The sequence below is a fragment of the Mauremys reevesii genome, linkage group 6 (genome assembly GCF_016161935.1).
Source record: "Mauremys reevesii isolate NIE-2019 linkage group 6, ASM1616193v1, whole genome shotgun sequence".
In the NCBI taxonomy this organism is placed as follows: Eukaryota; Metazoa; Chordata; order Testudines; family Geoemydidae; genus Mauremys; species Mauremys reevesii.
The window spans coordinates 70,588,301-70,660,389 of NC_052628.1; positions in this window are offsets into that span (position 1 = coordinate 70,588,301).

Sequence of the window (72,089 nt, forward strand, 5' to 3'; positions counted from 1 at the left end):
AGCAGAGTTTGCATTATAATAATGTCCCATCTCAATGGAAAAGAACATGCCTACTTCTCTGAACAACATACACACAGTATTCTTCTAATCAAGATACTCAGTTGTAGAGTAATGAGATTCAGAGTCAGAAGTTCTCCAGAGCAAGAAAGCAGTGCTAGCTTGAGCAGTTTTTCATAATCCATGACAAAAAAATGTGATATCGTTACAGAAATCATAAACCCAATCCCACCTAGAAGTGAAAAATGTCTACACTTCTTCGGACTATATTTTCCTTTGCAAAGATTAAAGCAATTCAGGAGAGTTTGGTTCATCCAATCAAACTTTTTCACATTTTCAGAAGAAAATAAAGTGTCATTTGTATAAAGCCAAAAAAATAATAATCATTTGCAGAATGCCTATTGTCTACAGACAGATATGTAACCAAATGACAGTCTGCCATCCAATTACATTTATGATGAGAAAAATATTTATGATAATTTAAATATGAACACTTGACATTAGAAGCATTAATAGGTTCTTAAAATGGATTAATTTTTGCTCTTCTATAATCTGACTAACCGCTGTAAAAAACATCAATCATCACTAATATTTGACTCATGTCTCCAAACTATCCTATTACAGTTACATGTGTGCATGCCAACTATTCATCAAATTTTCCAGCAGTATTTGATATAAAGTGCAAGGCAGTCACTAAATTCACTATAATCAAGGAAAAGATAGAGTTTATTTACCACTCCCCACTCAGAGCTTTCCTTGGTTTGTAAACCACAGCCCAGATATGGGGAATCAAAAGTGAACCACCACAGAAGAAGCTTCTGGAGGCCAATCAGTAGGATTGGTCAAAAAAATTTTAAATAGAAAATAGAGTTTTTGGAAAAAAATGAATTTTTTCTATGAGAAAAGTATCTGCTTTCCATGGAAAATTTTGACTTTTAATAAAAAAATGAAAATTAAAACTGTCAATTCAGAAATGTTGTAACATTTAGTTTTGACTATTTTTGTCTGAAACAAAATATTTTGATATTCCCGAATATGGGAGAGGTCTTGACCTGTTCTTGCAAAACTTGTGCTTGCATATGTTCACCCACATTTGTTCATGTAAATATGTTAATTATGAAAACAGGGTATTTAGGGATGCAAATATCATGGGAGACATACAATTACCAAATTATATATATTTATGTATTTTTATATATCATATATTTTTGCAGGCACCAGAAGCCCTCTATCTTCTGACATACTGACCATAAAGACAGCACACAGATTTTCAGAATGTAAAGACCAAGTTCCATGCAGACCTCCATTACTGAAAATGCACACGAGTCAGCTGATTGCATATAAAAAGGGTTCTCGGTGCCTAAATAGACATATGCTCATGATGTGGCATATAGCTGCCTAATTTGCATGCATAATCATTACATACACAATTGCACAGTATATTTGTATGTGTGGACTTTGACCTTCAAATTTTAAAATGTGGCCCTATATGTACATTATCATCTGTGCTGTCTTCTTAAACCATGTTTAATTAAGACGGAACAAATATGTATGATTTTGAAGGAGTTCATGTGCCAAGCAAAGTATTTTTGAAATAAATAGTTTATGAAGCCTATATATTGTGCTTAGCATACAGTTTGACTGTTATCAGTTAGAACTCTGGCAGCACTGAAAATTTCTCACTGTTCCATTCTATTCTTTATTAGTTTCTTATACTACCCTCATCCATCATCAGATTATCTTCCAGAAGTGCATTAAGTTATATGACTAGGATGTGTCCCATGTGGAACTCTTTGTCCCTTTTCTCCCTTTGCTTCTCCGGGGGGAAATTGTGATTTTTAAAATTTGTTTGGATTTTTTAAAGTTACTTATCTATATTGTTCTATGTGTGTGAATGTATTAAAGGTGAGGTCACAGAAACGCATGGAATGGTGAGTGATGCCAGTTGAGGTGATTCTTGTACGCTATGGGATTTTGTTCCACAGCCTCAGCTGAACCCCTGAGAAAGCTCAGACTCAGGAAGTCACACGTTACCTTTGTAGCTCCATTGTGCCTGAGGTGCAGAGTAGTCAGTCATGGCCCTCATCCTGGAGCCCAGGACAGTGGGCATTTGGAAGGACAGAGATGTTGAATATGTCTGGATATTCTATAGGAACTTGGTGTAGAGAGTGGACAACAGGTCTGATGAATTTACAGTGAATCTGTGTTGCTGAGAAGACTTGCTCATTGGCTTTCAGTGGTCAAATATGCTTTACCCATGTCCATAATTCACAGGCATGACTCTTTTTCCTCCTTTTGTTCATTTCCATTTTGTAACAGCAATAACTTGCTGCCTGTAACACACAACAGACTGTGTATTTCTGGATTATTCTCCTTCTTGGCCTCATACCTCAGCCCACATCCAAAGCATGCAATAATCCTTTAGAAATGCACTGCTGGTTGTGTTTTATAGTCTGAAAGGAGCATCTTCATTCTCACATTTACAATCCCCCATGTAAATTTCATGCATGCCTAAATTTCACACACAGCCTGTTACAACTCTCTTAAACATGCATTTTTCTTTTTTAAGACACAGATGAAATGTGCATCCCAATATTCACAATTTACTGTTTTTATTGATAGTTATTACCACTCATCTGTAAAGTTACTCAGAAAAAGTCATGATCCTATATGTAAGTGTGTGTGTGTCTGTGTAATTTGCGATAAACATGTATTATGGAAAAATTTTATCTGCCCACCATATATCTTTCCAAGTCTATCAATTGTAACATTTTTAAAGAATACTTTACTATGATTTTATAGACTTCATGTACTAGTACAGTAGCTAAACACTTCCTAAACACAGATATTTTTTTTTTCCTCCCATTTTAATTTCTCTCTCTTTAGTAAAGTTAAGTGTAAGTCAGTTTTTAACGTCTGTCTATGTTGTATGATCTATATCCAAGAAAAGGGGGGGCATGGAGAAGGCAATCTAATATGCTTTTTTTCTCTACGTCTAGTAGTTTGTGGGGGGGGGGGGGGGGGGGGGGGGGGGAAAAGGTTTTTTTTTTTTTTTTTCATGATAGTCAATGTCCAATATATGTATGGGAAGCTAGCCAAAGAGCCAGTCAATCATAAAAATCAGCATTTCTGAGCCAGCCTTATCATTTCTTGAAATATACGAACAGTACATTCTTAAATTAGGTATTCACAAAAAATAGTATAATTCCCAATGCACCTAAATAAGATAATAGCAACTGGGTAACCTCAAAAGATTTGAAAGTTTGTCTCAGATTCACATCAGTGCGGATGGTCTTAATCTCTTTAGAGCCTAAAGCTAATATTAGTTTTAGTAAAATCCATCCCTCCGCCATTAGGGCCTGCTCCTAACCCCAGTCAATAGGCACCTAGCCCATAGCCAACTGACTTCAATGGAAAGACGCTCATTGACTTCACTGGGCTTTGGAGCAGGTCCTAAATGCAGACGTGTGAAACTATTTGGCCCCATTGAAGGCAACGGGAGTGTTGTCACAGACTTCAGTGGAGTCGGGATTTCACACTTTAAAAACAAACTGCACACGGATTGCTTTGGAAACTGCAGTGGTTCTCATTTCAGTTCTGGCCACAAGTGTAGATTGTGTAGTATTCTGGGGGAAGAAGGGGTCGGAACCAGCACTACCTGAAATAACAGCTTCAACAATGGACTAAATATCCCCATACAGAGACTGAGAAAGCATGGCCCAGACAATAGCTCAGCGCAGTGCACAACCAGTCTGGGGATTAATAATTTATAAGAAGCTCTTCCAGTTTGTTTGGAATATAAATGAACATAGCCTTGTCATATTTAAGGCAATTTCTCTCACATGCAATAAAATAATGGGAGTCCGTCCTTCTTGTTTAGGCTACTACCTATGGTAATATAGTCATGCAGAATTCTTGGTGAGTCAATCCCTTTTCAGCTATCTATCATCCAAAATAATTTTCTATCATATTAAATCAAAGGGCTAGAGCAGATTCCTTCTATTTGAGAGATAGCATCAGTCAATAAAGGAGTCCACTCTGCATATGAGATTTATAGCTGTCAGGCTTTTCATACCATCTACTTCAAGTTTCCAGATGCAATATTCATGTTGGTATCAAGCATTCAACAGCCACCTGTACCAACATCTAATGGGATTTTCTGATCATAACAAAGGTCTGAATCCTGTCCAGGTGTCTGTTAATTGACCTAGAGAGGAAGCATTTCATTGTGTGCAGCCAGCTGGCCTTCTTTAGATAAATCAATGCAGAAGAGTGAGTTTGGGGGATTTAAGCAGAGATCAGGGTTAATCTGCAAATGTGTTTTAGTCTTTGAAGGATTTATATTAATCCAGTTTTGTCTCTGATGCCATTGATTTGAAGCAATCATTATGACAAAGCTTTTTTTGTGTGCAATACAGTTCAAGCCATTTAACAGCATATTATTTATGATCAATAAAACTGTGGGAATATTTCCAAATGTAAATAATGCCAAACATCTTTTAACAACAGAGTGGTTTTGTTGCGGGGCGTTGATGAGGAAGGTGACATTTAATAATATAACCCTATTTCCTTTTTTGTTTTTTTAATTTCCGCTTGTAATCTTGCCTAGTACGCTCCAGAAGAAGAAAAAATGAAAGATGCATTGACAGAAGGATATAGACAGGGAACACCATCCACAAAGGGAATTCAAAACCACCTTCAAATCTTCAAGATTAAGACAAAAATTAGGTTTACCTTCAAAATCTCAGATATGATGGAGATGATGGGATTATAGTTTCAAGGTAAACTCTACAAAGAATGCCATTTTATGAAATATTAGGGACAAACTCACACAAGTTCACCTACCCCAAAAGTTAGGTTCAAAGAAAACTCAGAGATTTTGGCTTCTGATCCTTGGCTGTGCTAATACACTTTTGCAGTCTCCCAGTGACATTGGCCATCCTAAACCAGTGTAGGCAGACATAGCAGGTGTAGTCTGTTCCAAAATAGAACTACCCTCATTATAAAGAAACATCGCCTAGAGAGGCTGGACCTTTCTGAGTTTCCGTTCATGCTTTCTTGTTGTTGAGCTTCACACACTCTCAAGCAAACAATTTTAATGCAGCCATGCATATCTTCAATTATCTCCCTTCATATTGTAAACCTCTTTTCAAAAAGAGCCAGGTATTTTAAACTCCTGAAATCCTTTATCATTCCCCTTGGCCCTTTTGTACTTCATCCATTATATTATATTGTAGCGCTCAATCAGGATTGGGGCTGAATTGTACTGCACTCTGCACAAACACAGATGAGGAGATGGTCCCTGCCCCGGATAGCTTAGATGTTTACTATTTTCTTCAGTAGCCTTCCTGAAGCATAGCTTCCAAAATTAGGCCTGGTACTCCAAATGCCATCTTATCAATAAAACTGGGCAACATTTTTGTTTTTCACTGTGGACATTTTTCACAGTGAAACTGTTTGAGATATTTTCCATCACCCATTTTTGTGGTGCCATTTTAGGATCAATTCTGAGCTCTGATTCTACAACTGGATCTCTACAGGTGGATCCCTCTCCTCCTGCCTGAAGCCCTATGCAGATCATCTTGCAAGATCAGGGTCAAAGTTTGAGCTCTGTTCCCACTCTAATACATTTGTTCTTTTATGATAACCAGTTTGAGGGCGGGGGGGAATATGACATTCCTGCTAGCAGCTTTCACAATCTGTTCAATTAGAGCTGCCTACAGCATATGACCGAGAGAAAGAGGAGTCTCTCATAATGCTATTGCACTAATGAAGTGTTTGCTGGCAAACACCAATGTGCTCTCCAGAAACATGACACTGCAAGATAAGACTTACACACACCGAGAGGCATAAACACAGCCCACTTGTATTAATCCTGTAAAAGCACACTTTTATAACAGCAGCATGCTGTGTTCTGGCACGCTGCAGTCTATATTTCTCTGCTTCAGTCTCTCATGCTCAAAGTGATGATAACATGAATGTAGGTCTGTCTTCCTTTCCTAACCCCCATCCTCTGTATGAGGTATCACTTCTTTGTTTATTAACATCCATACTAATTAGGTTGTGTAAGACCCACTTTCAGTGTATCCAGAAAACAACATATCCATTATGTTAGCAATCAAAGCTATACAAGATTGGAGTCTGTTCCAGAGATCAAAGACGATCTGTCAGATTTCATTATGGGGGGGGGAGGAGCTCTAACTTCAAAAGATACTGTATTGTCCTTTGTTTCCTCTTGAAAAAATAATTTCTGAGAAGGTGGTGAGCCACCTCAGAGGAATCTAAATGAATAAACCTTTTGACAGTATCATCTAGCTTTGACTGCAGATTGACCTTCCCTCCTGTTCATCATTTCTTCCTTCTCTTTTTCTTCTACCATGAGTGAAAGTTAAATTGTGTCACTTGCCAACTTAGTCTCAAGGGATGTGAAGAAATAAATGCTTAAGTTGTTCTTCAATCAGCAAATTATCTAATGCCCCTCTTGCTTTCCTCTGGTCACCGCAGGATCAAGAGCATCTGCAAGAAGGCCAGCTGACAATCTCCTGTTGGATTTCATATTGCTCTTACTGAACTGGTGTTTTTAGTCATACCTTCGTACAACAGAATTACACAACTATAAGCATAGAATTTTTACTCCGATCAATCTTACATTGTATTTATTTTGTTTGTGCAAAAGCAGCAGCAACATTCAAAGACTTTGATCTTACGTTTGTTTCTCTAATTCAAGAGTCCTGGGCCAAAATTTCACCCCTATGGAAGAGCTCAAATTGCCTTGACTGCAGTTTAAATTATGTAAAACCATCAGACAATGAAACTGGTATATATGCTAAGCACAATGGGCCAAAATCTGAGTCTGTTTACAAGGCCTGCGAGGACCAGAAGCAGTACAAATACATTTCTACTTTAAGGGAGGCCTAAGCTACTCTTTACCCACAGAGTGGGGTGCTGTATTGCCCCATGAGCCTCAAGGAGATCTCAACAGAGAGTCAGTCACAAAGTTTAAGGCCAGAAGGGACCATTAGATCATCTAGTCTGACCGGAATATCAGAAGGCACTAACATCATCCGGCACCCGCACACTAAGCCCAACAACCAAAATGAAACTAACTGTCACAGCCCATAGGAGAGTACAGTATTATGTGCCACAGGCAGAGAATAGTAAGAACTGAGGTGCACCAGGGCTCGAGGCCTCTACAATGGTAGGGAAATTATTAAGTCAGATATACCCAGACAATGCTGGCAAGTGACCTGCATCCACACACTACTGGGGCATAGCTAGCAAGCTAATCCACAGCATGGACCTGCCTGGCCCCAATTCAGCACTGAAGGAAGCAGCGGGCTTCATCCACTCTGTTTGTCTGTCTGTGACCAACAGCATAGAGACACCACTAATGTGCACTGGGCCTTATTTTCATTTGGAACTTGAGTTTCCACCTCCCAGTAACCTCAGAGCTGCACATGAGCATACTCTTGCACAGTTAGATGCTGGATTTTGGATAAGGCATTGCACCATGTTCTCTTTGCCCTTCACAGTGGCTGTTGGTGATTCAGTTTCATTTTTCCAAAAGAAATAGGGGATCACCCACTGTCCTGAGCAACATACCCACTGTCAGTATTACAGGGTTAATGTCCCAGGCTTTTTCTGAACTATAAACTATAGACACACAACTACTTCTCGGTCTGCCTACACGTACAGGGCACTGTAGAGTATCAAAGTCATCCCTCTGAAAGTACTTTCAATTAAATACCTGGACTATAAAGGTGATATATAAATCTAAATTCTATTGTAATTGAGAAACTGCATGACACAAAGGATGCTAAAAATATAAAACAAGAAAGTACACCCAACATGAAGTGTGTCACACATACAGGCTGTAAATGGAGACCTCATAAGCACCCATGACCAATGTAAGAAACTGGATTAGAATGCAGTAGAGAGGCATCTACTAATAAAGCAATAAATCAAGGGTTCTCAAACTGGGGGTTGGGACCCCCCAGGGGGTCACAAGGTTATTACATGGTGGGGTCACTAGCTGCCAGCCTCCACCCCAAACCCTGCTTTGCCTCCAGCATTTATAATGGTGTTAAATATATTTAAAAGTGTTTTTAATCTATAAGGGAGCTTGCACTCAGAGGCTTGCTATGTGAAAGGGGCCACCAGTGTAAAAGTTTGAGAACCACTGCAATAAACCAACAAATGTGCAGTATAGATAAGGCAGATTAGGAAAACATTCAGCCAGGCTGCTTTGAGCTGCTTCTTTCTGCCCTTCTCCCCAACATTACCTTTGCATTCTGTGTTTAAAACACATGCTCTTGCAAAGAAATACAAACTGATTTCTCCTTAAATCGTAAAAGTAAACACCCTTCTTAATGAGAATATTTTGTTGCATGCTACTGGAGCCCACACAGGTCAGATTTAAATCTGGTTCACAGACAGTGATTCTACACTCTGTTCTTCTTTAACTGTTTCTCCACCATGAGGAACTGAGGCAGCATTTGGAACTTGACAGCAAAGCCAATAATAAAGAGGGAAAATTGGGGGGGAAAAAAAACCCACACACACTGAACATGGAGCGTTGGACTTTGGCTGATTCTTGCTTCCTTGCCTCCCCTCAGGTCTGCTCTGTCTCAAATGCTTAAAACAGAGATATAAAACAAATCTGCACCCTTAAGCTTTTTTTTTAAATCCTTTCTTTCTTAAAAATGCATCTCTTGTTCGCACTCCGGGATGGCTGGATCTTTTCCAAAGTTCTGGACTGTTGACTGTATGCCATGTTAAAAAACATACCCACAATTTCTCCCCCAATCCAGCTGAACTCATTGAGACTAGAAAATTTAATAGCTAGAAATGTGCCCTTGGAGCCCTCGTGCATGCTGGAAAGGACATGACGTGGCAGTGCCGCAGCTTGTGTCCTTGGGTGGAATTCTGGGTCACTCAGCTAGAATTCCTCCTTGGCCCAGATTCACAAAGGGGATTTAGACATTGCAGCACCTAACTTTTAGGCACCATGCTGCCTAGTGAAAATTCAAAGGCTTGACTTATGTGCCCACTCTCCCCATACAATGAATGGGGAGAGTTAGGCACCTAAACAAGGGATTCACAGAAGCCAGCACATTGAGCAGGAAGCTGCCTAAGCTAGCCAATAGGAAAGGCCAAAGAGAAGAGGGAGGAATAATGCTGACCCCCATTTATACTCATTAGCCCAGTAGTCAGAGCACTTACATGGAATGTGGGAGACCTAGTTCAAATCCCTCCTCTGCCTCTGTCTCCCATCTCTCAGGAGAGTACCCTAACCACTGGGCTATGAGGTTTTTGGGGACGGGGGGTCTCTCTCAACCTCTCCTATTGGAGCCATTCCAATTTGTATAAGTCAGGGGTTCTCAAACTTCATTGCACCATGACCCCCTTCTGACAACAAAAATTACCACATGACCCTAGGACAGGGGACCAAAGCCTGAGCCCGCCTGAGTCCTGCTGCCCCAGGCTGGGGGTGAAAACCCAAGGGCTTCAGCCCCAGGTGGGGGCCTGTAACCTGAGCCCCGGCACCCAAGGCTGTAGCCCTCAGGCTTCGTCCCAAGGTGGTGGGGCTTGTGCTTTGGCTTCAGTCCTAGGTCCCAGCAAGTCTAATGCCAGCCCTGGTGACCCCATTAAAACGGGGTCGCGACTTACTTTGGTGTCCTTTCTTACAGTTTGAGAACCGCTGGTATAAGTAATTAAATATTAATTGGAGGGACTGGAATCTGCATCTTGCCCCTTCCAAGTGAGTGACCTAACCACCAGGCTCCAGAGTCAGTCTCACTCCCTCCCCCCAAATGAATATTTAAGGATTTATGCAAAATGGAACAGTTTCTCCTCCTCCTCTTTCTCCCACCCAATTTTTTTTGTAAGAGTTAAGAGCATTTGAGCATACTTACAGGATCGGGCCCTGAAGGCGAGAAAGGCAAGGGAATGTGGAGTTTGTGAATCCTGAAGTCTTTACCCACTTTTTGCCCAATCTTTACTTATGCATTCCCAATGAAATCATTTGCAGAATAAGTAAGAACCATTCAAAGAGTGGGTAAGGATTTCAGAATGTGGTCCACTATTTGTAAACGTCTATTCTGTATGATATTTATTTTATTTAACTCTTTGCTAGCAAGCATGGATAAATGTAAGAAGGAAGCAAAACAAAGTTCTAATCATCTACTTCCGTGTGCAACTACAATCAATCTTATTATTTAGCCTTGAAAATAAGTGACAATGTTTTTTCTGTTTCAAACACACACCACCCAGTTCGTGTCACCCACACTACAGTTGTCTCACTTTCTATATTTGTTCAGACAACAGCAGAGAAGCAGCACTCTCTCTTACGAGGCTGATATTAAGTTATTTGATGTCAGTGGCCATTCAAATCTGGAGCTTAGCATCCAAAAATTCTCACTGGCACCAAAACCATCAAGGTGTAGCAAGGTTTTGTGAAATGTGAAACATTTGAGATTTTTTGCTATTTTTCAAAAAGCAAAAGGCAGATTGCTTTCTTACAAGTGAAACTAGCTTTGCGTCTTGCCTTGGGCATAATTCTGGCATTTTCACTGAAAATGATGAAAACAGCAAACTAAAAATTTTTCACCATTTTGTTGCACAACTAGGGCCAAGCCCCTATTTAGGGAAGCAGTTAAATACATGCTTAATGACATACCCATTCCAGACACCAGTTAAGCTTACTTACTTAATTTACTTACTTAAGCTTACTTACTTAACTTTAAGCAGGTGCTTAAGTCCCATTGAAGTTGTTAAGCAGGTGCTTAAGTGGTATCCTGATCAGGACGTTTTCCTCTTTTGGGACCTAATTTTTGCCGTTGGCTGCACTGCATATTACATTCACGTGGCTTACAGGTGGCCCACAAAATTATCCTTGCCTTAAAAGAAAGCTGCTAGTTTGTCCTGGCTTCTCTTCATGCTTCTGCTCATTCTCCCTTTCATGCAGTCTGCTCTTGAGCTAGTCTTACTGTTAAGAAATTAATTATGGAATTTATCTCCAGATTTCACAACTGTTCTTTATGTCAACAGTACTCAATTTCCAAATAATTGCAACATTCCTGAGAAATGAAGGCAGTTTGTATTCATCAACACAGAGCCATGAGCAGAATCCAAGCCTAAGGGCTAGCCTGTTCCTTAGGCATGAGCTGGTTGAATGGAACATCCTCTTGAGAACAAATCTGATTTTGCTGCCTGTTAGATAATACACTAACACATGATTCTGGTTACTAAAGGACATCCTGGTGCCACACCACGAATATCCAACACCTGGACCTGTTCAATGGGCTCCAAAAAGACAGAGCTTCCAGTTTTTTTAAAAACTCTGCTGAATCGAGACAATTAACAACAATGAAGGCTGAAGCTTTAGTGAAAGTGCTTTTCTGTGGGAATCCTTATGAGTTCTAGAGCAGAACTTTAGCTCTAACGCAATTACAGCCCCCTGGATCCTTGGTGGGGCGTAGCAGACATTTTGTTACTTCAGTCTTCATGCCAGAAAAGCAAAAGGTGTTTCCCCTCCATTATCCATTTCCCAACGTGGCTCAGATCTATCTTCTCCTAGCAAACAATAATAATGGAAAAAACTCTTCAATCCTTCTTGGCTCCTGGGCATGCTAAAAAAGAGAGCCACTTGCCTCCAGAAATATCTTGAAAACACCAGATGTTTGAATAGGGAATCTCATAAACAAGGAGCCCTGTCTATGTAGAGAGGCTATTTGTAGGCAGCTCATCACAGATGCATTTTGTACAGCAAACAACAGAGTTACTGCTCTTTGCAAAATGCCTTTTTAAAGTATTCTAATGAGTCTTTGACTGGAACCCGTAATCAGTAGAACAATTTTTTTCTTTTCATATAAGTAAACACTATTCTCTCATGTAATGAGCATGAATTGTTTGACACTTTTTAAAAATATGAACTTTGAAATGAAAAGGATGTTGAAAATATTTTTAGAGGGAAGACAGCTGGCAACTACACAATCATCAAAAACTTGTGAATATCTGCAAATACTTCACCTACCAACACAGGATCTCTGTGATTGCTCTGGGAAAGATGTCTCGTTACTAGCCAGTCACTGCTGCTGCACTGTCATTCCTGTTTGTGACTGAAAACAAAACAGTGGGGCTCACTAAAATCCTGAGGGATGATACAAAAAGAGCAACCTGGGAACAAATTCCCACACCATTCACCAGTCCTGTCTGCAACTTCAACCTGAGGGTCAGTCCTAAAAGAATATGTCAGCAGAAAACATGCAATAGATAAAGGACTTCAGTTCCTAAGGGACATAGGAACTTTTAAAATTTGTACCCACTATCTTGTTTCAATTGCCCTTTTAAAAGGTAATCCATAAAGCTCTCAGTGTAGGTTTTACATACTTCAGATATGCTGAAAGTTAAAGTTACCTTTTCCTCAGAGAGCATGTTTAATTAATGCTCCTTTTCACTTTAAACCCTAGCTGAAGGTCAGCACATTCTGGTTCCTTGATTCAAAGTCAAGGGCTTTCCATTGGGAACTGTTTGTCTTTTGTCCCCAAGGTATGTAGATACTCAGATGATACAGTGATGGATGCCATAGAAGTACCTGGAGATACATATATATACACACAAGTCTCAGCATATGAGCAAGACAATCTCAATTGGTTTCAACTAGAGAGATAATCTTTCACTTCTCAGGGAATTCTGCACCAAAAAATTAAACATTTTGCACCAAAAAATTTAAAATTCTGCACACGATATTTTAAAATTCTGCAAATTTTATTTGTCAAAATAACAGTACATGATCACACCAACTTCAATTATTTTGCTAATTTATTTCAAAATATCCATCAGCAAGTATGTCTGCAACAATACAGACATAAAAAAAAATTCCCCCAGGAGCAGAGAGTTAAAAAAACCCTATGGCAACCCAGTTCCTGTTTCTCTACTCCCTCCCTCTCCTAGAGCCCATACAGTGGGGGCAGATACCCACACTGCCTCCCCTCCAGAGCTCAGCCATGGGGGCCCCCCTAGCCTACACCCCCTCCCCAGCCCAGACACCTGCCCCCCTACTCCTCCTAGCATGGGGATCAAGAGAGAGAAACAGCCTGATGCTGGGTCCCAGGTTTTTGTGGCGTTTCATTCACACCGTTATCTCCTTCCCTCTAGCTCCCTTCCCCCGGCAGTGTCTTCTATTTGTGAGTTGCATTCTGCTGGGTCCAGCGGCCCCCAATGGTGGCGAGCAGCACTGCAGCCAATTTCTGTGGAGGAAAGGAAATTCTGCACACACAACATTAATTTCTGAAAAATTCTGCATTGTGCAGTGGCGCAGAATTCCCCCAGGAGTAATCTTTAACATAGTCAAGATTCAAACCATAAAGGGCTTTATAGATGAAAACCAATACCATGAACTTCACACAAACCAAGGCAGTCTATTGAACACAGATGTAACATGCTCCCAGTTATACATGGTGGCATACAATAGGTGAACTGGGGCAAATAAGTAGCAAGTCCCCTGGCACCAAAAAACTTACAAGGTAAGAAATAGTGTATACAAGATAATACAGGACAACCAGTGAATCCACACGGGGTGAAATCTTGGTGCCAATGACGCTAATGGGAATGGTATTGTCCCTGAAGAGCTGCATGGAAAAGGCGGGTTTTAAAGGAAAACTCTGATGTTTGAGGACTGGAGATGGAAAGCAGCACCAACATGAGAAGCAAGCTCCTATTGGCTTTGTAATGGTAACCACTGTTTACACAGAGTTCCACATTCATTCCCATTTTAAATATAAGGAAATGCTGTGATATTTCAGATACCACTGTTTGCAAATGCTGATTTTTAAACTGTGGCTGCTGTAGTTGTCCTGATTTCAGTTTTAACATTTTTTCTATATTGTAATAAACAAATAATCCAGTGGAAACATAAGAGAGCATCACTACAGGAATATCCATATAGGGTCTAAACCAGCAGAGGTTGGCATCACTCTGGACTTTGTTCTAGGTAGGCATTATAGGCAGGGCTTCTAGTATAGTCTATTATTACGGGTTCTCAACATTTACCACTATATGACCCTGTTCTCAGTTTCTTATAACTTTGCCAAAATTTAACCAGAATCTCCCATGATGTACGGCTTCCTCAGGCTTTTGGGGCACCGGGGCGAGGGGATGAGATGCTATAATGGCTCAGCCATTTCTGAGAAGGAAATTAGGGAGAAATACATTGTTTTACTCATATCAAAAACATTCTTAGGCTTTTTGTTTGAGAAGTTCTAGCACTCCCATGCTTTGGAGCAGGGATTTGAAATTTGGCAGCAGGCTGGCCTTTGTTTCAGTGTGGAAAAAATAGTGTGTGATCCCATAACTAAAGCCTGTAGCATAATCTGTATGCACAAGGGTGCCACATTAAGGATGCACAGGCAACTTTAATTCTGGCATTTCCTAACTTTTGAAACCTTTTTGCAATTTTTGCTTGAATTTGCAACGTGTGTGTGTGTGTGTGTGTGTGTGTGTGTGTGTGTGTGTGTGTGTGTGTGTGTGTGTAAAAAAGTATAAAATACAATATATATGCCAAATATATATACACTATTTTCACTTTCCTTGGTGCAATATTTATTATTATGGTTACTGGGGGTATGTGAATGGGGCCTTTTATGAAGTCATTGCTAAATGTCTCTAACTGCATATGAACACTTAATATCTGTACTGTATGCAATGCAGGTATGCAGAGACCATTTGAAATTAATAGCTACATGCTTGCCTGGGAAGGCGGCATGTACTGCTTCAGGGATGGGGAAGGAGCAACTTCTCCCCTGGGCTTTTTCTCCCATGGGGGAAAATGGAAGATGTTCACATACCCCAGAACTAAAAGTCATTTCCTTCTTTCAGAATTTGTACAGGATTTTTGTTAGTTTGTTTTGAGGCTAATAATATTAGATAATAAATTAAATGAGCAAGAAACAGCTCTTAAAATTATTTTGAATAATAAGGTGGGGAAATAGCTTAACAAGTGGAAAAAGAAGGTTGGTTACACCAGCATTTGACTTGTTCTCAGAAAATGGCACAAAAGAAAACTGAACACAAGAAAACTCTGGGTCACTGCACTTGTAGAGAGAGATGTGTAACGTCACAGCACTTCACCACTTCTTAGATTTGATTGAAAGGAAGTCAGAGACAGACAGAAAAAGGTAAAAAGAAACAAAACCTTTGATCTGAAACTTTAGTTAAGTAAGCTTCCCCAGGCAAGTAAACATGACAGAGTTCTTTCCTGATCACATTACTTTAATCAAATTGCTTTTATTTACTATATGGACTGTTCAATTTGAGAAAGCCCTTAGCCATCAGTTATATGATCTGTCCAATTGCTCACACAAAGAGGGGAAAGGGAGTCTTTATCTTTAAATTATAACACCACATTACTTCTGGAGAAAGCCTGAGCTGACCTTGAGAATCCTTCTTCACAAACATGAGCTACTGTGGAGGGGGATGGCTGTCAAGCACCATCACCATTTGGCAGCACAGGTGCTGTTTATAGCACTGAGACTTTGGCAGCTCTTTGGCATGCTCTTCACACTACGAGTCTGTGCATGTGTGCTGGGCTAGATTTACAATCGGAGCAAGATGCTAAATCTGTCATTGTCTGTCTCTAACGCGACTGCAACTGCTGTCTGCTGGCAAATGCTGATACCCAATGCCTGAATGGGCTCCCTGTAAAGAGGGCACTTGTTACTGCCTGCTCCACCCCGCTCATATTTCACGCACTGATGAGATGTGGAACAGTCTTTCAGGAGCTATCAGCATTATATTAGAGATGGCAGGCCTCACCAAGTGCAGCTGGGCAGGCTCCATTTAAGGATCCCTAGACAAATGATCAAGCAGCAACTCTTCAGAATTTCCTGTAAACACAGTGTACCCAGTCCATCCCCACCATGCACACACTCAATCCATGGACATGTGCATGCATATCCCACTACCTCTACTGGTCTCCTAAAAATATCCCAAAAATACAAGGAAGGGGAAAGCTTTTACAATAGGTTCATTGTGACTGATGTGCTACTAAAACCATAGCAGATTGAAACTGCATGGCATGTTGTGCCATTATGTTTGTGTCTGGATTATTCTCACTTTCAGTACCTATCAAATATGGTTTTATCTTTTTTTAAAGTAGTTTTTGCTGAGTAGAAGTAATGCAGTCCCTTTGAGGCTTCTGGGGCTTATAAAAAGGTATTTTATTTTTTCATCTGTGTACACGCTCAGGGTTCCTAGATGTTGTGCTCAACAAGTAAAACTGAATGGGAATAAAAATGAAAAAGGGAAGATGTAAAGCTAGCAGATTTACTTTTGTCTTGAGAATCTTCACAGAGTAAGATATTTCAGCTTCTAATCTTAATGATACAGCAGTCAGGAGGAGTGATTATCTCTCTGAGTCTGATACGTTAATTCAGATGCACTGTATATTCTTGGTATGAAGTACACTCCTTGGGACCGGTGCCCGTGAATGCTTCCTTCAGAAAATAAAAATCCTAGTTACAAAAGAAGGCTCCCATTAAACAAGCAAATGAGAAAAGGCTGCAACGCCTTAGCACAGCTGATTTTACAATGGATTCAAGCACAAAATCTATTACAGAAAATGCCTGATCTATATATATTTAAGGCCTCGGGGCCTTCATTTCACCCAGATTCATGTGGCAACACAGCTTTGGGGGAAGCCCTGAGAGCCCATTTTCATCATCTCTTCCTAGGTGTCCCTCTGACTTGGCAGGTTTTCCTCTGGGAAAGGATCCAGCTAGCTTTTACTACCCATCTTACCCATGAGCAGCAGTAGGAGTTGGGCCCAACAAGTCCAGTAACCTAGCAACCTGGACCACCCGCCTGCTGAATATAAATGTCATATAGTTTGTATCTATATCCTCCAGAACACACTGCATATTTCAGAACATGAGCAATGTATATTTAAGAGCAGTCAGAGCTCAGTGGAGAGATGGAGAAAGGAAGGAGATGGGTTTTCTTAACCACACTTTTCAAACCTTACAGAATACTTGATTTGAACAATGAGCAAAAGGTTCAGCCATCCCTAGTGCAATTTATTCAAGTGCACAACAAGGAAATGGTTACAAATGCAATCCTAGCTGCTCTAGAGTTTTAGGAGATACCAGTGGAAGGGGAAATGGGGCTTCTTTATTATTTCTACAATTTTTAAGTTTCTGCCATATCTTCAACCCAGCAATTCCATAAAGAATATTTTCAGCTGGATATCCTGCAAAAAGAGATGAATCCAAAATGTCACATTTGATGTGACTCCAACAAAACGGGGCACCTTATGTAGCTACAAACTAGCATGTTTAGCCACCAGTGAAGAATATGTTATTGAAGTACAACAGACACCATTGGTTAGCCATTCTTATGTGATACACAGAATTATCTTTACAACTGCAATGGGCTGTGATTGATCTAAAGGACCTTTTCAGTCTGTCAGTCCCATACAATCACAACCAGCTCACAACATTTTGGCATCTGAGGCGGGGAGCTCAAATGACGCCCCCATGCCTCCTCACTTGGGCCAAAACATTGAAAGGTCTCGATTCTGCCTTCTTCCTGTTCTACTCCTCTCATGGTACTGCTCTGCTACCTACCCCAATAAAGGAGAACTAACAATTTAAAATGCTTTGTTCAAAAATTTTAAGTAACACTTAACTTTCAACCACCTGAACAGCCAATGTAACTTTTCTTGTCTGCATAGAAAACACTGGCATTTTTATCTGTTTCAATAATCAAAGTGGTGCTTTCCGTGCCTTCTTGGTTGCAAAGATTTGAACTGCTTCCTGCTGAAGGTCCCCAGTCTGAGCCAGCTCATGCTCTGTTGAGATGGTTGCAAGGCTGACCAGCCTCTCCTGTGTCATTGTGGAGCATAGATGTGTTTTTATTAACTTCAGATTGGAGAAGCTGTATTCTTCTCCAAGCTGAAGAATGTTAGAAGTATGCACAGAGCAACAAAAGCATTTGAAAAGAGGATGGTCATCTTATTTGTGCGCATATATTCCAGAACAGCCTTTGGAGTTGATCCTGCTGAAATGTATCTTGAATGGGCTTTCAGTTCACCACCTAAATCACTCACATCAATATCGCGCATGTCATCATGTGTCAACAATGTCTCTAGTGCCCTGCATTGCTTTTGCAGGTATAGTGAGGAGTTTTGGAATATCATACAACACCCAAATATACTGCTGTGTTCCTTGAGCTTCATGAAACGTTCTTCAACTGACTGTATTGCATAATCTTTAACCTGGTTAAAGAATTCAACTTTGAATTGTTGTTTGGGTCGCTTATGGGATTATCCCTTGCCTCATAATCAAAATGTCTTCTTCAGTGACTCTTGTATTCTTGAATGGGTGGGAAAATAGCTTCAGTGTGAAGTTCCTCTGCCAACTTCTGTGCACTCTTCAGAACATTTTGAAATCCCTCATCTGATGGGTAAAACTATAGGTATGACTTTGCTTTATCCAGTTTTTCCATTGCTCCAGATATATCAAGGTCAACACCTTGGAGTCTCTTGCTTACAACATTTATTTCAAACAATATGTCATGCCACAACACTAAGACATACAGAAATTTGACGTTATGTATGTTTCTGGTGATTCCATTTCCCTCTGCCACAGTTCTCCCACAAACAGTTCCCGTCATAGCATTATCCTCCATAAGGGCAACTATGGCATCATCTATCTTCCCAATTTGGTATTTTGATAGGCTTTATCACCTCTACTCGACTTTCCCATCGTGTGGCACTCAGTGATTTCAGTGTCAGAGAGGATGTTCTCAATGTTGATTCAAAATTTGCCATCAATGAGTTGATGCAGAGAAAAATACATAGATGCTCTGAAGTACATTTAAAAATTCAGCAGCCTCACTAGAAGCTGATGCTGCATCACTGACCACCCAGTTTAATGAATGAGAATTGTATGGGACAAAAAAAGTTCGAGGGTTTAACTCTCGGATCCGTGTCTACACTCCTCTGTTCTTTCCTCTCATGTTGGCACCATTATCGTTGCTCTGACCTCTCATGTCAGCTATCGCAATTCCCGTATCTTCCAGCTATTTAAGAAGCACATTTGTCATACCAGCTCCTGTAGTATCATCAATGTCAGTAAATTCTAGAAAATGCTCTCTGACAGTCACCTTTGCAGGGACATTTTCACTAGGTTCTGTTGTTGTTACAAAACGCACCATTAAAGTAATTTGTTCTGTATGGCTGATGTCAGGTGTGCAGTCCAGAATAACAGAGTAATATCTTGCTGACTTCAGATCTGCCACAATCTTCTGTTTGACTTTTGTTGCCAGTAACTGTATGATCTCATTTTGAATTGTTTTTCCAAGGGAGTGGTGTGTGTACATTTCTTGGGTGGTGACTCTTCTTAGATGCTCCTGGAGTACAGCATCAAACTCAGCCATCAGCTCCACAATTTTAAGGCAGTTTCCATTGTTTGGCACATACAGCTGATCTGAAGTGCCACACAGTGCTAGGTTTTGGGTAGCAAGCATTTTCACATTGGCAGTGAGCCTTTTCAGAACATTTTGCCAGTAAAGAGACTCTGATGCAATCTTCCCTTGATGCTGATCATCTATGGTAGCCTTTAACCTTAGTCTCATCTCAAGCTCTTTCCATCTATGGAATGCTCTCTGATGATTTGCTGCCTTCTCATGGCATGCCAGATTTCTAGCCAGATTTTTCCAGTCCTTTGTTCCTGTAGACCCCAAGGTGGCTGGAACATTAGACTGAAAGAGTTTGCAACAAAACAGTATGCAGCATTCTGGGTTTTTTAGTACATAAGCCATGGCCTCTCCACTTTGTCACCATTGGGGATTTCACACCAATAATGTGTTGGATGGAAACTTCTGTTTTCATTGTCTTTGGGGAACATGAAGTTTTTCACATGCTGTGGCCCATGCAGTACAAGGAAGTCCCTCAGGCTACTGCTCAAGTGGGTCCACAGTCCTGGATCATCTAGACTTAAGGAACTAAACTCAGCAGCAGCTGTTTCTTGCGCCTCCACCACTCTTCTCTGATCTACACTTTTCTTCAGGAATGTGCATGGTTGCATCCATTTGAGATGGAGATATGGATGCTGCTGTAGCTGCCAGGTCACCTTCACTCTGATTAACTGGAAGATCAGGCATCTCCTCACCACTCCCATCCTCACTGGGACCGGAAGGCTCACCGTGAACATGTGTGTCTATGTATCTCGGGAGAGCTCCTTCCTGCTTAGATAGAAAAGCTTCCTTTGCTTTCTTTCTTTTTCTGAATGCTGCCCCAGAGGGGCGTTTTCTTCTTTCACTCATGACTGCAGTTCTATGCCAGCTATAGTGGCGCTCAACACTCAGTTGAAGGGGACAAATAAGCAGGCTGGTAGCAGGGCCTGAGTGAGGGAAGATATCAGCGTCTTAAGGGCCTAAATGGCTCCTACTACTTCAGTTGACTGCCTGTTCTCCTCAAGTGGGTTCAGGGAAGCAGCAGGAAACAGGAAGCGGGTGTTAATCTGTCCAGGCTCCTGGGGGTGCTAGAGAGGTACATAAGAGCCTCCTCCTTCTCTCTCTTCCTGCTGTTTTCTGTTATTCCCTTTCATCTTTTCTCCTGCCTGTCATGTCTCTTGTGCCCTCCTTCTTCCAGAACAGCACTCCACCATCTCTGTGCATCTAGAGCAGAGAGAATACATATGCACCAGCAGCAAACAATTTTCTACACTTTGGGTCCTAGTGGTCCCTCCCCCCGCCAGTCTGGCACCTGAGGCGGCCGCCTCAGTTCCCCTCATGGTAAGGCCAGCCCTGGCTCTTGGCTTCTCAGAAGTGACCTAAACTGATAAGTGAGGCATGAAATACTGACTCAGCCAAACAGAAAGGAAGTCAAAGTAATAACAAAATGCCCAGAGTGCTCTCCAGGATTTGACTGCTTTCTGATCAGTTCCAGAGCCCTTCAGAGACATTTCTTCCCACCACCATCACCCCCTTTCTTTTCGGTTCCCACTGACTCTGTAGCCATATTGTACTGATGTCAGACTGAATTTAGAAATAGGCCAATTATCTTTTTCCCATCCCACCCCCAACCATGGACAGTCTTCTACCATACCCCTGACCAGAACACTTTCTTTATTCAAATCCTCCAAGGCCTCTTTTGCCAGGATGCCTAAAGAAGTGAGCCAAAGATAATTATTTAATTAATTTAAAAAAATATTGAACTAACAAGACATCAGCCAATTGTCCCTCCGATCACTTTGCTTGTATAGCATACCCCTCTCTCACACTCTGTTTTTTGGGGTTTTGTTTGGGGTGGTTTTGGGGGGAGGGACAAGGGGACGGACACATTTTAAAATGTATACGTTCTTTGGGCAGGGACGGTGTCTTCCTATATGTTTAGTACAGCACATCGCCCATTTTGAGGATGTCATAATACAAGTCATAGATAATAATAAATGTGTTAATTCTGCTCCCACTTTAAAACCAGTGTAACTGTATCAACTTTGCTAAGTTACTCCTGATTTTCACCAGTGTAGGAGTCAAACTCAATATCTGCGTTTAACTTTAGTATTTAGCAAAGATGGGCACTCACAAGTTCCTGAGTATTTTACCACACATATCTCTGCTAGCCCATAGAAAGTCGTACAATCTTTTCATTAGTTTTGCAAATTGATTGGGGAAACAGGTCAGTCTTATAAGAAAGAGGAAAATATTCCTCATTAACTCTAGGTAGTTTGAATTAGCAGATGTTTTTCTACATTCTTGTCTCCAGTTAAAATACATCCAAATTCTGTCACTGCCCTATCGTGCTCTGAATTTCCACACTCTTATTATTACGTGAAATATTTCATTTTCCTGTCTTCCACAGATGATATTGTACATTCTGTATCTGGTAGAGGATTAAGATAATTCAAGGAATATTATAACCATTACTTCTTCCTCCTGCTCCATGGAATAATAAATATAATGTGAACCAAGTTCTTATTTCTTTTTATTATTTTAATCAGGGCAGATATGCAATTTTCTTTTCTCTTCTTTTTCAATGGGAGACAGGAAAGCTATTTTGAAAGTTCTGGTTTTACATTCTGGTTAAAATTTAACATCTTTACATTTTAGACATTGCCAATCAAGTTAACACAGGCTAAAATAGGAGTCTCTTACTGTTTTAGAATGTTTTGTGTTCATGTTGTTTTGCTACAAGCAGAATATAAGGAAGAAGTCACCCCAAATACATTTAGCGCTTATTATGTGTAAGACATTAAACTACGATTAAGCAGAAGGAAGTGACAGCCATACCCAGAAACAAGTATGTGCATTTGATAGTGGACCCTCAGGCTGGCTTGTGACCTGTATAATACTGATGATAGCACACAAGCTTCAGAAACCACTGGTAACGATGACAGAGGATTATATTTAGTGGGAGTTCAATAAAATGAGTGATGCTCAGCCTCTTCTCAACTAGCCATTTTCAATGATCCATGCAGAGCCATATCTAGTGTACTTAGAAACAGACCAAAAATGTGAGTACGGTGTAGTGTTCCTCCTTAACAGAAACAGTACAAACTGATTAGTGCTAGAATCATTACGCTATTGCTTATATACTGTGTATATAAATGAGCTCCATGCATTTGACCATCACTACACTGACATAGCAGAAGTTAACAGCAGTGAGGGTTTTAGTCAACAGTCTCAGAAAGTGTCTTGAAAAAGACAAGATCTACTTATGGGATTGTATAAGGCAGGATCCTTCTGTCATTAGTATCTGGGATGCCTGGTCAGTGATGAATGTTGCCAGCTAGTTTTCTGGGGTGGATTTTGACTGCCTCACTTGGGTGGATGATCAAGAACTCAAGGCAGGAAACAAGAAGTTAGAGAATGTAGAGATGAAGAGGTCTAGTGGATATTCTAGTCCATCTTCCTGCCATTGCACTCCCTGCTTTGGAGGAAAAGGATGGTGGGCTGGGAGAAACACTCTGTCTGGGAGAAGAAAGGAAGAAAGGAAGACTCAGCTAGAGGTGAAGAGAGTCCAGTTTTGATGTCTCATTTAGACAAACTCTGGGGGCTTGCGTATAAAAGTTGATGCTGGCTGAAAGAAAAATAAATATTGACATCTATGGAATATAGGCTAGAAGAGTTACATACGCTTATTTCTATCATTTGTTTCAGAGAAGCAATATTTAGGGACATTTTTCCCCACTACCAAACATTCATCAAAATATTGACTCCCCCTTGAAGGATTTTCAGAAGAGCAGATGGCTCTCTGCTAGCAGAACAAATGTCAAGAGCTAATAGGAACCTTAATTTAAGAACCAATATTCCAGTCATGAAGAAATAGCCATAAAAATATCCACTAATTGAGGGACAGACTGAACTTGCAGTGAACAAAAGAGAAAGAAAAAAGAAAGAAACTAACTAACTTCAGGTCCATTGCCCTTGGAGTGGCTGAGCCTCGGCTCCAATTAACTGAGTCATCATTTCATTCCTTCTCTGCTCTGGGACAGTGTAGCTATGCACTGTCCCTTCCTCAGGCCAGATTAGAAAGTGCCAATCTACCATGAAGAGAAGAGGGCCTGATTTTGATCTTTCACTAGCATATATCAGGAGTAACTCTTCTGTTGTCAGTGAAGTTTCACTGGTTATATACCAGTCTGTGATCTGAATTAGGCTTATTACCTTCGCACTACTTCTACATAGCCCTAGCCCAGGAAATTAGAATAGCAAGATCACTATCAATCTCATGTAATGTCTACCTGTGCTACTCGCTGAGTATCTGAACTGAGACTGGCCATTTTCTAAATGGGACCATGCTAGTGGATTTGACTTTTTTTTCCCCCAACATTTGTCACCTTTCTAGAGTTTTATAGAATTATTCCTTGTTACATCCTTTCTATTTTTTAAGGTTTCTATGTACATGTTTGGAAAAGTCTGTTAAGCAAACAGAATGTGCCTAACATACTTTGTATTTTTACAATTAACTGTAAAATATTGATGATAATTTCCTGTGTGGAAATACATGCTTAAAGACATGCCATTAAATGAAATAAAACCATGCACATTGGGCTTGTTTGCCACTGCCTTGGCACCTTGTGTAAGCATTTACATCTGTGCAAAATGGATGTAAAATGCTACCATTCTCAAATGGTAGCTACTACACAAGGTAGAGACAGTTAAGACAAGGTTTTGGAAATGGCACTTTGCATATCATCTGGAGTTCTACAAGGGAATGCAATTTCCCATTCCTTTTAAACGCCTTCTGAAGAGTTATGTAATCAAGATCATTCTGATGTCTCTACTGATCAATATTACTCCCTTTGATGACTTCAGCATGTCACCAATGGTTACATTCATTTCCTTTCCATAAAAACACTAAAGAGGATAAACTTCCCTATTGTTATAGGCACACCAACACACATTTCCATAACATTTTTACTGTTGCTTCTCCCCCCCACACCCCATCTTTTCTCCCTTCCTCTTCACATCTCAGCAGTTTTCAGCAAATGTGAAATGCATTTGTCTCCCTGTAAGAGGTTTTTCCCTTCTTCCGTGGCAGAAGCAAGTTTTAACCTGGGAAAAATTTTAAATAAAGATTCATTTTATTACCCTTTGTTGTTAGAGGAATGAAAGCTGACATGCCTAAGGGACTATGCAGTGTAGTCATGTCATGTCGGTCCCAGGATATTAGACAGACAAGGTGGGTGAGGTAATATCTTTTATTGCACCAGATTCTGTTGGTCAGAGAGATAAGCTTTCGAGCCACACAGAGTTCTTACCCAAACCTGAAGAAGAGCTGTGTGTGGCTTAAAATCTTGTTTCTTTCACCAGCAGAAATCCAATAAAAGATATTACCTCACCCACCTTGTCTCTTTAATGTCTAAGGCAGAGCTTTTTCTGACACATTTTAATGGTACGCAGTACTACTATGAAATGTGTGAGTCTTAGGGAAGATGTCCCACCTTCAGTAGAAAAGCAAAACCCAAAGATTTGCCAGGTATCAAGTGTGAAGTAGGTAATCTATGTTTCTTTATGTAGAAAAATTCTGAAACAGTTGAACTTCAAATTGACACAAAAATAGCTCTGGATTATAAGGAGGAACTGATGGGTTATTAGCCAGGGAACACTTTGGCCTGCAGATTCATATTTTTTTATTTCTTGTGTTTTATATGTGCATCTGTCTCTCACAAATCAAATTCAATTGTGAAAGAGTTTCCCTCCATGTATACTTAGATAATGAATTCTTCCTGTTGCAAAGTGACCTCTAGAGTCTGAGAAGTACTTTCATTTCAATTTGTGTCAATGAAATACTTGACAAATTGCTCTTTTTAGGGCCACATATAACTCTGGATTTCAGTACTGAGCATTGTTACCATTTTGACAAAGATAAATCATGCTGGAGGGTTTGTTCTGTATCTTCACGTCATGACTACAATTACAGATATAAGCCTGTAGTGCCGTCTGTGTGCGATCAAAGTAGGTTGCATCATAGTGGCATAATTTACTTTCAGAACTATTTTAGGTGTCATGCAACATCTAGAGTGTGAAAAGTGCTTAAAAGCTGAACAGAGCATGAGCCTTCATTTCAAAAATGTAAACACACTAAATAGTTAAACACATACCTGTTTAAACAACAGAAAAAAATAATTTGTATCAGTAACTCACACCAGTAAGTCAGCTAGCAACTAGGCTATTGCTATAGCTCTATAAGGATTATTATTGGAGTGAAGCAACATCTTGGCTTCTTTTGTAACTCCCTGGGATTCTCCTGGTGAAGCACTAACCTAATGTTCTTCATTAACCAAAACAGTAACAAAATTTGTGTGCTGCTCATCTGAAAGCAAACCCTTTATCACAGAGATGATGCAATCATGTGCACATGAATTGCCCTTCCAAATGTTGCACTGATACAAGCCAATGTTTCTTGGAGCAGCTGCCACTTGTTCTTTTTCTCCTTGATCCTAAATTATTTGAGCTTCACCTGTTCACATCTCAAATTAGTCTAAAATTGTTTTTCATTTCTAGGCTTATGCCAGCAGCAGCAACTGTACCAACTGGTACCCAGTTTTCAGGGGCCCAAGATCAGCTAGTCACTCATTTCTGACAGCATGCTCTAAACTCTGTTGAATGGAGTCTAAGGTTCAGAGAGTTAGCTAAGGGATTTCTTCTTTGTTCTGGATGTGATTTCCCAGCCAGGTAACTCACACACAAATTAAAAAATATGAGTAATGAACATCAGAGTTTAGAGTTCCACTTCTGGGAATTACAACAATTATCATTGGTTTTTAAAAACAAAACACATTTTCTTCAAAACAGAGTGGGAACTGAACAGATTTCTATTTAGGATTCTGTCCAGAATCCTAAATAGAACTACTCACAACTTTTAATAGTTTCAGAATCCACATACATTCCTCTATTATGCACAGCCAGTTGGAACCTGACACAGTATAAAGCAGAGCTTTTGCAAGCACCTTAAGCAGTGAGTGATCACTGAACACCACACCTGGCTCTAATTCTAATATCTTTAGTGATAGAAAGTGCTCATTGTCTCTAAAGCTGGCAATAAATTTCCTTAGGCCTTGCTGGAAAGATCAACTTAGCATCACACTGTTATTAAGCTTTTACAGTCAGAATTGAATTTATAACAATGATAGCATTTTTCTTCCATTGAGATAAAGGTTTCAATGCATGTAGAAATTTGCACACACATGGCTTCATGTATAAAGAATACATGTATGTAGTAGAATTAGAATCAGAATCACAGATAAATTTGTTTTCCTATTTGAGAAGATGAACGCATGTAAAATCTGTAATGTAATGAGAACTAGTCCAGCTATACTGTTATATCTTCCAGTATATTTACGAAGTATCGGTTAATTAATAAATAGAAGTGTTAAGGAAGCATAGCATTTATTTTCTTTAAATGATTTTCTTTATATAACTCTGATTTCTCCCTATAAAACTGAACTCCTCTCTGCCCCAATCTGAAGTAATGTCAGATGTAGGCTTCTAGTGTTGTACAATAAGGAGCCCCTGATGCAAATAATTAAAAGAATGGAAAAGCTCCCATTGAGTTTAATGGGAGTTGGATGGGCTGCTAGTCCCTGAAGTAAATCTTGTAGCCTAAAGGCTGGGGGAAAAAAACCCACCACCACTCCACCCGCTGTCTCTATCATTTAAGACCCAGCATACTTATAATACCATCAGCCAAGATTCAGGCTCCCTATGATATCTTCACCTATATCATCAAGCAGACACTCTAATTGGCCCTAGAAATAATCTTTAACAGGCCAGGGGGGTAAGACTGTGCTGTATATATATGGTTAAGTATTTTAGTAGTAGGGTGCTATTAGTAGAGACTTTTGTGTGTCTAATTTTAGGCCGTGGCATACAGTTAATAGTTAAAAAAAAGATCTCTACTAGCTTTTCCCTTAGGAACTGTGAAACATCAGTTGTGAAATCCATGTCTTATTCATTTTAAAGACTGCATGCAAGAATACATAGCAAAACTTCAATATATTTCAAACCACTGCCCACATGGACTTATTGGAAAACACAAGATTCATTATAAGCAGTGCTGCTAGTATTATTGTAAAGCGGGAAAGAACAGAAACCAACCTTACAGAAAACATGGCTCTGTAAGTGTCCAGCTTTTAACCATATGGCCATGGTAAATCAAAGCTCACTGGGTAATCTTTAGAAAGGAAAAGATTGAGCTTTTTAATAAATTTGTGAATGCTGTTAAGAATTCGGCTCTTACAGTTGATATTTGTTTTATTTATTTATTTGGGGTTCACATTAAGGAGTTTTAAAATTATATTAAAGTAAAAATTGAGCAAAGGGCCAGATGCTGTAAGCAGGATCACTAATCAAACACAGCTTGGGTAATGTGTTCCATGCCTTGGTCGATGGAAAGTAATTACTATAACATTAGATTTACAGTGTTTAAACAACCATTTCATTATATTTTTTCTACACTGATTAAATTTTCCCAGCGTTTATAATGCATCATTACATCTGCTTTGTGCACAGATAACATACAGCATAACTGCTCATTAAAAATTCCCTGCTCTCTTTCATCATTTTTAATAAATCTAATTTGACTGTATTTGCATAAAGTTTTATAAAGAGTGATTAGTTCTTTTATTACCACCATCCTTAGGTATGAAGCTATTAAGTTACTTCCTGCCAAAAGAAGTAGCTTGCTGTGTCAAGACTAGACTTAAATGCTTAGGGAATCGTATGCCCTGGAGGTAATTAAGAGTACAAAATTCCAATTTAAGACAATTGACCATTGGCTAATTTTAACCATAATAAATATGATCACATGATTCAAGCCACCTTACTTCCTGTTCCTATAGTATATTGTCTCATGAGTACAAGCATATCATATCTTCTGCTTTAATATTAACATTTAGCTACACAGAGGCCAAGGACATTTTAGAGTTTACCTAAGTAACTAGACTGTTAAGTAATCTCAGGAAGAGTCTGGATTAACTAAAATGAACACAACACTAGGACTATCAGATTGTACCTTAACTCTACAACTAAATGGATTATTTCCTAGAAACACACCAAGTTGATTCCTTATTTTTAATTGTTGGTTTGGGTAAGTGAAATTCACCCTCATTAGACAAGTGTCTTTCGGGTTGAACCATAGAGCTGAGAGTGTGGTGCAAAAATAGTCATGGGTAATGTCAGTTTGAACCCAGACTACTACATTATGGATTTAAAGATACTGATACTGGAGATGGCATGAGATATCCTTTTATCTTATCTTATTTCCCAGCCAGGTAACTCACACACAAATTAAAAAATATGAGTAATGAACATCAGAGTTTAGAGTTCCACTTCTGGGAATTACAATACCCAGAATGTTTTGTTTATGTACAAAATAAACATTCACAAATAGGATATCAGTTAAGCACTTGTTGATGGACAACAACATATTGTATATGAAAATGGAGGGTATATAAAATGGCCTACGGATAAATATTGTATTGAAAACCTTGAATTAGAAATGACCTATAAATGACTCCTCTTTACCAATGGCCTTACCCAACTCACATTAAAGTCAATGGGAGTGTCACAGTGTGGCTGGCCCTTTATGGGAAGTTGTGACTAATCAGCACCCTCCCAGATGATGCTATGAAGCCAAGGATCAGGTGATAGCTTGAATATCACCTGGTCTTCCATAAAAACCAGCAAGCATGCAGGCAGGAGTCACTGGGTTATGAGAAAGAACCCAGTTTTTATCTGACACTCAGGTGAATGACCTACAGAGTGTAATTCTTCAGGGAGCAGGCTAGGAAAGAGAAGGGAGCACAAAGGTTTGCACTGATTCCCAGGCAGACCTGTGGAGTTTAAGAGCTGCCGTGAGTAGGTAGGCTCCTGCAAAAGACCCTGGGTCTGGTGAAAAGGACATGACAGAAGCTAAACTTCTGTTAAATAGCTTTATTATGAAGAAATAGGGATGAAATCCAGTGGCTGGAGATTGTTCTTTGGTACAGGAGCTGATGAGTTAGCCCGTCAGCTGAAAGTGAGTCTTCTCATTGACCTTGATGGACTTTGTATCAGGTACTAAATGCATTATGGGAAAAATTATAGAAATTGCTCTACCAAAGCAGACCTTTTGTCTGCATTCATTGGCAGTATCTCCTCAAGGAAGACAAGAAATGGTTAACAGGTGAGGTAAAGAGTCACTTGCCCACTCTAAGGCAGATGAATAAACAAACAAACATGTCATGTTGCTCAGTCAGATCTATTACTAGGATTGTAAAAATAGGAAAGTTGAACAGTGACGGCAACTTAAGAACAATTTTTCATAAATATGAGTTAAAAGATGGCTATTTATGATAAACAACCATATACTACTATATCTGTAAGTTCAGAGATACTCTAATTATCAGTAGGTACTGCCACAAAACTTCACGTTATAAAAGCATTTGTGTGACTGTAGCTAGTACCTTCTAAAAAGTCTCTTATCCCAACCTGTTTTCTTCTGACAGTTAGATTGTATGCAAACTAAAATGTGCTAAAATTGCTCTGCCTACTGTCGAGGCAATTTACAGTAATAAAAAAGAAAAGGCATGTTCTGGTCCTGCTAGTCTCTGCATCTTTTCTCTTAGGAGAATTCAGAGCTTGTATCCACCCAATAAATTATATCCTGTCCCTCTGTGCACACTGATCTGAGATTTCTCTCCTTTGATGGGAATTAAAAAACACAAATATTGCATTAGACATACCTGATCTATACTAACTAGATAGCAGTGGAGTTTTAGACCCAGATATTAAGGCCTAACATCAGTTTCAGCCTTTATGGGCATGCTGCCAATAATTACTCCTCAGCAATCTTTGTCTCAAGAAAGATCAGTCTTCCATCCTCCCCCGTCTCTGGGAGCCAAAGTTCCTGCAGACCTTTAGTGTATTTATACAACACTATCATTTCAGAAGAAAGTGCTGGCCTGTGATCAAAGAGAATAAATACCCCCACTCCTAGAAAAGGCCCACAATATTTGAAGTTTCCTAAATAAGAATCAAAAATTGTAATGAGGGAACTGTGTTCAATGGCAGGATACAGTAAATGTGAAAAAGTGGGAGGAGATGGGGAACACACTGGTGAATAGCATCTAAGTGACTGTCATAAACATCAGAGGGGTAGCCATGTTAGTCTGGATCTGTAAAAAGCGACAAAGAGTCCTGTGGCCCCTTATAGACTAACATAAGTATTGGAGCATAAGCTTTCATGGGTGAATACCCACTTTGTCAGATGCATGTCTTAAACATGGAACAGCTATTCAGTCCTGCAAAGAAATAAAGTTTTCAAATGTTTTCATTGGCTACAATTGTAAGTTTACTTTTATAATGCCAGAAGACCTTGCTTCTTCAGAAATATTTTATTCCTTCTAATCTCAGACACCAGAAAATAATCTGAGACAGGAAGCAAGTAAAGGATTTAAGAGCTCCCAAGTAATATCAAATCAAGGCCAGATCCTCAGCTGGCATAAATCACACCTTCTTATCAGAAACTATGAGTGCTCAAGTAATTAGGACTCTGTTTGGAAATCAGAGGGGAAGTAGTTCCTCAGTCTCACATGAACCCCAACAAAGCCAGTCTGCCAGCTGTATTTTTCTTTTCAGTTTGTGTGTGAATTTTCAAACCTGGAACCTAACCACTGTCTTAAACAGACAATGGACATTATTTCCACACCGTAGGTGTGCTGTTATATTCCTAGAGTCCACTATGTAATACACATTCCTATAAAGAAATAAAATCAGTATGATGGGTGTGTATTTTTGTTCTTTTCTTTCTCTCACTCTCTTTTTGCCAAAACCAATGAATAAGAATCAAGACTACTACTCCTCCACTACCCTGGCACATACCCAGAGTTTGCTGGTTGAAGCTATGAGGATATTTGTATATGGATGTTCTGATGCTATCAGTACTGGTAAACCAGCCTCTGATACTCACTCAGTCGGACGCCTGTAAATCTAAAAAGTGAATGTCAGAGTCTCTCTGGTTTTCACTTTTAGCAAAGCAAATTACTTTTGTGTTTAATTCTTTGTTTAGTCTTTACAAGCATATGCATGTGGACCAATTATCTTGTCCTCTTACAAAAGTTACAGAAACAAAAGAGAGCTAAAGCCATCAAACCCTGAAATAAAGAATGGGAAGACATGGTCAGCTAACAAAGAAAATGGCTCATTAAAATCAATAAACGTGCTAGATCAGGGGTAGGCAACTTAAGGCACGTGTGCCGAAGGCGGCACGTGAGCTGATTTTCAGTGGCACTCACACTGCCCGGGTCCTGGCCACTGGTCGGGGGGCTCTGCATTTTAATTTAATTTTAAATGAAGCTTCTTAAACATTTTAAAAACCTTATTTACTTTACATACAACAATAGTTTAGTTGTATATTATAGACTTATAGAAAGAGACCACCTCAAAATGTTAAAATGTATTACTGGCACATGAAACCTTAAATTAGAGTGAATAAATTAAGACTCAGCACACCACTTCTGAAAGGTTGCCGACCCCTGTGCTAGATAGTACAATGAACCACTAGGAGCCTTGTTGTTTAAACCCAGGGTGCTAGAATTTTTTTCTATTACTGTTTTTTTCCAGTGGGGCTTCTTTCTTTTTCCATATCTGATGTTCTACTGGAAGGGTGTTTAAGCTCAGCACTGGTAGTCAGGTGATTAGTATCCTGGATGCAACTCTGCCACAGATTTGATGTGTGACCTTGGGCAAGACACAAACTGTCTGGGCATCACTTTACCCATTTGTAAAATGGAAATAATAACTGGCTTCTCTACAGAGGTATAGAAAGGCTTCATTCATTCATATTTGTAAGATACTTTGAGATCCTTGATTGATGGGGCAACAAATTATCATTCTGCAACTTTGCAGAAATCCCATTGCAATGACATTGATATGGAGAATGGAAGTGTTAAGAACAAAGTAATAGATGAAAGTGTAGCTATATCAGTGAATATAAACTGCTAGATTTCAAAGCGGATAAGGCAAATGGGACCAATAATGGCAAAAACTTGGAGTTCAGTGATACTTCTTCACTCTGCAAAACCAACACAAACATTAAACAGTGAAGAGTAGTCAAGAGATCAGATACCTAGTCAAATGTAGAATGTCCCCCAGCTTATTATCGCAGCATTGATTCCAGCTTAGCCCTATGTGTTCTCACATGAACAAATATATTATCTTCAGAATAGAATTATCCTATCAATTCTATACTTCCTTATTGAATTCACATCATCAGCTCATAAAATACCTGACCCAGCTGGATGCTTCATCATTTCCAAAAATATATCTATTCTGTCCTGGTTTGCACTATTGCACACGGAGCCATTATTCATCACATATCAACTGTGGAAGTGTGACCTCTTCTCTTCCTGCCCATCCCCACTTAAGCTGCACCCTCTGCATTCCCTAGTGCTGGGTTCAAAGTACTTTCATGATAAGAGACACCAGTACAACCTGTGTCTTTCAAGTACAGGCAACTAACTAGGCATCTTGCAGGCAACACTACAAATACAGTTAAAGATGACTTTTTGCAATACTTAATATCAAGAGTTCATGAAACACTTACCAGAATTTAACAAGATAACCTTTCCAGTGTAACATCTCATTCAGGACATACAAACCAGAGAGAAGTCTATGACTGAGCATAGTCTTGATCAGAAAGTGACCATAATGAAATATCATTTACAATGACAGCGGGGAGGACATTTTTCTACAGTAGTATATTCCTTTCTCATCCTGAAACCCTGGGATTACCACCATCAACTTTGACAAAGTATTCTGATGCCAAGTTATGCCACTTATCCAGCTGTTGAAAACTGGAAAAAAGATGTAAAAACATTAGACATCTGCCAACATATATCTGCAGAAATGTCAATTCCTCTTCACCTGGTCCTACACAGATACTGAATTGTTGATTTCTTTATGTCAACATATTCACTTTCCGTTGTATTGTGCCCTCTTTAATGCATGTAAGCCCAACAGGTTTGGATACTTTGCATGAGCATCTGAACTTGGTATCTTTGAGCTGAGCAGAACCATCAGAGTTGGCCTATCACTATACGACACACACTTTTCCTGGGACTGGATGCAGGTTTGGAGAGAGCCCACAATTAGATGGATAAAAGAATAACTTTACTATTAACAACGCCGTCTTTGGTTAAAGGAACAGATTTCATAATGTGTTGCTGTTGAGAACATTCAAACTAAACAGAAGAGCTTACAAAAGAAAAGCTTCCCACAGTCCGTTTTCTTCCCCTGACATGCAAGCAGCATTGGGCTGCCATGATTCAAATCCAACTGCAAATATATCACCCTTTTGTTATTGCCAGGATTTTGTGGCATTCTGTAGAACGCTCCACAGACAGATCCAGGAGGCTCAGGCTGACATGAGATTGTCTTTAGCAGATCAGGGGCTGCTATTCTCTGAAGAGCTCATCTTTCCTTTTTGGTCTGGTCTAGCAGCCGTGGTATTTGGTCAGGTTGGAAAGCTGCTAATATGTTTTATTATTGTTCTGTTCTCTTTGCAGAACAGAACAGAAGAAAAATAGAATTGGGGGCAGGGATAACAGTACTCGCTAGCAGCAAGGACACTAATTTATTTTTGAAGGATAATAGTAATCTGTCAAGATCTTCCCACAAGGGCCTGGAGCTTCAAGTACTCCTGTTCCTCTTCCCCACATTTAAGTGGAAAGGATCAGAGAGATTTTTACAGGACTGAGCTAAAAACATGCTCTCTATCCTGGTTTTCCTGAGAATGAAAAAGGGGAGCAAACCTAACAAGACAAAAAGAGGAGATAAAGAGTAAAGGAGAAACAGGAGAACAGTCCACAGTGCAGACTCAGGGTATGGCTACACTTAAAATGCTGTGCTGCTGCAGCTGTGCCACTGTAGCACTATTAGTGCAGCACTGCAGTGCAGATTCTCCCGTCAGCGTAGGTAATCCCTCTTCAAGAGGCAGTAGCTAGTTCAACGGAAAAATTCTTCTGTTGACCTAGCACTGTCTTCAAAGGGACTTAACTCAGTTTCTGAGGGCATGTGGAATTTTCACACCCCTGAGCAATGTCGTCATCCCAACATAATTTTCCAGTGTAGAGCAGGCCTCGGGGTACCTTACTGAAGGACCTCTGCAGGCAGGCAGGAAGGAAGGCAGGCTAGTATAACAAGCTGAGTTTATGACAATTCCCCTATGTGTATGTCAGGAAAAGCAACAAAACGCAGAGCAGCGGGTAGCTACTGTGATTACACCATTTTAAATTATTACAGTTTTAAAAGCAAGCCCATATTAAAAATTCCAAACTGATCTTAGGTGTTGCTAGTAAAAAGCAAAGCTATCCAGAGGGAGAGCTCTTATCAAGAGCAGTAAATCACTCTGTCAATTAGCTCTTTTTTTCCTCAAACCACCCCACATCTCTGCACTAGAATGCTGCATTCACCAGAGTTTGTTAAGCTGTGCCTCTGGAACAGCAGTACATGCTTTGTTTTAGCTTATAAGTGTGTGTGAGAATTACATAGCAAACGTTGACTGCAGATTGACAAAGTGAGGATGAATCATCTTGTGGTTAAGACCATCAAATGGGGCTTCTAGGCACTACCACAATACAAATCAACATGAAACCTGAGTATTGTGTCAAAGACTTGTTATGAGACCTTGGCCCAATCATTTAATTTCTCTGCCTCCATCTCCTCAGTTGTAAAATGGGGATGTTTATTTATTTACAATTATTATACATTTATAGGGAACTCACCCTCGCTGAAGTCTGCGGACTTTGGCTGCAGGACTGAGATATAAACATGTATTGCTTTGCTATAAGTGTATTTGCAGTTTCAGTCATCTGCCGAGGCTTCTCTAAGTTAGAGTCATGTGTGATCCTTTCCATCAGCCAAAGGATTCCAGCACCAGCACAAACAAAGACCTGGTCTCTAACTCAATCTCTGAGCTAAAAACTGTCCACCTTTCCCCAAACACTTTCCCAGCTCCCCCCACCTCTCTGCATCTCTCCAATGGCTCTTCTGTCTTCCTTCTACTTCAGTATATGCTAGACCTGCTGGATCACTGAGGATAATGAAAGGTTGGGGAGAGAAGGCAGAAATGGGAGTGTTAAGGAGAGCAGAGAAACGGGGAATTATTGGAAAGTCTGTATTGTTGGGAGCCTCTCTGAACATAAGCTTCTTTTCATAAGATGCTAAAAAATGCAAATGTTAAATAACTATAGAAATTAATTATTCATATGAGAGACAATCACAGGCTCGCAAATCTCGCCACTTTTCCATAACCTCAAGTAACACAGCACATCCTTGCATGCCCCCGTAGAAATGATTTGCTTCTTGTGGAGGCAGCTCTATCTATGAGCCACAAAATGTTTTGGATCAGATGTTTACTACTCAAATCTGTTACTTTGGGCAAAGTTTTTCAGTGATACCTAAGGGGGCAGTTTTGCACAAGGAAAAGAAAAAAATTTACAAGGGGTCATTCTTTTCACATAGCCTATGTGATACTTTATCATTTTGTACATTTTCACAAATACAGGACTCCCCCTGTACGGACCTCACGCCTCATGCAGCCAAAACTCTGTCAGGTCTCCATGCTACAATGCCATTTTTCAGTTGATCAACCCTGGTAAACCTGGTGCTGTGAGCCTCAGGTATTATGGACATCAGAATGTGAAACCCTTTGAGGGTTTGAGTCTCTTTTCCCACTGTGGCTCCTTGACACCATTCTGAAACATAGAGATGCCTTTCTGTTGGTGTAGATTACATTTATGTGCACTTTAAGATCCCTTTACACTGCAAGACTAATATAAAAGGGACTAAGAGTAACTGGGAATTCAGTCCCATAAGTAGAGGGTTACTCGGATTATATTAATGTGGGAAATGAGCTAGGTCAGTTGACTACAGAACTAGTGAAGTGTCCAAGCAATCAGAGAAGTCACGGTTTTCTATCTATGCATTTCTAATCTGCCCATCTGCTCTTCAAATCCTAGATTCTCTATCTTTTCCAAACAGGAATCTCCAGGAGGAAGTAAGAAGAATCGTTATGGTACTCAACTGAGACATCATCTTGACATTCAGCAATCACCTTAATTGAACTTTCAGAGTTCATGATATGAAGCATGTAGATAGGGAGGAGGATTTTATACATAGGGGAAAAAATTAAAGCTTTATGAAGGCTCAGGTTTAATCTGAATTCCCTCACTGCTCACATCCTGGATTTACAACCCCATGACGTATTACATCCTTTGAGACAAGCTCCCACCCTGGAAAGGCTCCAGGCTCTAAAACAGGTGTTAATGTAGTGACTGAGTCACAGTGGAAAACTAAGTGCTGCAGGGTAGCCAGAAAACAGAATCAGAAAAAAAAAACAAGTTATATTGTAAGGCCATTTTTTTACTCTATCAGAAATAACTGTGTGACAAGGAGCCCTAAAAACAAAACACTTTACAAATCTCATTATATTAGAAATTACCACCCATTATAATGAAAGGAATTTATGAAGTATGATATTTTTCTTTCTTACTACATTATATACAGTCAATGAATTCTGGCATATTCTTGTCATTTTCATATGCCTTCAGGGTATAATTTTGCCTTCTTTGCATATTCAGGTCTCCCAGTGACTTTGCTGAAAGTTTTGAAAGTATAAGCAGTACCAGGATGGTGCCAGGATTGCAATATATGAATTTATACGTGTATATTTTTAAGAGTTCTGGTTTGTTGGTATAGTAAGAATTACATTTGCAGAAATGCTTTAAGTATTACACAGTACAGAGATGTGATACACCATCCTACATTTCAGAAGCATAAGAATTTTCATGCTCAATCAGAGAAGTGGTCCTTCTTGGCCCTCAGTCAATGGGATTTTTGCCATTGACTTCAATGGATGCAGGGTTAACTCTTTAGTCCATTATTTTGCCTGTGACAATGGCTAGCACCAAATGCTTCAGAAATGTCAAGAAACCCCATAGTGGAGTATTACAGAATAATTTTAACAACAAGTAGATCAATATATCTTTGCAGTGTAATGCACTACTTGAATATCAAATACACACTCTTTGCTTGAGCTCTACAAAGAAAATTCTTACTGCCAGTGCAATTGTGTAAAGACCACAGCATTGTAGAAAAAAAGCTAAACAATTTTTCCACAAAACAAAAAAAAACAAATTTTATTGGTATAAAACAGATTATCATCAAAATATATTCTAACTTCCAAAATGGCAAGTTTCCCCCAAAGTCAAAAATCATAATGTTACCTGAAAGCTGGGCACTTTCTCCCCTAATTTCACAAGTTTTCCCTGGGCAACATACTCAAGAATATACGTTTTTTTCTACAAACGCTTACACAGCAAAAATTACTATTCTGTTCTGCACCCTTATACTGAAACTTTCTTCTAGCACTCTTGCCTGATCAAATTTCTTGTTTTGACATTCAATTTGGGTTTAAATCTTTTAATTAGTCTTATTATGACAAGAGACTTATGCATTACACTTAGAAGGCAAAGCTCCAAAACCTGAAGTCTTACTACATGAGAGTTTCTGCTTTTAAAGGTAAATTGAAACAGTTTCAAAACTACACTGATCAAAACCTGTTTCTGAAATAGTCTTACTGCAATCAGACATTCCTCCCAACGTCTGTTTTTCTATCTCTGTATCATTATTTTCCCATAGGCTTGTGCTGTTTCATATGCTGAGAAGGTTTAAATCATCCTCTACAAAATCTCCAACCTGCACATATGAACATCAATGCCCAATCTTACTTAAGCACTTGATAAGGAAAGAGTGCTAAAGAACAATTTCCATTTGTGTTTTTGATACAGTCCAAAGCTCCTATGTAAGAAGAAATATGTTTAGTATACTGCATAAGGCAGATTTATTAAACGTTGTACAGGGGCCTAATCCTGCCAATGCTATCAGTGCAGGTTTAATAGTTTGGCAATACTGGAGTTTGTTTATTTTTACCCTTGATGAAGCAAGAGTGCTTAACCAGTATAGTGGATGAAAAGCAGGGGAGAAAACATTAGCAAATATTTATTTGAATGTTTTCATGAATTTGCTACAATCCAGCGTGTGCACCTTTTTGTGTTCACTTTCAACAAATAGTCTAGTAAATGAGTTTACACTGGTTGAATGTTTGCCAAAAGGGAAAATTTTAACCAAGTATTGCAAAAAGAAAAATTTTCCTTGTGACTATTTGTGACAGAAACCTGACCTGAAGAGTTCTGTTCATTCAATCAGACAACAGAAACATACCGGCCCTGGTTCTCAGTTCCTCTATTCCTACACTTGGAGCATGGACTCAGTGGAGACTCAGAGGCCTGCCCAACTCCAGAGGAAACCTCAGGGCTGGTCTCATTTACGTTTTGCTTCCCATGGCTACTAGGAAGCAGGGAACAGCCATAATGCAATGCACTTCAGCCACTCCTCCCTGCACTGGCCAGCCATCTCTGACATGACTTCATATCTTGGGTCCCGGAAACTAGGTTAGTCTAGAGCTCTTATAGCAGCTCTACACTGCAGGGGGCCACATGTGATCACCGAGAGCAATTTATTCTGCAAAAGTGGCATGAAGGGGTCTATGCGTGAGAATCAGGGTCACCTTGTACCCCTTGCGGAGAAGTGCAAGATAATGTAATAGGGATTAATCCAAAAAAGTTCTACTGAAGATGAAGAAAGATTTACAGAAATTACACTAAACCTTCAAAATATAATAGAAAATTATATTCTTTTTATAGCTAACCCACAGAATGCTATAAGTAGGGATATCGTTCTCTACTAAACTCTATAGGGCTTTCTGTGAATCCATGTAAATAACAAATGAAGTAAAAAAAATGATGGTCTGCTTACGATCGGTTCAGAAATACAAAAAATTCTTGATTAACATATTTGTTATGAATTATTCATCCTTCTCTGCTTAGCAAGCAGTGAATGGAATCCTAACAGTAACAACGTTATTACTTAGCAGTTACATTGCATTTCAAGGGCCTGATTCACCAGTGCATAACTCCAACTTTATATACACGTAATCTCATTGGTTTCAGTGGCCTCACAATGGCATAAAACATCAGCAAATATTCTAATAAGGATCAATCCTGCAAGGTGCTGGGAGCATGCTGGCCTTGAACCAACAAAGCACTTAAAGACATAAAATCACAGAAATGTAGGACTGGAAGGTACCTCAATAGGTCATCTAATCCAATCCCCTGAATTGAGGCAGGACTATGTATTATCTAGAGCAGTGGTTCTCAAACTTTTGTCCTGGTGACCCCTTTCACATAGCATGTATCTGAGTGTGATCCCCCTTTATAAATTAAAAACACTTTTTTGTACATTTAACACCATTATAAATGCTGGAGGCAAAGCGGGGTTTAGGGTGGAGGCTGGCAGCTCGTGATCCCATGAGGGGTCCCAACCACTAGTTTGAGAACCCAAGATCTAGACCACCCCTAACAGGTGTTTGTCTAACCTGTTCTTAAAAATCTCCAGTGATGGAAATTCCACAACCTCCTTAGATTTGTTCCAGTGCTTAACTACCCTTACTGTTAGGAAGCTTTTTCCTAATGTCAAACCTAAATCTCCCTTGCTGCAATTTAAGACCATTACTTCTTGTCCTGTCCTCCATCGTTAAGAACAATTTACCACCCTTCTCTTTCTAAGAACCCCTTATGTGCTTGAAAACTCTTTTGTCTCCTTTCAATCTTCTCTTCTCCAGACTAGATAACCCAATTTTTTCAATTTTTCCTTGTAGGTCATGTTTTCTAGAACTTTTATAATTTTTGTTTCTCTTCTCTGGACTTTCTCCAATTTGTTCACATCTTTCCTGAAATGTGTTACTCAGAACTGGACACAATATTCTACCTGAGGCCTTATCAGCATGGAGTATAGTGGAAGAATTAATTACTTCTCATGTCTTGCTTACAACACTTCTGCTATTCTCAGAGAGATGTTCACTTTTTTTGCAACAGTATTACATTATTGACTCATATTTAGTTTGTGATACACTATAACCCATAGATCCTTTTCTATGGTACTCCTTCCTAGGCAGTCATTTCCTATTTTTGTATTTGTGTAATTGATTACTCCTTCTTAAGTGTAGTACTTGGCATTTGTCCTTATTGAATTTCATCCTATTTATTTCAGACCATTTCACTAGTTTGTCAAAACCATTTTGAATTCTAATCCAATGCGTCCCTGGTATACGTCGGGGTTGTGTGCTTGAAAAGAGCGACAGATACCAAAACGGCATATACCAGGGATCTGCTGGCACAGCAGTGACGCAGGCAGGAGGGGACACTCAGAGGAGTCCCCCGGGGGGGCCAGTGATGGGGAGCAGAGAAGTGGGGCAATCCTGCTGCCTCTTCCCCCCTCCAGCTGGCTTTGTGGGGTAGGGGGGAAGTGCTAGACGGTCTGGCCAGGTGCTCCCAGAAAAATGGGGGGCCCCAGAAAAATTTGCACCCCACACCCCGATCTGCTCTGCCCCCCTGCCCAGTGATCAGGGCTTGTCCCACTCCGCCCATCCAGTGCTCCTTCCGGGGATCAGAATCAGGGCGTGGGGCCTTGACCCACTCTGCCCAGCAGGGGAGCGGGGGCTTGGAATCCCCCCCTCACCCTAACCCCACTCCCCAGCTGGAGTGCCGGGCAGGTGGTGTGGGGTAGCCAAGGGGGCAGAAGTAGAGCCAGGACTGGGGGGGGGGGCTGGATGTTAAGTGGCAATGTTGACGGTTAATTATCACTTTACTATCGTCTAGGTGCTTACAAATGGATTGCTCCATTATCTATCTTTCAAGGTACCAAAGTTAAGATGGCTGCTCTACAATTCCCTGCATAGTCCTTATTCCCTTTTTTATAGATTGTCAAATATAGTACCTTTTTCCAGTCCTTGGGTATATCCCCAATCCTCCACAAGTTCTCATAGGTAATCACTAATGGCTTAGAGATTTCTTCAGTCAGTTCCCTAAGTATTCTAGGATGTATTTCATCAGACCCTGCCAACTTGAAGACATCTAAACTTGCCCAACTAATTTTTAACTTGTTCTTTCCCTATTTTAGCACCAGATCCCATTCAATTACATTAATGTTCACTATGTTAGTCATCCAATCACTGCTAACTTTTCTCGTGAAAACTGAGACACTTTTCAGTTGTTGTCTCTCTCTTTTCATTGAGTTATAGACCTACCCTGTCCTTGGTATTTCTCCTGCTTCTAATGTATTTGTAAAATGTAACTTAATCTCATTTTGTGCCTTGGTCTTTCTAATTTTTTTCCTTCATTCTTGTTTTTTCCATCTTTGGATTTTGACCTAGTTGAGTTTCAGGTCGTTGAAGATCTCCTGGTTAAGCTAAGGTGGTCTCCTACCATACTTCCTAACTTTCTTATGTATTGTAATAGTTTGCTCTTGTGCCCTTAATATCTCTTTAAATAACTGCCAATTCTCATGCACTTTTTCCCCCTTCAATTTGTTCCCATGTGATCTTATCTGCCAATTCTATGAGTTTGCTAAAGTCTGCCTTCTTGAAGTCCATTGTCTTTATTCTGCTGTTCCCCCCACACACACACACACAAACTATTCTTTAGAATCATGAACTCTATCATTCCATGATCACTTTCACCCAAACTTTCTTCCACCTTCAACTTCTCAACCAGTTTGTCCCCATTTGTCAGACTCAAATCTAGAACAGCCTCTCCCCTACTTGCTTTCTCCACCTTCTGTAATAAAAAAATTGTTTCCTACACATTACAGTAACTTGTTGGATAATCTGTGCCTTACTGTATTATTTTCCCGTCAGATATCTGGGTAGCTAAATTCATCATCAAGTCCTGTGCTTTGGATGATTTTGTGTTAATTGTTTAAAAAAGCCCCTCCACCCTTCTTCTAGGTGAAGTAGTCTACCATGACACGACCCTTTTTTGTTTTTGGGGGTTCTTTTAACCCGTTATTCTTACCCAGAAACTTTCAACTGGTCTACCTCCTGCTTCTATCTCAATTTCATTGCAAGTGTATACATCTTTGATACACAAAACAACAGCGTCTTCCCTTTTTCCTCTGCCTGTTCAGGAAGGACAAGCTGTACCCGTCTATAGCAATATTCCAGTTATGTGTATTATCCCACCAAATCTCTGTGATGACAATTATGTAATAGCCACTAGTATTTCTAGTTGTTCTGTTTATTCCCCATACTTCTTGCATTAGTATACAGGCATCTAAGATGTTCAATTTCCCCTCATATCTCCTTTACCCCTGAAACAACTGCCCATATTCCCCTCAGATTCCGACCCTTCACCAACATCTCCATGTTTTGGACTTACCTGGGGGCTTTTGCCCCCTGTCCCCACTGAACCTAGTTTAAAGCCCACCTCACTAGGTTAGCCAGTCTGTATCCCAATATACACTTCCCTATCCTGGATAGGTATACCTCATCTCTGTTCAGCAGTCCTTCTCAGAACAGCATCCCATGGTCAAGGAAACTGAATCCTCCTGCTGACACTATCCACACAACCATGCAGTCACTTCCAGGATGTGAATGTCTCTATGGTGACCAGATGTCCCGATTTTATAGGGACAGCCCTGATATTTGGGGCTTTTTCTTATATAGATGCCAATTACCCCTGAACCTCTGTCCCGATTTTTCTCACTTGCTATCTAGTCACCCTAAATGTCTCTGCCTATGCCACTAACCCTGACGAGAAGAATCGATGCTTAACAGTAAGCACATGGTCAGTCCCATTGGTTTCAGGTGCTTAGCATTTTACAGGATTGAGCCCATTTTTCTTTCATTGACTCATTCTGGGATCTGCATTGCATAACAAGTGAATCCAAGTATGGGGAGCTGTGGGTACAATTTCATGAAGGAGAATTTATATATATATATATATATATATATATATATATATATATATATATATATATATATATATATATATATACACACACACAATTCTCCGTCATGAAATATATATATACACACACACAATTCTCCTTCATGAAATATATATATATATATATATATATATATATATATATATATATATATATATATAAATTTGCAAAAAAAATTAGGACTTTTTTACCCACTGCAAGAGGAAGGAAAATTTACAAAAGTCATTTTTTAAAGCTGAATATTTGAAGGATTAGCTGCTCCAAGTAATTTCTCAAGACCTGAGATTAGGTCTTATCTTTTATCTTATAAAAGGCTAAAAAAATTATTTTTATGTATTTAATTATTTAAAAATATTTTAAAACACACTTATATTGGGGGGGAGGCATATATTATTCTGGTCCATTATAAGACAGGTCAGACTGACTAGGTATAGCTTCTTGTTCTCAAACAGCTACATGTGTGTGAGTGAAACAGCAGGTTTCTGTGTGGGCATTAACAGCATTGCTGACTGTCTTTCTGCCAAGCTTTTTACTCAGTAAAAGAAAATCTCAGTTACAGGCTACAAACAGAGTTCTGATCAATTTTTCATTCCTACTCATACTGGTTCACACAAAAAAATAATAAATCAGATCTATTTACAGATCAGATTGTTAGTCAGGTGGAAGCTGTGTTGACACCATTTAAACCAACCTGTTAGACACATTTTAAAAGAGCTACCAAGACAAAAAGTATGATTGCTTGATAGCATCATCAGAACTCCCAGAATGATAGGTCATTGTTCAACTCTGGGGAAAAAATACAGAAGGGGGGTAAAATTTTTGCAAAAGCAGGCACAGGATATCTTCTTTCCCAGCAAGTTTTAAACACTATTCTTCAAAACCTCAAAGAAAAGAAGGTACCCATGACAGGCATCAAATCTCAAAAAACGAGAGCTTGCAACCTTTGAATTCATTCTGGTTAACACTGCAGTATTAGAGTAATGGGTGCTTCACATGGTTTGAGCAAAAGCACACAGCCATTAAGACTTTTCCTTTTAGCACAGTGTTAACAATGTACAGCTGTCTCATTTCTATAACAAGTTCCAGGGAGGCAAAGCTGCATTATTTACCTAATGTTTCCTGCTATCATCACAGTGGAAATACTTCAAGTGCCACCTTCTGGATATTTGAATCTATTGCAGTACACGGGCTCTATTTCAAGTCTTACTTCCAAAATCTTGTAAATATATATTATGGAAATAAATTATGTTTTGCCTGAACAGTATTTTTATTCTATAGCTAGAATATTTCATTTAAGTTTTAAAACGAATCCAGTGAGATGGCTTAGCTCTTCATTACAAACATGAGGGTTACAACTTAGTAGTTTGATTCCTGGTACCCCAAGCCTGGAGCCAGAAAGGGCTGGAAGCAATATAGAAGCAGTATGCTTAGGCTGGGTGAGGATGGGTGCAGAACCCTGGATCAGTCAGTAGTGACCCATCCAGCTGATTAAAGGATAATGTGAACTACACAGGTAGTTCTATCCAGTGTCAGATGAAACCAATGTGGCTTCTCCTGGGGTGAAAGTTTAAAAAAAAAAAAATCCATGAGTATCATCATCAGCACTTCATCAGGGATATGGTGAATAAAATTTGTTAAAAAATATAAGACACTCAGATTTAATCTATCTTATTTTTATGACTATTATGTGTACCTCTGTATATTTGATTATTACCATGCTGTCTGCTACAGTCCTGGGTAGTTTTTGCACATAGGTAGGATTTAATTTAATGGCTGGAGAGCTTGGGAGAGGAGAGGAGCCTTTCAGGTAGGAAACCTTAAACAAAGAACTTGGAAACTATCAAAAGTGCATCCCTAATGCACAGAGGTAGACAGGGGCGGCTCTAGGAATTTTGCCGCCCCAAGCACGGCAGGCAGGCTGCCTTCCGTGGCTTGCCTGCGGACGGTCCGCTTGTCCCGCGGCTTCGGCGGACCTCCCGCAGGCGCGGGATCAGCGGACCCTCCACAGGCAAGCCACAGAAGGCAGCCTGCCTGCCACCCTCGCGGCGCCGGCAGAGCACCCCCCGCGGCTTGCCGCCCCAAGCACGCGCTCGGCGTGCTAGGGTCTGGAGCCGCCCCTGGAGGTAGAGAAGTAGGGTCTGCAGAAAAGCAGATGGAGCCTCGATCCCCAAATGTGGGAGGGTACCTAGGATAAAGTGGGCCTACCTAAATCTTGGGGGGAAAAGCTAAGCTTCAGGTAAGACAATATGCATATAAGACTTTTGTTGTTTTGATCCTTTTCTCTCTAATTACTATATTCCTGTGGATAAATAAATACATTGTTTTGAACAAGTTGTTCTGAGTCACCACTGATCACAGTGCCTTAAGGAAAAGCGATAGCTGGGGACAAATGCAGCTGGACCTGCTGAAAAACAGGGGTTCTGTAACCTGTAAAGCCAGTCTAAAAGTGGGGAGAAATTCCGTTACTGAGCCTGTCATTTGAAAGCGGTAGCGCTGAGTGAGGGGTCACAGATACAGCTAACCCTGCAATCATGATAAATGATTTGACTTAATTTCCCTTTCACACACAGCTGATGCTCCAATTTTGAGATCCAATCTCTTTATTCAGAATTAGTGCTATTGCTAGGGTGACCAGATGTCCCAATTTTATTGAGACAGTCCCAATATTCGGGGTTTTGTCTTATATAGGTGCCTATTACTCCCCACCCTCTTTCCCGATTTTTCACACCTATCTGGGCACTCTAGTTATTGCTTGGAGGCTCCTTGTCTCTCCGTAAGAGTAATCCAAATTTTTGGATACACTGGCATTGAGGAGTGAGTGCAGGCTTCCAGGAAATCTGAATTCTTTAGGCAAGCCATGCCAGGATGCACTACTCAAAACTCCACGTTCATGGACCACAAGGACAGATAAGCAGAGCAGTTGACTCAGTTTTAGGGCTGACACAGAAGCAGTAATGTTTGATGGCATTATAACATATTGCATTTACTTGCACTCAAGCAAGACAACAGTTTTTGACATTAAAAAGTGCTAATGTAACAGTAAACTATGATAAAAATTGCTCATCCACTAGCAAGTTGTTTTCAGCCCTTTTGACATACCCTTTCTGTATGTTATCAATAACCTCATCTTCCTTTCCAAGCATGGAGAGGATTGAGTCGGCCAGGGACAAGGCTACTAGCTGAACAATCTTAGTGTACAAAGGAGAATGAGCCTTGGCCATGGGAGCATAAAGTGATGAGGATCCTCCACAAAAGCCAATCCACACCCCTCAACCCCCTGCCAGGTGTTATAAAAAATATTTGATGAACTAGATAGGCACGTAAGAGGGATGGGGTAGGAGGTGGTCAATAAAAGTGATAATAATCAGAAAGGTAAGATTAGAAGGATAGTTTATTGTTACAGGTTCAACAAGAATTTGCATCTAGCTGCTATTATAGGGTGAGTATATTCCCTTCTATTTAGGTTGCTTAACATTTTCATTATAGAAGATTCTTGCAACTTCTTTTTAAGAGGTCCAACACCTCCACTATTGAGTTTCAAAGGCTCCTACAAACAGAGACAGAGCTCTAGGGCCAGAGAGGTGCATTTTAGTGACCCCATGTAAATTCTTCAGATTTGGCAGAGTTTAACCACACCGCACCTTTAAGCGGGGGGGGATTTGTCTGTCTCGCAGAATGAAAGGAACAGTTCTTTATGGCTGGAGAGAGGTCAAAATGCTGCAAAAGGGGACAAACACTGATTCATCCCTGGAATCCAGATAGGTGAGAGGGCTTAAAAGGGGCAGCCTGTGCGACGAAGCCCCATTTCACATGGAGCAGGCTGAGGCAGCAGCACGGAATAGAGGACTTTGGCACATCTCAGCCTGGCTCCGTGTGGACAAAGGACAGTGAGAACAGGGCAGGACGGGGGAGATGGTTGATTCCCCCTTCCCCTGGTCTGGGTAGGGCAAAGCAGGCAGAGGAAAGTAGTTCCAGAAAGGGGGGTAGGTGGAGAGGCAGCCCCAAGTCAGATTCTGTCCCCAGATATAGAGACAAGGAAGGGAAGGAGAGGGAGTGTGGCCCCTCTTGAAGACACTGTGTGGGCGGGGGAGGATTTCGCTTCTCCTTTCAGGTTGGTCTCGCTGGGACAGGGAGGGGGCAATCAAACCCTGCTCAGGGGAGACAGAGTGGAGTTGTGGGGCCAGTGGGGAGCCAGGAGCAGGATCCTCACAAAAAGGGTGAGGGACTGGTGGAGCCCAGGGTAATGTGTTTAATTACCAAGGGCAGCCCCCCCCAGGCTTATGGAAGTGGGGGTGGGGCTCCAGATGAAGCCAACACCCACGCAAGTGAACTGGCTGCATTTGCTGAGGATTTGATGCAAGTTGTCAGGGCGACTGCATCTGAGGTCAATTCCTCAACATTTCAGGGCGTACAGTGTAAGGGGTCAGCCAGAACCAAGATGTTCGACTCGGACAATTGCAGGAGATGACACCGAGGGCTGAGATGAGTTGAATCAATAACAGATAAAGGTTCCTGATTGCAGGGGTACTTGGATCTGCATTAGGCAGAGGTTGCAAGGACAGGTGGGCCCCTATCACACGATGTGGCAATAGTTGCAGATTGAGGTACAGAGTACATGCACTACTGGTTCCTCTGAGGCTTTACATGGGGGGAAAATGTGGATGGACCAGATGGAGTACTGAATGGACCACCGGGGCAAGGACTGGGAGTCTTAGAAGCTGTATCAGCTCATCTGGGGAGCACACCCCTGTAAGGAGGCTCATGGTATTGCACAGCTGCTACAGGCTAACTTGCAATAGTTGCAATGCCTTGGGACACTCACAGGAGAGGTACCTTGCCAGAGTGGTGACAGAGGCATAGGGAGGGCACGAGTTGTGGAAACAGACAATAGGCAGGTGAGGCAGACCCCCTGCACTGGTGTGAGAGCCCTCAGCAGGGGTGCGGGAGAGCACCGGAAAGCTTTCTGCTCTTCCACTACTAAGGACTTTAACTTCATGGGATAGAGTTGCTGTTCTGGGGATAGCCAAGGGGTAACAGGGCAATGAGGGTGCCACAACGCTCAGTCCTGAATACGGTTGTTAGGGTCGCTGACCCTATGGGAGTTCATCTTCTCAATACTACTAGGGATAAAATCCCAAGAGGTGAATACATTGCTATATTATCACTGTTGCACAGGGAGATGATGGTGGTTAGTAATTAGGGATTGAGTAAACAGAACAGAGAAATGCCCAAGCAGCCAAGGGTCCATAGAATGAGGGAAAATTGCAAGGTTGCCTTCCTTATCGATGCAGGTGTTATAGCTGAAGCTTACCCACAGAGATGCTCAGCCTCGTCTAGATATATGGATATAATCAGGCGGGCATACAATACATTCAAGGCATGTCTTGGTCTCATTATGATGAGCAATTTAGATTGAGGGAGACAAAACAAACTGGGATGCAGTAGGACATACCACATTATATGTCATGGTTGGAATGGCTGATGCCACGGTGAGCTGGTGCCCACATGGATAGTGGCCTGTTCATTCCATGACAAGCCCGGCACAGGCCTGGGTTCCATATTTGCTGGGCATTTAATGATAGTGGTTGTTTTTGCAGCATCTATAAGTTCAGGCATGCTTGCGAAATATGTCTTGGAAGCTCATACAGCACATTCATGCCGGAATGGTGACGGGAGGTTCCAAGGGGGAAACAGGATGAAGGTTTGGCTTGGCAGGAATGGGGCATGGGGACAGAACGCAAGCAGGCACAGGGAGTGAGTTGAAAGCAGTGGAATAGGCAAGGGCACAGTTTCCAGTTAAGCTGGAAGGTGTTTAGGGTGCTCTTGTGGGACTATCCCAGCTAAGCCAATGGGGCAGATTTGTGGAGAAGGGTTTAATGGAGGTTTCTGATCCATTTTATGTTTAAAATAAAAATAAATAAATAAAATAATAACTGAAGTCAGGGGCTGAGTTTGGTTATATTGTCAGGACAATGATTCCACAGGAATGAGTTGAGGGTAGAATGACAGAGCCATTCAAGCAGTTGCCTGTGGAAAACTGGTGGGTTTCTCCCCCCAAGGCTTGGCCCCCACGAAGGCTCCAGAAAATACAGATTACTTCATCACCTCACTGGAGTTGATAAGGGCATAGCATATGCCTTGTCTCATGTTCAGATGTACAGATTTCTGGAGCTGGCACCAGGAGCCAGCCAGGAACTCAGGCAGATGGCTGTAGGATGGCTGTCAGTGTAGTGCAGAGATCAGTTGCTTCATGCATGTAGCAGAGCTATGAGAGAAGTTTTAATGATTTCATGGAATTTCAGAATCGGGAAGGCCAGACAACACTATGGTTCATTACAGAGGAATAGGTGTTGTGGTACATGGTGTCATTGGCAACCCATCACCTGGCGTCCTCACCAATCTTGAATCACCTCTCTGCCATTACATTCATCATTAGGCTTAATGGTTATCCAGATCCTTGCGGTGGTTTTTAGCTTGAAGGTTGTTGGTGGGGTGGTCACATACCAGTGGCCCCATGGAAGATTCACATCATCCTATCACAGTTTACATTCTCAGTGATCTTGTGCAGATCATTGGCGCCGTATGTCATAGTGGACAGGAGACAGCCTTGTTCAGGGCAGCGTTCTTGATAGCATTGTTTGGTGCTTTCAGGATCAGCAAGCTAGTACCTGGGTCCAGTAGGGACTGTACGGGAAGAGCTTTAGAACTGCGTGATGTACAGTGACATGAGCATTCAGTGATATTACACTTGTGAAGGTCAAAGAAGGATCAAGTAGGCTGGAGTGAATCTGTTACCCTATGGGAGGGCAGTGAGCCTGGAGTCTGCCGCAGGCAGGCTTTGAAGGCCTATATGGAGATACGGTTGGGGGCCGGGGAAGGCCCCTTTTTATGCATGGTGATGGGAGTCCCTTCACAACATATCATTCATTACAGTATTGAGACAGGGACTGACAAGTCTGGGGCTGCTAGCCCACAAATTTGGTTCCCACTCATTCAGAATTGGGGTAGCAACAGCAGCAGCACAGCTAGGTATGGGAGCAGAGGCAATTCAGGCAATCAGGCACTGGCATTAGTAAGTGTACCGAACGTATGTGAGACCTCAGTGGTAAGTCACATTAATTTGTTGTAACCTCATTCCAGATGTTGAATGACCAGCTTATGCAGACAGTGGTGTGGATCTGCAGGCACAGTATTGTCTTTTGGGTGCATAGGAGTGCGTCCAAGTTGTCTGAGGGTTTGCAGTTAGGGTTCAGCGGTGAAGCAATACTGAGTTGGCATGGAAAGAGGGGCATGTTATGGGATCAGCTGATACCATTGCCAAATGCTATGGGGACCCGTCAGCAGCCACCAGATACAACTGTGGTACACCTTGGGGAAAATGATTTAGGAATGTGTAAAGGGGTGGAACAAGGAGGGACTTGAGGCTGATCCTTGAACTTTTCCCATGAGTTAAAATTGTATGGTAAGAGATACTTCAGCGCAGGGTTTGGCATGGAGCCAGGAGGCCCCCCCAGGATGGACAAGGCAAGGAGGTATGTGAACGTAGAGGTGACCACATTTCTTGGGGCCATAGGAAAGTCAGTAATTTCACATCTTGGCATAGTATATGGGGCACCAGAATTATTTCGGGAGGATGAGGTTCACCTCTCAGACTTGTTTTTGGCTGATATAAAAAAGAGAGCACTGGCAGATGTCTGGGAACCCAACTGGGTTTGTGGAGGAGGCAGCTAAGCTAATGGCTGGCGCTGGCTTGTGGCAGATGTTCAGTGCAGGTACTCCAGAGGAAACGTATACAGTGACCAGATAAATGGCTTGGAAAAGGACTTAAAAAGGAGGTGTTAGTTAAAGGAACGAAACTGGGGGGAGATGACTGGGGCTCCTATGATTGGTACAGTAGGGTGTCAACCCCCCTTTCTTATAGCCCACCTTAACCCTCCTAAAATGGGGAGGGTGGATAGTAAGGTCCCAGCAATGGGTTGGCTGGGGACCTGGATGGAAAAAGGCGGAGGGACTGGTGGAAGCCCCCTGGGAAGTTATTGAATGAACATGGGAGGGACTGGTGGAAGCCTCCTGGGAAGTTACTGAATGAACATGGGGTTACCTGCACTGCACACTTTTATCTGCTGGGTAGTCCCTGACATCTAATAATAAAGTTGCAACCTGATTACAGACAAACTGTTGGAAATTACCATTGCCTATTTGTTTTGTGTATCTGGCAGCACACAAAAATCCCTCCACTTTCTACAAGCACTGTGCCTGCACCTACCCTGGCATTTACCAAGCAGAAGCACTTCATCCTCCTTTGCTAATGGGACTAGGCTCTTGGAAAATTCTAGCCTGTCTCCTTATACCTATAATTCTCTGAACCGGTGACCCTAGAATTTACCATGGCTCTCTTTTCCAAGTTCTTTGCTATGGCACAATGTAGATTATCACTGCACTGATCATTTTCAGCATCAACAGAGCAGAAACATTCACAAATGCAATGTATGTACAGGGGTCAAATAATTTTAGTAACAACTAATCCTCCTAGGAGGACCACGGTTTGCTATTTGGTCTTCCATTCAGTCTGCCATTCTGTCAAGTTCTTTCTTTCACACCAGATTGCCTCCCCCAAGACTCTTTCCTCCCCACTCTTGAGCCCAATCTCTCTGCAAGGCCCTCACTGCCCACAAGCTTTACTGTCTGTCTCCCCTTGGTTGCTGCTAAATAGCTCCCTCCAGTACTGCTGGCTGACTTCCACAAGACAGTGTCCTTAGCAGTCAACCCTGTTTCTGCTCCCCTTCCTCTCCTACCAGCTGTTATAAATATGTGCCACTCCAACTGCAGATGTTGATTAGATCAGACAGCATCGCCTGTTTTATTCAGACAACTGGTCTGTTCTTGCTAAGGAAACAATTCTGCATGCAGACTAGTTATCTGAAGCAAGGCAATGTATACATAGACGCACAATTTTAGAGAGAAAATTACACACATACACTCAGAGCATTGACTTGCAATTGTGGTGCCTCCGCTTTTGGTTCCAGCTTTTCACGGGACCTGATTTTCTGAAAGTGATAAGCACCAACCCTCTGAAAACCACTCTCAAAATATTTCAAATTGGGGACTAAATATCATTAGGCACTTTTGAAAACGTAGGCCTACATACATAATACATACATACACACACAGCACAGCAATTTGCAAACTGGTTTGGAATCATTCCTAATTAAATGGTTCATATAAATACATTAGTAATGTACAATACATCCCAGTGTTATACCTCCCTAAATCTCCTAAATATTTGTGAAGTTTAGGATGGTATGATAATTTTCTTGTAAGTTGTAAATCAATTTTCATTTAAAACTCCCCCCAATTTAAGTCACCAGCCTTGGACTGAATCTTGAGGGTTTGGCAAATTTTCATTAACCCACCTCCCCACACCCCATACTGCAGCCATTCACATAGCACTGAGATGAGGCATTGTTGGATGGGAGAAAGTTGTCAAGGCTTTCCTTTTGATTGGACATAAAGAATCTATTGAAACTGAAAATGCTTTTTCATTTTTAGGGCTGACCTTGCCTTCATTTTCTCTTGCTCTTTGCCTGCACTCCACTGAGGTATGCCACTGAAGCAGGAGAAGAGCCATTCAGCAGTTTTATGAAATTGAAATCCAAGAAATATGCATGTTATTTATATGCAGTTCATTGCTAGCACGCACAATTCACAAGATTTTTCCCCTCTTCCAACTACACAGGGTGCACAAAAATAAGAGAATAAAGCCTGGTATGGCTGATCTCACACTAGTCTCCTCAGTCCACAGCAAACAGTTGGAGGCTCAGTGCAGTATTTTACTGCAGCCTTCCAAGAAGATGTATTCTCATCATTCTGACCTCAGCCAGAGTTAAAGATTTCCTGGCCTAGTTAACCTTAATATCAGTTTCTCATTCTACTAGCTTCTTGTGTTTCATCTACACTGTCCTAATAGGCGGTAGTGGTGCTTTGTCATATAACAATGGAAATATTAGCATTAGACCCTGACATTACCCATAAATAGTATTGTTCTCGCCCAGAAATCACTGTAAGGGATAAACAGGTGGGATGAGTTAAGGAAAACAGTGTAACAACAAAAAAAACAGGAGTACTTGTGGCACCTTAAAGACTAACAAATTTATTGTAGCATGAGCTTTCGTGAGCTAAAGCTCACTTCTTCGGATGCATAGAATGGAACACACAGACAGGAGATATTTATACATACAGAGAACATGAAAAGGTGGAAGTACGCATACCAACAGGCAGAGTCTAATCAATTGAGATGAGCTATCGTTAGCAGGAGGAAAAAAAACTTTTTGAAGTGATAATTAAGATGGCCCATAGAAGGTGTGAGGAGAACTTAACATAGGGAAATAGAATCAATTGGTGTAATGACCCAACCATTCCCAGTCTTTATTTAGACCACAGTTAATGGTATCTAGTTTGCATATTAATTCAAGTTCAGCAGTCTCTCTTTGGAGTCTGTTTTTGAAGTTTTTTTGTTGCAAAATTGCCACCTTCAAGTCTGTCACTGAGTGGTTAGGAAGGTTGAAGTGTTCTCCCACTGGTTTTTGAATGTTATGATTCCTGATGTCAGATTTGTGTCCATTTATTCTTTTGCGTAGAGACTGTCCGGTTTGGCCAATGTACATGGCAGAGGGGCATTGCTGGCACATGATGGCATATATCACGTTGGTAGATGTGCAGGTGTACGAGCCCCTGATGGTGTGTCTGATGTGATTAGGTCCTGTGATGGTGTCACTTGAATGGATATGTGGACAGAGCTGGCATCGGGCTTTATTGCAAGGATAGGTTCCTGGGTTAGTGTTTATGTTGTATGGTGTGCGGTTGCTGGTGAGTATTTGCTTCAGGTTGGGAGGCTGTCTATAAGCAAGGACTGGCCTGTCTCCCAAGATCTGTGAGAGTGAGGGATCATCTTTAAGGATAGGTTGTAAATCTTTGATGATGCGCTGGAGAGGTTTTAGTTGGGGCTGTAGGTGATGGCTAGTGGTGTTCTGTTATTGTCTTTAGGAGGCCTGTCCTGTAGTAGGTGGCTTCTGGGTACTCTTCTGGCTCTGTCAATCTGTTTTTTCACTTCAGCAGGTGGGTATTGTAGGTTTAAGAATGCTTGATAGAGATCTTGTAGGTGTTTATCTCTGTCCGAGGGATTGGAGCAAATACGGTTGCAGGTATACAACTTATTTTACTGGCTCATCATCCAGATCTTTAGGTAAGACTGTTGAGAATTTATGTCCTATGACCTTGAAGAATTCATAGCTATACAACATCAGTCAAAGCAAGATCAAAGTTATTGCCTCCAGCCTTATAACTTTCTTGTCTCAGCTTGACTGGCTTAAAAAATGCAGTTGCTTTGCACGGGCCAAAGTACTGGACTTGAAAATTTACCATGCTGTTTCTTCTAGTTAGTCATCAGAATGCACAGAATTCATTTTAGTAGTTTCCAGGTTTCAGTATGAGTTAAAGCCATTGGTATCTTAAGATCTTTGTTAGACAGTGAGGCTGCAGGGAGGAGATGGTGGGTAATTGTCAATAAAAAGGGATTTCATTGGCTTCGAATTGTCAAAGTAAACTCCGTTGATTGCTCATTAATTCCCACACCATCTTTTTATACCTTAAAGACTGGAAGAATTAACAAAGAAAAGTAGGGTTCTCTGTGCTAAGTGCTTAAAAATCAAATCAGTAACATAATTTTCTCCCTGCACTTTTGTATTTTTTCTCACTTATTAGAGTATGCAAAGCACACACAAATATTTCTGTCCTCCTTAATGACCTAGAATAGGGGGTAAATGGTGTGTTAATTACATTTACTGATACTATATCTGTAGGTGTTGTAAACACTAGGGAGCACAGAGAAATGACAGAAGGGGATTGAAAGTGGTTAGAAGTGTTAGCAGGAAAAGCAAAAATTAGATTCATATTTGAGAACAGCAGGCTAGACTGGATTGGAAATAATCTGAAATACAATATTCAATGACAAATATTAAGACTTGATGGTGAATGTTGGTCAACAAACTTATGGGCGCCAGGTTTATATAATTTTTGGTGGTGCCCAGAACGGGTCCAGGCAGAGACATCCTGTCTATAGGACGGACTTGGGCAACCAACCTGGGCCTCGCATTTTGAGGAGTCCTGCGTTTCAGGGGGACGCGGAGTCCAGGGCAGCCTGTAGGGTTAGCGAGGGGCCTGGTGCTGGCAGCAGCAAGCGACCCAGCCCCAGCCCACCCCAGGATGCTTGGCTTGCTCATGTTCATGTTGATCCCTTGAATGCTCTTCCACCTTATGGTAGCAGCATCAAAGCACTGGGAAAAAACAAAATGTAGGGTATGCTTTTATATGCTTTACAAGCAATTAGACAATTGCTTTTATATGCTTTACAAGCAAAAATGTGGAAGGTTTCTCCCAGTCTGAGCCTCCTTACTGACTGTAGGTTGCACTCATCAGAAAAATAGGATAAATCCTTTACTACACCGTATAAGTTCACAGAGAGCAAAACCAAAAAGGAAATCTGCTCTGAAGCTCCGACTAGCTTTGTGTGCGATACGAAAGATCAAACTGAATATCTGGCAAAGCAGACACACCAGTTAGCCTCTCTGTTTCTCTGTGACACACGGGCTTTTGAGGTAAGAATATGATCCAGACCTTAAGATCCAAAGTCATTTTCAATGGCATTTTACTATGCTTAAAATAGAGACTGTGACAAATACTGCAGCTTTTCAGACAGATTTGTGGAATAAAGCAGCCAGAGAGCTTGCAGCCTGACTCTGCACATGGTTAAAAAGAGTAAGCCACAGAGGACATATCAAGTCCCCTCTGACCTTAATGCTGTTGATGTTTACGCATGAGCCTCCCCATTCAGCTGAAGATAAGGAATGACAGACAGTACAACAAATTAGTGAAGGTCAATAGAGCGGGAGGCAGCAGTTAATCAATTAACAAAGTAAACCCTCTGTTACAGTATCCAGTCCTGTGTTTTGTCAATTTAATCAACTGCCTGACTCATGTAGTCTCACCAAACTTGACCTGTTTTTGCTTTGTCTAATTGACTGATGCCTTGAATTTCATGAACTTTTGGTGTTCTAGAATTTAAGACTTAATATCATGCCACCAAAAGGCAGACATCTAATTAGCCTGTCTCCAGATACCTCAGTAAAGTGGAATTCCATCCAACCATGACAAAACCCTTGCTTTGAAGAAGGTGTTTACAAGCTATTTATTAACTCTATTGGGTGCTAGTAAAGTCACTGTGGTGAGAGGATTCTCCATGCGTGAACAGCAAGGACTAAATTACAACCGAACTGCAGAACACTTAAGACATCCTTGATTTCCTTTTTTTTTTTTTTTTTTTTTTTTTTTACCAGAGAGATGAAGGAAACCATGACATTAATTTTTGTCAAGTAGCAAAAAGTTTTTCCTTCCTTGATTCTGGCCCCACTGAGATTCTAAATAACCTGACTCACACCTTCTGCTCTTAAAGACTTTACACATCTGGTGAGGTAACTGTGAGGGGGACACTCACTCTTGAGTACCTCCTAGCAGCTGGGGGTTGTACTGCAATTCTTTTCTCACCGCAGTATCCCATGCAGGTTGCCAGCTAAACTTGGTGGGTCTTCTGTGGCTTAGCCCTCCTGCAAAGTCACTACCCTGCTGGGGTAGTAAAGATTCCAATAAATTAACAATCCCATTGCCCTAAATAGGGTCTTCAGCCCTTGGTTCGTGTTCTCAAATAAATCCTGTCTCCTTCTTGGGGTTTATGCTGCTGTGCCTGGTAGGTGAACTACTCTGGGTTCCAACCCAGGGATCCTATAAACAGCAGCTACACCACTGCTTGATTTCAGTTCATTGCTGCTTCTTCCCTGGGCCTCTGCCCACCTGGCCCCTTTTAGCTTCATTCTTACCTCAGGGCCAAGGTTCTTAAAATCTTTCTATCCCTGCACACCCATCTTAAGTAAATGCAGCCAGAGACAAGCTCTGACATAGGTGCTGGAACTCAGGGTGCTGGGGGGCCTGCCACAACCCCTGGCTTGAAGTGCTTTCCATTATATACAGGGTTTAAAGTTTGGTTTAATGGCTCTCAGCCCCCCTCCCTCCGCCCCTCCGAGCTCTGGTTATCTCTCATGCTCCTTTGGCCAGATAGGTGCACCCTTCCTTACCCCTTGGCTAAACTCTGACTGGTTACTTACATGAGGCCTCTCTAGGCAGGCCTGGAGAACCCACCTTCACTGCTCCTTTCTTGTCACTTCGCTGCTTCCTGATGCAGGACGTAGTAGGACCGGGAGTCTCCTACAGGGAGCTGCAAAGAACAGGTACACCCTGTAACAGTAAACAATTTATCAGGGGATGGGGGAAGGGAGAAAGAGAAAAAAAAGAATCTACTTTCGCTTAGGCCCCTTTAAAAAGTTATGCACTTACTCCGTTTTGAGACAGGAAAGAAGTATGATGGAGCTAATAATTTTGGCTCAAACTTTCAGGAATAGCCTGCTGTAATAATTGAGGTCCAGCAAGCCTACTCCAACTGCGAGCTCAGTTGTTGGAAGGCAGGTGAACATTAATACAATGTTAAAGTAACTTGTACCAATAAATTCTGGTAGAGAAAGGTACAAAAAGGAGACAGACTGAATTAGTCTGAACAAAAAGATCTACTGATATCGCCCAAGGACTCTCTTGAGATCATGACTGGTAAACAAGGATAATAGAACCAGTAATTAATGAACCAAAGTTGGTGCATCAGAAATTAGGCCTAACTGATGGACAAAATAATGAGGGGATGGGTTACTCCACTCATAACACACTTTTGGGGTCCTTAAAGAGACTGAGGTGGGGGGCAGAAGAATCAAAAGGATGCAGACAGATGAACCAAAAGGAGTGAGCTTCACCATCATAGCTGCCACTACTACCTTCTGGGACGCCAGGATGCACCATGACACTATTGGACCTTCATCATCCTTATCCTAAAAAAACATCCTGACCAGATCAGGTCAGCGAGTGAGGACTCAGATGATGTCATCAACTCCATCAGCTCCCACTAAACCTCAACCACCACCTAGATATGAGTCGATTTGCTGCTGTCACACCCTCCCTCATGTTTTTTTTCCTTCCTCACCTTATTTCCCTCCCCCCCCCCCCCGTGTCTCTTCTGTTTAATAAAAGTCTAGCTTAACTTGCCATGGCTGTCTCTTTTGCAACACTGCTGTAAGCTTGTGACCAGAAAAGCAGCTAAAGCTATGTCTTGAACAGCCCTATGCTGGTACAAGTTTTCTAGGTCTCAGAATGGCCCATGTGGTGGGCCTGTGTTTCTCTAGCAGTGAGGTTGCAAGTGAAAGTCAGCACCAAAGACAGAAGCAGTATTTTCTATCTTTGCTGGTTTTTTCACTTCTCTTTTATGTCTGTCTGTCTTGTTTTGTCTTCTAGGAAATGGGATCTGACTTGAACAACAACATTTCCAGACCATCTCAACTAACTTCTTCTCTTTTCCATGGAAGGAGAGTTATTACCATCTAAAAGACTGTCTGATGGGGGTGGCATGTTCCTTATAAAAACTCTCTATAGCTAAAGGGAAAGGGAATAAGATATATTATTAAAATGAAACCTTTTACTTAATATTTTACATTTCAAATGCTTTAACTGTTTTTCCTTTTCTCACTCTGTATCTTCAATAAAAGGTTAAAAAGTTTATTAAGGGTGTGTTTGCCCTGGGAATAAGCAGTTGAGAGCTCTATGCTCAAAACCCTGGACCATGTTTAACTGTTTAGTGTTGTACAGTGACAGGGTCATGTTAACATATTCAACTCTCTGCACCCATTTATTCCAGCCAAATAATTTGGGTGCCTCAATTTTTTTGTACCCAAGTTCGGATATCTAGGACCTACTTTCAGAGCATCCACAACTTCATCTGTAGTCAATGAGAGCTACAGGCACTCAGCACCTTTGAAAGCTATGACACTTACCTAGGTGTCTAGAGTATAAATGCATGTGCCTAACGTTGGCTACCTGTGTTCAGAAATGTTGGTCAATAGTCTCAGTTATTATAGTAAAACTGGGATTTTCAAAGGAGCCTAAGGGAATATCCAACTGAAAGTAAACATAAGACCTCTTGAACCTTAGACCTCTTGAAAACCTCAGCACAAACCAACGAGCATTTATTATGCCATTGTTGTCCACATTTCTGTGAGTGAAACATTGCTAGATGCAAAATGTCTACTGAATTGACTTGGATGCACTATTGCTATGTCTAACTCACAGTTCTGAAATGCACTCTGAGAAGTTGTGCTCATTCTAAATTATGTTCATTAACATTAGAAATGGAACAGTAACTGCAGAACTCATGCGTCTGACGAAGTGGGTATTCACCCACAAAAGCTTATGCTCCAATACATTAGTTAGTCTATAAGGTGCCACAAGACTCTCTGTTGCTTTTTGCAGAACTCAATTTACCCAAGTCTTCTTTCAGTATCCCAGGTCAACGATCATCCCAGAATAGAAAGTAATACAATAATATAAAAAGAAATCACCAAAGATGAGTTTAGGAATACATTTGCTAGAATTTCTTCACAGTTCACTCTTCTTCAGAATGCCACATATATTCCTTATAATTATATTATGCAATTTTTTGTTTGGACAAGACAAATGGTGTTGATAATATTAAACACTAATTACTTCTGGTTAAAAGTTAATATTAATGATATTACAATATAGTCTATTACAAACAGGATACCTCCAGCTGTACACCATGTGACTGCAATTCCATGAGAGGGATTCATGTGTCATCAGTAACAATAACAGCGAAGCACAAGTTATGTATTCTTGTCACCAGAAACTCCAGATGGAATTATAGCTTTAATCTATGCATACTTTGGTGGGGAGGGTATGCTAGTTAGTTCATTATAATATACAGTTTAAGATAGCTCCTTTCCTAATCTGTCTAATCTCCCATTTTACCCAGTGCATCTCTCTGCTGCAAGAACCCCCCCAACTATGTTTTTCTATAGACCTTCTCTTCTGGGCTGGGGGAATAGGTCAGCTTCTTTCCTCTCTTCAGCTGCACTCCCATTGAGGATTTACCAATGAACTTGTGACTCCTCTAACTCCCACTGTTCTTCACTTTCCTGTGACTCTGTTCCAAACCCTACCTCAAATACACCCTCCTCCCCTTGTGCCTCCATGCCATAATGCCATTCCTAGATTGTAAGGCACCTATTAACATCATGCAAGATTCATCCTCCCTCTGAGGGGAAACTTGAACTCATTTCTAATCACCTCCAACTCCCTTTTAACACTAGGCTGATTAGAAAAAAAATGCTTACATTCTTAAGAACTAGTGCACTTTGTAAAAATGTGCATTGTGGAAGAGGAGGTTACTTACTTTAACTGGAGGTCTTTGAGATGTGTGGTTCCTATTTGGATTCCAGATGTGGGTGCACGTTTGCCATGTGCTGGAGCCAGAACTATTCATAGTAGTGTCCGTTGACCTGCATGTGGGTCATGCGTCAGCCATATGGTGTGCCCGACGTCTTAAGAGGTTGTGCGGGTTGATGCCGCTTCAGGTCCCTCTTACCAGCAAGCAATGGAGTCCACAGAAGAGGGGATGGAGGGCGAGTATTGGAATCCAAATAAGAGGAATGGGGAGAGATTGGACTGTAAAAGGTGGAGAAAGTAGTCCAGGTGGATGGAAATGGAGATGGAGTCCAGAGGATAGCGGTGGCAGCACCCCCAGGCAGTGAAGCAGCCCCATTTAGCTTGGTAGCAGGCTCTAGTTCTAGTAGATGGTTTTCTGCGCATGGGGGAAGAGCACACCCTGTCTACATGCAAGCTCCATCCAAATACCAGGTTGTGAGGTGGAGCAGACCCAGGTTGGGACACTGCAGGTGGCCGTGTGCCTGTGTGAGGAGATTCAGGAAGGTGGGAATGCAGATCGAGGGGTAAGCAGAGAGGTGGAGGAGATTGGTGAATCAATACTGGCAAGATTGAGGTGGGGCTATGAGAATAACTGTTGCGTGAGCCTGCCGCCCCTTGCACAGGACTTGCTGGAGCAAGGAATGGGCAGGAAGGCATAGCAGAATTCAATAGTCCAGGGAAGGAGAAGGAAGTTGCCTTGTGAGCCCAGCCCATGGGCTTCTCTGGAGCAGAAGAGGGAAAGTTTGTGGTTTGTGGCCATTGCAAAGAGGCCCCAGCATGATGTGCCCCACTGGTGAAAGACTGACAGAAGAGGTGGGTCACGGAGCTCCCACTCATGATTTGCATAGAAGACCCTGCTGAGCATGTCCGCCAGACAGTTGCTAGTGCCCAGGAAGTGAACACCATGGAGGGTGACCCCGTGCCTGTGGCACCAGTTCCAGAGGAGGATGGCCTTCATGCAGAGGGAGGGGGACCGGGCGCCACCCTGCTTGTTGATATATACAATCACCGTCTTGTTATCGGACAGCAGTTGAATGTGGCAGGATCTGATGAGGGGCAGGAATGCCTAACAGGCAAGGTGGACAGCCCACAATTCCAGTATATTGATGTGCATTCGCACCTCTCATGGTGTCCAGATGCCATGGGCAGCAGAAGAAAAGCTGATTGAGATATGCAACAAAAGGCACCTCAGCACCGAGGATTGGACCAAAATACAGCTAGTAGATTTGATGTGTTCTAATGATCAGAAGAGGAATAATGGTCTAAGTTTGCAGGGAACTTCCAGTCCATTGGCAGAGTCCAGCAGATGAGAAAAATCTTAGAACCAACTCCCTGAAAAGTAACAGGGAATAGGCTGACAGAGATAGCAACCATGTTCAGTCCAGACTGAATGCACCACTGCAACAGGAGTTGTAGACAGATCTATAGCTAGAGCAAGAGAAGTTGCAGCTGTAGAGAGAGACAGTGCATGTGGAAATCCAGCAGCTTGCAGTCCAGGAGCAAGAGAGAGCAGACCAGAAGCATCAGTATGAGAGAGACACATCTCCATCCAAGAGAGATGACAGATGAGGAGCTGGAAGCCTGAGAATGGGTGACTTTTGATAGACCATAGAGGGGAATCACAAGTGAAGTTGCTCTGAACTGTGACACTCCCCTACATGAGAGAGACATGTCTTGAGCATCCTTCAAGATTTGCAGTATATAAGTGCCGGTGGGAGTTAGGTTCTGTTAACATATCAATTACATGCCACAGAGGTTCTAAATGGACTTGGGCTTTGCTCAACACCTCTCTTGTGGTAGCTCCTTGAGTGAGGAGATACAGAACCTGAATGGGGAGGAACTGTGCTCCTGAATGGCCTACATAGCAACATTTGACTCCTTTGAATTCAGGAGGAGAGCAGCAACATTCAAATGTGTTCTAATGGCAAGAGCAGGGGACCAGGAGCCAGGATGGTTGATTTCCCCATGCAATCTGTGAAATTGGGATGTTAACTTTTTAAAAAAGGTGTAAATCTTTGGATGAAAAGCTCTGTGCAATGCGAAGTTTTATTCTATTTTAACAACTAAGGCATATGTGGGGCTGGATTGTAGGTGCCCTACACAGACAGCAGGGGAGATATAGAAGGAGTTGGTTGGGGCAATAAATATAGGATATTTGATATAAAAAACAGAAAAAATAAAAGCCAACACTGGTCTCTTAACTTCTGAAATACTTCTTTGTTCTATTTTTGCATTTCCTGGCGTTTGTTTATGTCAGACCCTGCATGTTACCTTAACATTGATTTTGTAATTAATTTAATTTAAAAAGTAAAAAGAAAAAGAGAACCCCTATCACTAACATTGTATATAAGATACTATCACCAGAACTGTAATTTCATTGCAGTGCGATCATTACATCTATTTTTCTGAGATCATTCCATACCGTATATTACAATCTCAAGGATCCTTGATCTACAGATCAGACAAAACACTGTCTCACTGCTGTATCATTTTTACAATCAGGGACTCTTGATCCAAGGAGTATTGACATAGACACATCACCTCTTTGACTGCGTCAATGTGCTCTAAGTGTCCTTAACTGGGAAATTATTGACACTGCAGAGCATCATTAGAATCATTTGTGTCAAATGAGTTTGTGTAATTAAGAAATGTTATATTCTGTAATACATATGTGGTAGCAGGCAAGAGCAGTAAGCAGACTACTGTAATTCCTAATGACTCAAATTGCTAAGCAAACAAAGATGCCTCAATCTTGACCGCTTCAATTTAAAACAATAATTAAGAACACCCAAATGCTAGACTATAATATGGATGTAAAGTAAAATTATTAAATTAGATCAATTACATTTTTGATGTACAGGAATTTCTTTTTATAAAGCTGAAATCCTAAACTAATTTCAACCAAATTATTTCAATTCATATTTTACTAAAAACACATACACTCCTGAACCCAGGATTTTTTCTACCTGTAGAACATAAACTAATTGTGCACATGCATGCTGTTGATGAGATTGTTTCTCTGTTTTAGTTATGATCCTAGGCTGTGCTGCATTTGCTTTACACTGCACTGCTGGCACAAACCCACACTAAAGTTGTCATATAGGAGATCCTCTGGTCAGCTCTACAAGAACTCCTCTCTCTGCAGCCAGATTATAAGGTTTAGCAAGGGAAAAAAGAGTGAGTAGCTAATGCTTGCCTGAACCCCAGCTACCTCTGGAAGCTATATCAATTTTTTGAGGCCCTAGCAAATTAGAATATTTTGGCTCCATACCGCCCACTCCACTGCTACCCCTGAATGGTGAGTGGCTGCAAAGAGTGCCCAGCCAACCTTTGCATGCTGCTAAAACCTTTGCTACCCCTGTGTCCAGGCTGATACCCCACTCTGGCACCTTGAGTGCAGAAGGTGGGGGCATGCAAGGATTCTAAAAATTAATACTGGCCACTCCAGGCTGGTATTAAACTCCCAAGGTTACAGCTTCTCTCTGACCTTGGATGGGTAGATGCTGCCGCCACCCAAACGCAAAGCCCCTTGGAACCCAGGAAGGCGCACTTGGGAATTCCTTCCTGAGGCTTCCTCAAGCCCTTTTACCTCCCCTCCAGGGAAGAGCTGAGAAAGGAAAACAAAGAATTATTTAGTATATTATTTATTATTATTATAGCTGTTGCCACCAGCTAACTAAAAAACATGTGCACAAACCTCGTAAGACAGACAGACAGACAGCCACACACACACACACCCCAAATCCTGTTCTTAAAAAAGGTAAATTTTATTAAAAACAAAAAGAAAGAAAATACATCTGAAAACTCAGGCTATTGTTAGATTTTTAAAAGAGCAATTTCAAAAATTAAGCACTCAAAATAGTTTTCTGGGGGTTCATCTTAAAGGTTACAAGCAACAAGAGCATCTGGGGTTAGCAGAGAGGAATCCACAAGCCATAAGAAATAAACAAAATAAACCTAATCACGTCTTTCTACACATTTTCTGATCTATTTACATATCTGGGTTTCCAAATAAGCAATTTCTAGGTATGATTATGATTATTTTTATACCTGTCCTTTAGCTTCTCACAGCATAACTGCTGCTGTTCTCCTCTTCCCCGGAGAAGAACAACAGACAAACAAAGGGGGAGTCTTATTTCAATTTTTAAAAGTTCTAGCCATCCCATTGGCTCTTTTGGTCAGGTGCCCACTTCCTCTCTTTTACCTATGCAGGTAGACTTTATTAATCCTTTATAGATAAAACAAGCAGAGAGCAGCCACCAAGACGGACTTTATAGCTAACTGGCTGGCTGGGTGTCCATAAAAGGGAGCTACCCTCCTCCCCCTTCATTTATCGCACCCTGCCAGCGCAAAAGGCCACAGTGAGGTAAAGCCTAGGTGGTGCTGTGGATCTGAATCTATGTGACCACAGTACCCCACACTACCAATGCACAGGGCCTGTGTCCTCTATTCACTTGTAGGGACAATTCTGCCATCCTTACTGAATGGGAATACTATAATAACAAGATATTATTCAAGCAGAGGGTGGCAGAATTGGACCCTTGACTTACCTGTGCCTCATGTTTACTCATCTTTAAAATAGCTCTATAAATGCTCTTCTGACTCTCAGGTGTTCTAGGAGGCATAAGTAATATTTGTAAACTGCTTGGAGATCCTGGGATGAAAGGCACTATTATTAATCATTTATATTATTATGGCACCCAAAGGCCACAGACAGAACAGGCCTTATTTGGGCTGGCTAAGTGCAATGGAGTCTGTTTTCTAGATCTAGAGCAAATGTCCTTTTGACTATATTTAACATGTTTTATAGATCAGAAAAATAACACATTTTCCCTCTTCCTGTGTTACTTTTGCATAAGCTTCCACAATTCATTTCAGCTTTTAAAAGATATTTGATGTCTATGAATCTCTCACATTCCTATCTGTTCACACTTAACAGTAGTGGCACCACAAAGCCCACGTCTGCAGAGGAACATGTGGACAGAGTTGGAAATGGAGGGTTGCTTTTTTTATTTTGATGCTATTCCAATCAGTGGAACAGTTATGCCCAAGTTTCACTTCACCAGGCAATTCTGTTTTCATGTCAAGAAGCATTTTCTGCCACTTCAGGCTAAGCAGCCCATCTCCTTTTGGTTCTATTCTAAAACAGACTATTTATGACAGCTCTAATAATGGCTCACAAAATTACTGTTCAAGAAACTAAGCCTGCTGTACTTCTGACTATCCTACAGGACCAAAAACTTATTAAAATTTAAACATGAGCATTAAGACTGTCATGCATTTTACATAGGATGTTTTGGTTCCAACATGATTTCCTCATTGGAGTCATTGGCCAGTCAGGCACTTGCTTCTGTCTTGCCTGAATTATTCATTAGACATTTTCATGTAGAAATCATCAACTTAACTGGAACAACCACTCTGCAGAAAAATCTGTCAACATATTTTATTTCCTCCCCTGTATTAAATTCGGATGTTAATCAAGTGCACTAAGTGAAGAAAAAGGAAATTAATTTCTTCATAAGAAACTATGGCTGAGGCATTTATTCATGGATGTCTGTTATCTGCCACACATGAGAAGCAGCATCCTGAATTAAAGAGGGGAAAAAATTAGATTTCTCCCCAAAGTGGCTGCTGTATAAGTGACAAGGTTCCTAAAGAAATGAATGAATAAACGGAAGTAAAAATGGCAGTCCAAATCTTTCAATATATTGTAGATAGAATACAACTACCTGCAGAATCCTTAATTCCAGTGACCGGTGATTATCACAAAAGAAAATACTATACCTGTGAAATTTAAGAGAATGAATACCAGATATTATGGCTGAATATACACAAAACAGTCTACATTATTTTCACAGGTTGAATTTTCATTGTGAAAGCCTACGCTATATGAACAGGTATAGTACAGGTACTGGTTTCTCTTTCTCCCATGGATGCTGCTGGCTAAAAAGGTGACAGACCAGACTCAAAGTGTTACAGACAGAGTGAAACCCTGGCTCTGTTGAAGTTACTCACATTGAATTCAATGGGTCAAGATTTCACCCAGAGCTTCAGAGGACAAAATCCACATTTGTGCTAAGTGCCAGCACAAGGGCCTGTTTTGAGTTTCAGCAGGACTAAAATGACGACTGACTTTGTGCTGGTTCGCTGCATGAGGGTGACTTTCATCCAAAGCACTCATTTTCTTTTTAACTTTAGATACCAAAGACAACAGGATGTAAAGGTATGAGAATCACATTCACATCACACCTTTAACAATGAAAATGCCAAGAATCCAAGCAGATGAAGAACAACAGGCACAAATTATCTTGGCCTAGACTCTGAGTTTCTGTAACTTGACTCAGTTCTCTTCTCAGGTCTTAGACCCAATGTTCAAAAGGAGTTGGGCACTTATGACATTCCCAGGGTGCAATCTGAACTGCTGGACTGATGTGTCTTCTCAGCTCTCCACCCTAGGATGCCTTTTACACTGTTTTGGGATGGACAGCACCCCTCGCTAGCTCTGCTCACTCACAACCACCAGCATGCAAAGTCACTCCCAGCTAAAAACATGGATGCTATGCCCAGCCATCCACTAATTACATATAGGGCGACACACACATATCCCTGAGCCCCCGCCTTGCTCCCCAGAAATGTGTGTCTTGTACTGCTCAGTAGCCCACTACACTGTACAAACTCATAGATAGTTCATCATTCCAACAACAGGTAACGATTCTGCACCAGGCTTGTTGACCTAAGTACAAATTTCCAAGCCCTTCAACCAAAACACACTCGTTTAGATAAAACAACAAAACAAGTTTATTAATTAGAGAAACATAGATTTTAAGTGATTACAAGGATAGATGCATATAAATCAGGATTGGTTACAAAAGAAATAACAGGACAAACACACACGTTAATTTCTAAACTTTACCAGGGCTAATAGGTTTAAAAATGAAAAAGGAGTTTTTCCTTACCAAAGCTTACTGCAGTATGTTCTGGCTAGAAAAGCTCCAGGCCAAGACCACACCTCCAGTTCTATGATGCTTCTTTTGTCTTCCAAGTGATCTAGTTGCTGTAAATAGAGTTAGAGTGTTAGAGCTTGCTAGGGACATTTTTCCTCCCTTCTTATATTCCAACCCTTTGTGCTGGAAAAATCCTTGCTGGGTCATGGGGACAGGCAGTTCCAATGCATAAGTGATCTCCAAATTATCCTTATTTCTTATTTACAACTCCCTCCCTGCTGGAGAATCTCTGCTGATCCCAGAAGCCAGTGCCCAGTCCGGGCAGTTCCTCCGGCATGGCTGTACCATTCCCAGCCCTGCCCACTGGGAGCTGTCCCTGGTCACCCTAGTGTGTGCAAGTGGCTCACATGTCTGGACGATGCATGGTAGGGACTCTGGGAGCCGCTTGCACACACTAGCATGACCAGGGACAGCTCCCAGTGAGCCTCGTGTCCACCCCAGTGGACGGGGCTGAGGGCGATACAGCCATGCTGGAGGAGCTGCTGGCATGGGGTGCTGGCTCCTGGGAGCAGTGGCCCAACATGCTACTGCTTTCACCTCTGCGGTTCCCAGTACAGCTCTGCAGCTTCGCAGATACAATTTATATCTGCAGATATCTGCATTCATGGATATATATTTTGTATCCGCGCAGGGCTTAGGTAGCTACCTGCCTAGCCTGTTAACTTTTTTGATTCACAGTCTAAGGCACTAGCCTCTCCCCTTTCACTGAATAGGAGCTTAGGTGTCTAAACTCAAGCTTTGTGAGTTGCAGTGATTTTTCCAGATACCAAAAAGTTAGGCATTGTGACATGCCTATATCCTTTTGAGCATTCAGCCCTAGTCCTCAGAGTAATTTCCTTCCTGGCCCTTTATGTAGTCACAAATTAGAGTCTACTACTGATCACGCTGTTTTGTTCCCTGTAAATTAGTAGCCAAACTTTGCAATATAGGAGCATTCTTTAGCTATTTAATCCATACTTGAATTACATATCCTAATTCCAGTAAAATGCAGATATATGTGGACTGGAGCTGCATCTATCAACTGGGCCACAAGAGAGAATTTTGCCCTTTTAAAAAAAAACAAATCAAAAACCAGTATATTTAAAAAACATTAACAATGTAAAGCAAAACAGGACAAGAATCCAAAAAGGTTTCTGCATTATATAATGACAATTTTAACGTTAACTACCAGTTGTTGTCCCTTTAAAAATAGGTAAAGAAAATTACATTTGGAAGCTGAATCCTTTGCACAGGAAAAAAAAAACAGTATTATGAATTACAAATGTTCAATTTTTAGCTAATCACTGACTACCACTGCCTTCCATTAGCAAATCCATTAATGTGTTCTAATTAAAAATTATGACAACAATGCTTTTGTGCTGTGTAATTACTGTCAAGTGAAAAACCAAAAAAGTCATAACCTGCTTTACCTACTCCCAGTACAAACATACAAACTCTTCTGTGAAAAAAAAAAATTATTTAATTGGATTCTTTCATTTATATTTAGTATTCCCCACAATACTGCTTTATCTGAGCAATGATGATTACGGCTTCCTATCTGACCCCTTTTCTCAATTGATTTGTCTATTGTCCAGGTTAAAATATGTAAATTTAGATGAAAAAAGGCATGCTGTTAATTAGTTATGTAGCACACATTTAAATCCTATCCCTATCCCCAGCTCTGAACAGAACAGGGAAGTGGTTATCATGTAAAATTTAAATCCCTTAGAGGATTACTGTTTTCCAGAATCATGAGGTATCATAACTTGATAAATTTACATGCCATGGCGTCACTTCTTCTTTTCTTATTAAAGAGTATTAATAACAAGTGTGGAGCTGGAGCAGATTTAAATTTAGCTATCTAAAAATCACATGGAAACTTACCTTTTCTTTAATCCAGAGAGACTAAACTAAAAGAAGAAAACTATTTTTAGAAACACAAAAAGTAATGTTAGCACTTGATATTTAAACACTGGTAATGTAACGTAATGACTGTCACTCATATTCAAGTATGACTATGACTGGAAATAAGTTTCCACATTTAGGATTCAGGAAACTTGCCAGAGCATGCTGGTGTCTACATTTCCTCTACACTGTCAGCTGAGGTGGCACGATGATATTCTGCTTCCTTCATAGAGAGCACCAAGCTCACCTGTCATGGGTCATATCCTCTCTGATCATTACATTACATGTTCTTTTTCAAAAGACCTGTATGTATTTTTATAGCATTTTTTGCTTTGTTAAAAAAAAAAATCCACATCAAGGACCTAATCCTTCAAACACTTGTGCATGTGAGTCATTTCACTCAGGCATATAGCCCCTCACGTGCTTGTTTGCAGGATAGGGCCCTGAGTTTGGTTTGGTTATTATGGTCACAATTGTCACCTGCTCCACACAGTTGCACTGGACCACAGAAGAGCACATGGTTCATGGGGACGGGGACAGACTCTGAATTGCTGCTTACATGGTCAAAGGGACTTGTGCAATCCTGCATGTGGCCTGCATACCCTGTCCAGTCATTGTAAACCAGGGCTGGTTGACAGGCTGCCAGTTCCTCTGCTCCCCCCACCCAAGGTAACCAGACTTTTAGTGCCTGGTCAGTACATCTTTCAATCACACTTCCCAGTCAAAAACCAGACACCCTGGCAACTTTAGGCTGTAGAAGTTTGCCAGTTGTTCAATGAAGAACAGTGGACGTGATATTCCTTGGCTTTAGCAAAGCTTTTGATACGGTCTCCCACAGTATTCTTGCCAGCAAGTTAAAGAAGTATGGGCTGGATGAATGGACTATAAGATGGATAGAAAGCTGGCTAGATCATCACAGGGCAGTGATCAATGGCTCCATGTCTAGTTGGCAGAGCGCCCCAAGGGTTGGTCCTGGAGCCCGTTTTGCTCAGTATCTTCATTAATGATCTGAAGGATGGTGTGGACTGCACCCTCAGCAAGTTTGCAGATGACACTAAACTAGGTGGAGTGGTAGATATGCTGGAGGGTAGGGATAGGATACAGAGGGACCTAGACAATTTAGGGGATTGGGCCAAAAGAAATCCAATGAAGTTCAACAAGGACAAGTACAGAGTCCTGAACTTAGGACTGAAGAACCCCAGGCACTGCTACAGACTAGGGACTGAGTGGCTAGCAGGGGCGGTACCAGGCCCCAGCACGCCAAGCGCGTGCTTAGGGCGGCATGCCGCGGGGGGCGCTTTTCCGGTCGCCGGGAGGGCGGCAGGTGGTTCCGGTGGACCTCCCGCAGACGTGCCTGCGGGAGGCCCACCGGAGCCGCGGGACCGGCGACCGGCAAAACGCCCCCCCGCAGCATGCCGCCATGCTTGGGGTGGCGAAATGGCTAGAGCCGCCCCTGGTGGCTAGGCAGCAGTTCTGCAGAAAAGGACCTAGGGGTTACACTGGACAAGAAGCTGGATGTGAGTCAACAGTGTGCCCTTGTTGCCAAGAAGGCTAACAGCATTTTGGGCTGTATAAATAGGAGCATTGCCAGCAGATCGAGGGACGTGCGTCGAGCAGACGCATTGGTGAGGCCTCATTGGGAGTACTGCGTCCAGTTTTGGTCCCCACACTACAAGAAGGATGTGGAAAAATTGGAAAGAGTCCAGTGGAGGGCAACAAAAATGTTTAGGGGACTGGAGCACATAACTTATGAGGAGAGGCTGAGGGAACTGGGATTGTTTAGTCTGCAGAAGAGAAGAATGAGGGGGGATTTGATAGCTCTTTCAACTACCTGAAAGGGGGTTCCAAAGAGGATGGATGTAGATTGCTCTCCGTGGTAGCAGATGACAGAACAAGGAGTAATGGTCTCAAGTTGCAGTGGGGGAGGTATAGGTTGGATATTAGGAAAAAAAATTTCACTAGGAGGGTGGTGAAGCACTGGAATGGGTTCCCTAGGGAGGTGGTGGAATCTCCTTCCTTAGAGGTTTTTAAGGCCAGGCTTGACAAAGCCCTGGCTGGGATGATTTAGTTGGGGATTGGTCCTGCTTTGAGCACGGGGTTGGACTAGATGACCTCCTGAGGTCTCTTCCAACCCTGATATTCTATGAATACAGCTGCCCATATAGGGGACACTGGTCAGCTGACCCTTAGCATCCACCTAGAAATACAGAAGTTGGTCCAAAGAAAGCATTAATGGATCCTAAGCCACACCAGTGAGACAAAGCAGTCATGTAGGCCTGCGCTGTTCAAATAAAACAAAGATGCCAAGGCAAGCCTAATGCTGAAGAAACTATTCAGCAAGGGCCATAGCGGTACAGGTCAGGCTTTCCACCAACTACAGCCCAGTAG